The sequence below is a fragment of the Scardinius erythrophthalmus genome (assembly GCF_964197995.2).
Source record: "Scardinius erythrophthalmus genome assembly, chromosome: 6".
NCBI lineage: Eukaryota > Metazoa > Chordata > Actinopteri > Cypriniformes > Leuciscidae > Scardinius > Scardinius erythrophthalmus.
This window is the reverse complement of record NC_138226.1, coordinates 45,907,536-45,976,018: the sequence shown is the minus strand read 5'-3', so window position 1 is coordinate 45,976,018 and position 68,483 is coordinate 45,907,536. Positions and strand designations below refer to the sequence as shown.

Genomic DNA, 68,483 nt, shown 5'->3' with positions numbered 1-68,483 from the left:
GAGAACCATCAGGCTCGGCTACGCGATTCAGTTTGCGCGATCTCCTCCCCGCTACAGCGGAGTCCGCTTCACTATGGTCGGTGGCAATGCCCCTGTCATGAGAGCGGAGGTCGCCACCCTACTGGCGAAGGGTGCGATCGAGATTGTCCCTCCAGCCGAAATGAGGTCCGGCTTCTACAGCCCTTACTTCATTGTTCCGAAGAAATCGGGTGGGTTACGACCGATCCTGGACCTGCGCGTCCTGAACCGCTCCCTCCACAGGCTGCCGTTCAAGATGCTCACGGCCAAACGCATTTTCGAGTGTGTGCGGCCACAGGATTGGTTTGCAGCGATCGACCTGAAGGACGCCTACTTCCATGTCTCCATTTTACCTCGACACAGACCGTTTCTACGGTTTGCTTTCGAGGGGCGGGCATACCAGTACGCGGTTCTCCCTTTCGGGCTAGCCCTGTCTCCTCGCGTCTTTACGAAGGTCGTCGAGGCAGCCCTTGTTCCCCTCCGGGAACACGGGGTTCGCATCCTGAACTATCTCGACGACTGGCTGATCCTAGCTCACTCTCGAGACCAGGTTTGCGAACACAGGGATCTTGTGCTCCGGCACCTAGCTCGTCTGGGCCTTCGGGTCAACTGGGAGAAGAGCAAACTCTGCCCAGTGCAGAGGATCTCTTTTCTCGGTATGGAAATCGACTCGGTCGCCATGTGCGCGCAGCTTACGAGCGAGCGCGTGCAGTCACTGCTGACTTGTCTTCGCCAGTTCGAGGGCAAGAGTGCGGTCCCACTGAAACTTTTTCAGAGGCTCCTGGGGCATATGGCATCCGCAGCCGCAGTAACGCCGCTCGGATTGCTTCATATGAGACCGCTTCAGCTTTGGCTTCGCGATCGAGTCCCGAGGTGGGCATGGCAACACGGCAAGCTCCGGGTCCCAGTGACTCCGGCCTGCCGTCAGACCTTCACCCCGTGGTCGAACCTCAGCTTTCTACGGGCCGGAGTGCCCTTAGAACGAGTTTCCCGGCATGTTGTTGTCACAACAGATGCCTCCACCACGGGCTGGGGCGCCATGTGCAATGGTCATGCTGCCGCGGGCTCCTGGACAGGACCCCAGCGCCTTTGGCATGTCAATTGCCTCGAGTTGCTGGCTGTACGTCTCGCCCTGCACCGTTTCCATGCGTTGCTCAGGGGTCAGCACGTACTAGTCCGATCAGACAATACCGCAACAGTAGCGTACATCAACCATCAAGGTGGTCTACGCTCCCGCCGTATGTCGCAACTCGCCCGCCACCTCCTTATATGGAGTCAGAAGCATCTGAGGTCGCTTCGAGCCATTTATATCCCGGGACACCTGAACCAGGCGGCCGACGAGCTGTCTCGAGTTCAGCCTCTCGCTGGAGAATGGCGACTCCATCCCCGGACGGTTCAGCTGATTTGGGATCAGTTCGGCGACGCACAGGTAGACCTGTTTGCCTCCCACGACTCGTCCCATTGCGACCTGTTTTATTCCCTGACCGAGGGCACGCTCGGCACTGATGCACTGGCGCACAGCTGGCCGAGGGGCCTACGCAAGTATGCGTTTCCCCCAGTGAGCCTTCTTGCGCGGACCCTGCGCAAGATCAGGGAGGACAAGGAGCAGGTTATATTGGTTGCCCCATACTGGCCCAGCCACACCTGGTTCTCAGAACTCATACTCCTTGCGACAGCACTTCCCTGGCCAATTCCTCTGAGGAAGGACCTCCTTTCTCAGGGACGGGGCACCCTTTGGCACCCTCGTCCCGGTCTTTGGAACCTCCACGTGTGGCTTCTGGACGGGACGAGGCAGGTTTGAGTACCCTACCACCAGCGGTGGTGGCTACCATCACTTCCGCTAGAGCATCGTCCACGAGACATGCCTATGCGTTGAAGTGGAACCTCTTCGTCAACTGGTGTTCTTCCAAACAGCAAGAACCCACGAAATGCCCGATCAGTGTCGTGCTTTCCTTCCTGCAAGAAGGGTTGGAGCGAAGGCTGTCTCCCTCCACCCTGAAAGTGTATGTTGCCGCCATTGCCGCACATCACGATGCAGTTGAAGGTAAGTCTCTGGGGAAGCATGACCTGATCATCAGGTTCCTGAGGGGAGCGAGGAGACTAAATCCTCCTCGCCCTCCCCTCGTACCCTCTTGGGACCTCTCAGTGGTTCTGACTGCCCTGCAGAGTGCTCCATTTGAGCCTTTGCAATCAGTGGAGCTTAAGTTCCTGTCAATGAAGACAGCGCTCCTGGTTGCATTGGCCTCCATCAAGAGGGTAGGGGACCTGCAGGCATTTTCGGTTGACGAAGCGTGCCTGGAATTCCGGCCGGCTAACTCTCACGTGATCCTGAGACCCCGGCTTGGATATGTGCCCAAGGTTCCTACCACACCCTTTCGAGATCAGGTAGTGAACCTGCAAGCGCTGCCCTTGGAGGAGGCAGACCCAGCCTTGGCACTGCTCTGTCCAGTACGCGCCCTTCGTGCTTACGTAGACAGAACGCAGTGTTTCAGGACCTCAGACCAGCTCTTTGTCATGGTGGGAAGCTGAAGGGAAAGGCTCTCTCCAAACAAAGGTTGTCTCACTGGATAGTGGACGCCATTGCTTTGGCTTACCAGCAGCAAGGTCGACCGTGCCCCCTTGGTGTGACGGCCCACTCCACTCGGAGTGTGGCATCCTCTTGGGCTCTAGCGCATGGCGCCTCGCTAACAGACATCTGCAGAGCTGCAGGCTGGGCGACACCTAACACATTTGCGAGATTTTACAATCTCCGAGTAGAGCCAGTTTCTTCTCATGTACTCGCTTCAACTAGCCGGTACTAGATTCTGCTCAGGTGTCTTCGCTTGCTCGCCATTCCTCTCCACGGACGGGATACGTGCGATATTTCCTCAGGTGAGCCTCATAAGCCCTGAGTCTCCTCCAGCACTGATGACGTCAACGCCAGAGTTATGCCACGGGCAGCTTTCGCGCTTGGCTAGGTGCCACCATGTGCATGGTTCCCTTCGGGCGACCCCCACATGTGTATTCCACTGTAAGCCTCTTTGAGCATGTGTCTTTCCCTTGGCAAGCCACCTTGCCACCCCTGGGGTTGAAATATTCCACCTGCGGCTGGACACCCCAGTGTTACTCCGTATGCAGCCCTTCGGGGTCATATGTGTATTCCAAGTCCCCCCCTTCGGGTTGGGCATGATTGCATATTTCCACTGGATATGCTTCCCAGTGTACCTTGGTATTCCTGTGTTAAGTAGGACTCCTTCGTCCGTGCTAGTTTCACGACAGGGAGCTCAGACTTACGCAGGGCACTGGTAGACAGTCGAGAGGTGGCGTGATTATACGGGAACCCCATTCGTCGTCATCCGACGTAACTCGGAGTGACAACGAAAGGGAACGTCTCGGTTACGTATGTAACCCTCGTTCCCTGAGTAGGGAACGGAGACGTTACGTCTCCCTGCCACTTCCGCTGTACCGCTGGAACGCCTGAGTTCAGTCTCGGCTCCTCAGCGAAGACATATCTGCATCTTGCCAGCGACTTCCTTATATACCCCCAGGGTGGGGCGGAGTTACGCTATGCAAATTCCGCAGACCCATGGCATTTCTTTGCCATTGGCTCGTGTTTTAATACTCGAAGATGATAGGATTTCTAAGCGAAACCCCATTCGTCGTCATCCGACGTAACGTCTCCGTTCCCTACTCAGGGAACGAGGGTTACATACGTAACCGAGACGTTTTTTTTTTAGTTTTTACACACCAGTTAAATGAAAACAAAGCAAAGTGTGAACATGTGACATACAAAGTTAAAGAAACATTTTTTTTTATTGTTGTTGTTTTTTAACATTCTAATACTTAACTTATTGCAGCAGTACACAAGCTTACAAAAATATATTTTTGATATGCTTTAACATGTTATGACCCAGACAACTACTGTATGAGGTAAAAAAAATCAGGTCTTTTGTTGTATTTGTGGGTAGGATTTTATTATTGACTACTCTTTTCAAAGAGGAAGTCAGAACCATTGAAGTGATGAGTAAACAAGATGGATGAAGTGTGCTTTATTAACTCCTGACAGAAATCACAAATTGATGACGAAGATTACCCCTCATTTACACCGCACACATCTGCGGCGCTTTATGGCTGCGACACGGTTACCGGAGCTGATCGCGCCCATTCTAGCCAATGCTTGTGTTTACACCGGCCGCGACGCGGCGCGTTTCAGAAGCGGCTCTCCGCGCCGCTTCGCTAAATATAGGCGCCTAGTCTATTTTTGATGGACGCGCGTCCAATTCCCTTGACCGGGAATACAAAATAAAAGTAAAAAAAATTGTCAAATTCAAAATAAACACCCTTTGCAAACTCCCAAACGTATTACACACCAATATCCAATATCCAATGGACTGTATGGTAGAAAGTTAGAAACTCAAAAATCAAGAAAAACCACGTATGACAGGCAAATCACGTGGTCTGCTCCGCTTCTGAAATGCTCCTGAGTTGGCACCGCGTGGAGGACGAAAAACCTTTTTGCAGCCGTAATGTGCCGCAGGCGTGTGCAGTGTAAATGAGGGGTTAGGCATTTTTCCGGTATCGTTGGTCATTAAGATGGCTGTTGCTAATGTGCCTTCCCAAGTTTTTTCTTGCCTTGCCAATGTTAAGCCTGCTATGCCGTTCAGCACATGGCTGCTGATCATTGAAATTTACCCATGAGTTATTTAAAAGCGACTTTGTGACACAAGCTAACATAGCGTTTACAGAAGGCATGGCGTTCAGCTACTGTCAAGCGCCTCACGAGACAGAATTCTGGTAAAGTGGGATACTTTCTGATAATGTACCTTCTGCATATTTTTTTATTATGATCCAGATGTCTTAACCCTCATATGCTACTATTCTAAATAGCTTTAGAGCTCTATTATACTATACAGAATAAAAAAGAAAGAAACATTAAACACTGGATGGATGACTCTTACTCAAACACACATTGACCCCAAACGTGGGCTCCTTTTCCCTCAAAAATAATGGGCGGTGGGTGTTCTCTTTCGATGCAAAAAAGATTTTCTTCCACCTGGCTGAAAATGCTCCAAATGATGAGGACCGTCTGGGGGTGGAGTCTCCATTCCCCTTTGAGGCGGTCCGTTCTGGGACAGAATATCTGCTCTCGTGTTCAGTGAACTCGGCAAACGTATTGCTCTTACTGAGTGGAGATTGTCTTGTTCCCACAGGAGGTGGCAACACGCCAGTCTGTTCAGCACATGGGACCCGACACCCCCCTGGTGATTAAAATACAAGGTTACCACTGTCATGTTGTTCGACCGGACCAGGACATGGTGGCTTTGCCATCATTTCCATGCAGTTGATGTTCCAGCCTGATATTGGCTCTGTCCAAGAGCCAAAGGCCGGCCTGCCGTCACACAGGGTGCCCCACCCAGTCTTGGAGGCGTCTGTCAGACTACTTTCCTTCCGGAAACCGAGCCTAATTCCACTCCCTTCTGATACAGGTGGGGCAATTTCCAGGAGACCAGGGGCCTCATTTATAAACGTTGCGTACGCACAAAAGAAGGCGTACGCAGCTCTCTACGTAATAATTGGTATTTATAAGCAAACTTGACGGGAAAATGTGCGGTCCTTCTCGCACACTCTGACCCAGGCGTACGCACAAAAACGGGTGAAATGAGAAATGGCGACACCGTTGGCAGATGGAAGAAACACGTGAAAGTGTGTGAAACTGTAGACCGTTGTGTAAAAGAAATGTCAATACTGCCTCTCATAACACGAAGACTTCACAAAGCGAGTCTTAGGCTACAATTAACAGCCACGAACACCCGTTTGATCGGTCTGCAGTCTAAAACAAACAAAATCAAACGAAAATTACAGCAGAAATGCAAATTAACACATATTTGCAAAAAGAAAAGTGAAATATGTTCTGCATTAATATTGGCATGTTATGCATTTCATCCTCGTAGCTTGTCAGACGCAATCAAATGGATGGTAATAAAATGCTCCCGTATCCCCTTTCCTCCACCCGTGGCAGACACACTCTGGCGATGGAGCGCTAGACTCTTTTTTTTTTGTCCGACGACTTTGATGTCCGACCATTTCTTTTTTATTTCGGCCATGGTCCGAGGTTGTGAGGCTGCAGCATTATCGGCGTCTGCAACCTTTTGCCACTCAAGTGCCTTTTTGGCATTAGTAATGCCCACACTGTGCCCTCCAAACAACATTTTACTTCTCTTTTCCACCTCGCCAACGATAATTTCTACTTCACATTGAGTGAAGTTACGTTTCTTGGTTTTCCTCTCTGTGTTTGCCATGATTTCTCAATCGATCACGCCCATAGTTGCCCATAAATAGTCCGTGAAACGCCCAAAAGTTAATATTCATCGTCGATTAATATTAACTTCTGGGCATTTCACAGACTATTTATGGGCAACTATGGGCGTGACATAAAGCCGCAAAAGCTGCGCTATATTTAGAATTGATTGTGATTTATTAAGGGAAAACTGCGTAGGATGTGCGTGCGCACGGTTTTATAAATCCGAATATTTCTGTGCGTACGCACGTCCTATGTTTCATCCGTACGCCACTTCTGACGCAAATCCTACGCAAAGTTTTATAAATGAGGCCCCAGGGCTCTGATGCAGCCATGGGTTACCCTGTAAAAAATACGCCTCTCGCGCCACGCTCGTTCAGCGAGCGAATTGGACACCTTCACCACTGTTGTTGGGGGTAATGTTATAAAGCCACTTTGGCTTTGAAAATGACCAAGAGGGGGGCCATAGTCCCCTGCAATATTAAAGCTGGCCAAAGCATTTTTCGTCTCCCACTTTTCACCTGACGTTACCTTATAGCAGGCACTCCCCACCTCTGAAATAACAGTGGCTGACAGAAAATGCTCCTGTCTCATCGCAATTCAAAATGTGGGAAGGCACATCCTTGATTCCCAGCTTAGTAAGGAGATTTTGATACTGCTGGAACCATTTCTCAATTGCTTTGGGGTTAATCCCTCTTGCAGCAGAGAGGGCCTCCGGTTACCTTTGGCCGAGAACATTTCGGTGCATAAAATTTTCGAACCAGTACTGCTCTGTGCTTTTTGGCACATTCCATGCACATACAATCATGCAAAGTTGTGGAGCCTGCCCTACCTCCACCTGCTCCCTATACTCCATTATCACACCCTTCATCCTATTCTCACTCCATTGGCTCAACTTCTGCCCTGGCCTATACTTCTTTTTTTCCTCATCTCCTTCCTCCCTGTCCTCTTTTCTGCCATTGGATTCTGAAATAGGGCCTACATGATTATTATCATCATTGATATTATTCTGTCGATCTGAAATTGGCAAATGAATTATGCTAACTAGCTTTTTTTATTTTTTTATGCGAACTAGCTAGCTAGCTGTTACGAGGTCCGACAAAAGCTGCACCACCACAGCCAATTTTCGACCCGCACAATTTAACTAAACACACAGAGGATTTATTTCAATCATAGAGCACCTTAACCCCGCCATAATAAGATGCCCGGAGTCTCATCTCCCGCTTCATTAATTAAATGATATAATAAGCCATCGAAACCAAGAAGTATAATAAGGAAAGTATTTATTAATTACACAAACTTAAGAGACAAAAAAAGAATAAGCTGAAAACTTCAGGAGGGGGAAAAGCCAAAATAATAAACCAAACTCAAACTATCTACCGCATTACACCTCTTTCCTTCTCAAAATAAAGAATAAAATAAACAACATAGTCTTACCTCCCTGCTAACCTCAAAACAGGAGAAAACGGAGGAAAAACAAAAAAGGCACCCACCTCCCATACGTCTCCTTTTGTTACACAGGTGATTCAACAAATTTTCACATTATGAATACAAGCAAGGTTTCGAATAGCATCGATGGTACAACAAGGCTTAGAAGAAAACTTAAAGTAAACCACGAAGCCGAGAGAGAGGAGAGCTCATGGAGGAAACATCCAAACACGCTTAAATCAAAGCCGCCATGCCACTTCTGACGTCATCGTAATGCCGTGCACCTGTACGCGCTCTAACAAGCGCCGCTAGGAGAGAAAGAGAGAGAGAGAACCACAACAACAACAAAACCACATGCACAAGCACAACGGAAAAAATAACATCATTCATCAAAATCATTAAATTAAACAACGTAACACTAGCGATTAGCATTAACATTACAAGCTTGCTCAATATAAACAGTTTAAGTTTATCTTTATTAAATATCTACCTAGCTAACTAAATTTATGAGGGACACAAGGGAACTCAATTCCCCCATTAGAATGATTGGAATGGTTGTCCCAGTTTGCCAGTAATACCCTGTCTCAGTTTAACAATATGCAATTAGCAAACTGGGACAGTGTCAATATCGCATAAAAAACACTTTTACACATCCTATAACAAAATATATAACACACATAAACGATCCATGATTTTTTTTTTTATAACCTCAACATTATTCACCTCAGAATGCTGTGTCATTTTTCTTACAATCACGGTTCACTGCAAGGTTGAATATGGTGTGCCACACCCCCGGAAGTGATGTCATAGTCACAAAACCATTTTTTTTATCCCATACATGCTTATGATGAACTCAGTGTTGATTTAGTTATTTTAGTAATTAAAGCATATGTAAAGATATAAATTGAGAAACTTCATGTCTTTTACCCATCTTGGTAAAACCCATCTCTTACCCATTGTCCCACTTTACCAGTATTCAACCCATGAGAGCTTGTTGTAGTTACTTATTACCTATTCAACAGTGTAATTAGATCACTGTACTAATTACTCTCTCTAGAAAGTATTTAATTACTAATTACTTTTTTTTTCCTTTTTTTTTCATTCTCAAGTATTTCAGCAGACAATTCATTTAACAGAGGATTTTCAACAACAACAAAAAAACAATAAGTTTCAAAACAAAGAAATTTAAGAATTACAGAGAATATAGAGGTAACGTAGATTAATCTCCAAGTAGGACCAGTCTTGGGTTTAAAGCCAAGTCAGAACCAATAACTTTTTCAATAATATCTTTAACAGTTTTCCAAAGGTCATCCAAATGGGAGCATGACCAAAACATATGAATAAGAGACCCAATCTGTGTTTTACATCGGGGACATAATGCTGAAAGGTCAGGGTTCATTTTATTTAGACGCTGCGGTGTATAGTACACTCGATGAATCAAATTGAATTGCTGCAGTCTATGACGGCTGTTAAATCTGACTCTTTTGACAGATTGCTTCCCATTGTTCCTCTTTAAAATCAACCCCCAGGTCTTGCTCCCATTTCATCTTGGCCCCCACTGGGCCACAAACAGAAAGCTTCAGCAACATTTTATACATAGTTGAAACAAATTTCTTTATATCTTTACCTACAATGAAGGTGTCTAGTTCTAAAGGATATAGGGATAACAATTTACCTCCTTGCTGAACTCTAAAATAATCTCTAACCTGTAGATGCTTAAAAAAGTGCTTGGATTCCAGAGAAAATTTTAACTTTAACTGTTCAAAGGATAGTAATGACCCTTTGTCAAATAGGTCACCAAATACCCGAATACCTTTTCTATACCATAACAAGCACAGTTCATCTTTTAATATCTCGGGTAATGCCGGGTTAGCATAAAAGGGGGTACCTGTGTATATTATTTGAAAGTTTTTAATCTTTTTCCTAATATCAGACCAAATTTTACACCCCTGTAGAACAAAGGGGTTATTAAGAGTTCTTTTAAAAGTATGCACGTAAGGAATATAAGGTAAGCTAGAAAGAGTAATATCTGCTAACTGATGTTGCTCTATTTGTCTCCACGAACAGGGGTTATATCTATTCGTTTGCCAAGCCCATATGACCATTGATTGTGCTGCTAAGTAATATAAATAAAAGTCAGGGAGACCGAGTCCTCCCTCACATGGGTTCAAACAGAGGACTTTCAATTTTATTCTTGCTGGCTTACCCTGCCATAGAAATTTTGTTATTAAGCTATTTAAGTGCTTAAAAAAAGATTGAGGGACATGACAAGGGAGAGTCCTAAATAAATAAAGAAACCTGGGGAGTACACTCATTTTAATACAGTTTACTCTACCTATTAGTGAAATGGGCAGTGTTTTCCATCTATCTAACTCTTGCCCCACCACCTTCAACAAAGGGCCATAATTTAGCGTAAATGTCTGGTCTAACTTATTTGTAATTTGTAAGCCGAGATATGTTAAGCTAGTATCATTCCATGAAAATGGTATATTTAATTGAGGCATAACATCTGCAAAGGAATTGAGAGGCATGATAATACTCTTTGCACGCTTTACCTTATACCCCGAGATAGAACCATATGCCTCCAGTAAATCGACGAATGCGAGGAGAGATGACTCAGGCTTGGTTAAAAAAAAGCATTATGTCATCAGCATATAATGAAATGGTATGTTCATCATTTCCAACTACAACTCCATGGATCTGTGGGTTTGATCATATTGCAATAGCTAACAGTTCAATTACCAAAGTGAAAAGAAGAGGCGAGAGGGGGCATCCTTGTCGGGTTCCTCTTGTAAGTGGGAATTGAGAAGAGATATCGGAATTTGTAAGAATTGATGCCTTTGGATATTGATACAGAGTTTTAATCAATGCCATAAATCTGGGGCCAAAATTCATGTTCTCTAGAACACAAAATAAAAAACTCCATTCGACACGGTCAAAAGTTTTTTCCACGTGCAAAGACACAGCTAAGACGGGTACTTTAATTTTTTGTGAAAAATAAATAATATTGTAGAACCTTCGGACATTATCATAAGGAGAACGGTTAATGACAAACCCAGTTTGATCCATAGCCACCAGTTCAGGTATAAGGGGAGCCAATCTATTTGCAATAATTTTAACAAAAAATGTATAATCTGTATTTAATAAAGAAATTGGTCTATAGGAGCCGCATAGATTAACTTCCTTCCCTGGTTTGGGTAGCATAATAATCAGTGCTTGTTCTAATGTGTCAGGTAATTTCCCATTATATAAAGTCTCCTTATACATTTCTACCAAGGGACATAGAAGCTTTGGTAGAAACTTTCTATAAAAATCAATAGGGAATCCATCCTGCCCAGGGACAGACTGCATAGTGCCCTTTGAACCTCCTCCTCAGTAATATCAACTTCTAAACTTACTAATTACTTTCTTAATCAACCTCAACCAGCGGAATTGTTTTAATTTTTTCAAATAAATACTATAAAATTGCATGAATTAAGCTTAAACTGACCAAACAATTTAAAGGAAGAAGGTTACATATGTAATAAACATACTTTCTTTACATCAGACTATACTTTTTTTTATGTTAAAACCACTATTGTTTTATATAGAAGTTTATACCAGTGGTTCTAAACTGCAGTCCTCAGGACCCACTGCTCTGCACATTTTGTGTGTCTCCCTTATTTAAAACACCTGATTCAGATCATCAGCTCGTTCGGAGAGACTCCATGAACTGAACTGAGTGTGTCAGATAAAAGAGACATACAAAATGTGCAGAGCAGTGCATCCCAAGGAATGGAGTTTAGAACCACTGGTATAAACTAAAACAATTCTATATAAACCAATAGTGGGTTTAACATCAAAATGATCACTAAATAAATATGGGAAGTCCGATCTCATGGCATCTCATACATATTGTACAAATTTGTATAAATTAGCCACCTTGTAAGAGTGAGGTTGTATGATTTAGCCACGTCATAAAGTGTATAAGAATTGCCGTGAGATCAGATTGGTCTATACACTGTATTTAGCTCAATTACATCAGAAGTAACTGTTATTAAATAACAGAAAAATTAAGAGTAATCCCTTACTTTACTTTTTCGAAGGAAAAGTAATTAAATTACTCTAACTAATTCCTAAGTAATTAGTTACACCCAACACTGGCGGTCAGTGAGTAGAGAATGTGATTACCCTATGAATATGTGAAAGACTTTTACTAGAAACTGATCTTACACTGGACAGAGCTGTTACCATAGTGTACGATTGAAAATAATCAAAGATATTTGAAGTCCCCTCTTTCTTACCCCAAGGACCATTGGGAATTCCTAAAGACAAAGAGGTGCTGATAGGGCTCGAGACCTGTAGGCCAGGATATCTGGACATTGGCCCTGCATCTCAATGTCCATACTATCCATCCTAAACAGTATGTGAGATTACAATAAGTGTGTCCCAAAGCATAGTATGTTGAAAAGAGTATGCCAGAAGTCCCCGGATGGTCTACTATTTCTGGTGGATTTTCGAAGTATGGATCCGTGCTCACTAAAACAGCTAATATTGCCCACAACCCAGGAACTACAAACACGAGTAAAAAGTGTTAAAAAACATGGCGGATGTTACGTTACTGCTCAGAGACAAGACGTTGAGATCCAAATGCAGCTTTATTAGGGTTAATCCAGACACGTAATCCAAGAAACAGGCAATGGTCGAAACGCAGGTAAGCAGTCCAAACGAACAAACAAACAAACAAACAAACAAACAAACAAACAAACCAGGAAACACAGGCAGAGGTCAGAGGCAGGAGAATAACCCGAGGAACAGGCAGGGGAAACGGGAAACGGGAAACGGGAAACGATGAAGAAACGCTCAGGAGTGCAGTGTAACATACAAATCTTCGCGGAGAGTGAATGAGTGAACAGGGTACAAATAGGCTAGGGAGACTAACAGGGTGACGAGACACAGGTGAATGCAATCAGTGAAGATGAGTCCAGGCAGTGAATTATGGGAAATGTAGTGCGTGGCTGATCGTGACAGCGGATATGCGCGACCGACAGTGAGAGGTTTAGATAAAGGTGTGAATGACTTATCAAAGTTTAAGCTGATAAAAAAATATTTATTTAATGTTATCCGTGTTATATTTCATCTGCAATAACAATGTGGACTTTTATAAAGATCCGTTTGGCCATTAACTTTTAAATGCATCATTAATAATGCATTAATATGAGGAGAGTTGAAAGCCCTGGACTGCAAATCAACGTGCTTCTGCATTTCTCTCCGATACGGTAGGAAATGAAATGAAATGAAATGTGGAGGATTTTAACTGTGACAAGATGATTGACAGGTCAGTTTACTGTGACAGAATGTGACAGAGGGCAACAGTTAAAGACACAATTGTATGACATCATAGTATGTCCCAAAGCTTATCTACTTTTTACTACACACTCAAAAGTATCTACTTTTTCTTCACAAAAAGAGTACATACCCTTAGGGCGTAGTATAAGTAGGCGAACTGAGACGCAGCATGGGTGTCTTCTAATCGTCACACCTTTAGTACGATGGGGGAAGTTGTAATTATCTGATTGTTCAGTTTGAAAGTCTCACATTTGGGTTTCAGTCACATGGTGAAGGAAGGGATAAAAGAAGATTGTAACAGTTGCTCTGTCTTTGGTATTATCTGTAATACACATATGATCCAGAGGGGCTGCATATGGAGTAACACTGGGGTGTCCAGCCGCAGGTGGAATATTTCAACCCCAGGGGTGGCAAGGTGGCTTGCCGAGGTAAAGACACATGATCAGAGAGGCTTACAGTGGAAATACACATGTGGGGGTCGCCCGGAGGGGGAACCATGCACATGGAGGCATCTATGTCCGTGGAGAGGAATGGCGAGCAAGCGAAGACACCTGAGCAGAATCTAGTACCGGCTAGTTGAAGCAAGTACATGAGAAGAAACTGGCTCCACTCGGAGATTATAGAATCTCGCGAATGTGTTAGGTGTCGCCCAGCCTGCAGCTCTACTATGTCTGTTAGCGAGGCGCCATGCGCTAGAGCCCAAGAGGACGCCACACTCCGAGTGGAGTGGGCCGTCACACCAAGGGGGCATGGTCGACCTTGCTGCTGGTATGCCAAAGCAATGGCGTTCACTATCCAGTGAGACAACCTTTGCTTGGAGAGAGCCTTTCCCTTCAGCTTCCCACCATAACAAACAAAGAGCTGGTCTGAGGTCCTGAAACACTGCGTTCTGTCTACGTAAGCACGGTTCACCACCTGGTTTCGAAAGGGTGTGGTGGGAACCTTGGGCACATATCCAGGCCGCGGTCTCAGGATCACGTGAGAGTTAGTCGGTCCGAATTCCAGGCATGCTTCGTCAACCGAAAATGCCTGCAGTTCCCCTACCCTCTTGATGGAGGCCAATGCAACCAGGAGCGCTGTCTTCATTGACAGAAACTTAAGCTCCACTGATTGCAGAGGCTCAAAGGGAGCACTACAGGGCAGTTAGAACCACTGAGAGGTCCCAAGAGGGTACGAGGGGAGGACGAAGAGGATTCAGTCTCCTCGCTCCCCTCAGGAACCTGATGATCAGGTCGTGCTTTCCCAGAGACTTACCATGAACTGCATCGTGATGTGCGACAATGGCGGCAACATACACTTTCAGGGTGGAGGGAACCCTTCCAACCCTTCTTGCAGGAAGGAAAGCACGACACTGAATCGGGCATTTCGTGGGTTCTTGATGTTTAGAAGAACACCAGTTGACGAAGAGGTTCCACTTCAACGTGTAGGCATGTCTCGTGGACGATGCTCTAGCGGAAGTGATGGTAGCCACCACCGCTGGTGGTAGGGTACTCAAACCTGCCTCGTCCCGTCCAGGAGCCACACATGGAGGTTCCAAAGATCGGGACGAGTGTGCCCCGTCCCTGAGAAAGCAGGTCCTTCCTCAGAGGGATTGGCCAGGGAGGTGCTGTCGCGAGTACTAGTTCTGGGAACCAGGTCCGGTTGTGCCAATACGGGGCAACCAAAATGACCTGCTCCTTGTCCTCCCTGATCTTGCGCAAGGTCTGCGCAAGAAGGCTCACTTGCGTACTTGCGTAGGCCCCGCGGCCAGCTGTGCGCCAGTGCATCCGTGCCGAGCGTGCCCTCGGTCAGGGAATAAAACAGGTCGCAATGGGACGAGTCATGGGAGGCAAACAGATCTACCTGTGCGTCCCCAAACTGATCCCAAATCAGCTGAACCGACTGGGGATGGAGTCTCCCTTCTCCAGGGAGAGGCCGAAGTCGAGACAGCTCGTCGGCCGCAAGGTTCAGGTCTCCCGGGATATAAATGGCTCGAAGCGACCTCAGATGCTTCTGACTCCATAAGAGGAGGTGGCGAGCGAGTTGCGACATACGGCGGGAGCGCAGACCACCTTGATGGTTGATGTCGCAGGGAGGCGGCCTTGGCGGGAAGCAGACTAAGGAGACCGCACGGACGGATGACTGTTGGTGCAGAAAGCCTGCTTCTGGGGGGTCGAAGACTGTAGGGTACAGTCCTCAACCACACCGCCGAGGATCCCAGCCTGGGACATGGGGGAAATGAATTCTCAGACCCCCTCACATCAACCTGGCTGAGCCCAGCCCTGGACCACACCTGTGGACATCACCTGGCCCGAGATCACGCAGGTACCGATGTCGCCCGTAGAGCGAGGTCAGTAGTGTGTGTGGCGGATCGACCAGCCCGGACATGGGAGGCATAGCGTCCCTGCGTGGGGGCGTAGTCGAGTTTCTGCGTTCTGTCAGTGTTGGCCAGGGAAGGACCAGCGTTCCACGGCGGCCGGGTCAGACAGAACTCGCGAGTCAGCACTGCCTCGAAGGCGAAGGCGATAGTGACAGAGAACATACAGCCCATGCGATCGAGTGCAGCGAAGGCGGAGGACCTGATGCACGTCCGGGAGAAAGGCACTGGGAGCGAGTGCTGTAGAGCAACACGCGCCCAGGAACCAATCATAAGCCTACAGCGCTCGGGGGGAGGGCGCCACTCCAACCGATGCTTTCAGCTGCCCGGGAAAGCATGACCATCAGCTCTCGATCTGACTCGAATAACGCTGACACTCCCGAAGGAGGCAACACAGTCGAATCCTCATTTCCAGAGGAATCAAGCCCACCTTGTGATGCTGTGAGTGACATGACACCATCTGCTGGAGCCCCGAATGAAAATACTGGGTCCCCGAGAGGAACCAGGCACACATGGAAGGCCCACGGTTTGCGATGTAGAGGGGGGCGTGGCCCGAGGAAAGCTCGTCGGAATTATGCCACACCATAACCCTCAGATCACCCTGGCCACCAGCCAAAGTATCCCCTTTCGAGGAAGAGATAGATTGGGGTGTGGCAGAGGGGACTCTCACACAGAGATCATTGAATCTTGATCTATAAACATCGTGATGGTCATGTTCCCGCAATGAAAACATGACTCATCCACAAGCACTGCCGAGCGTGATTAAGTCCAACAAGTGAAACTCGCTCGTGACCGTTAGGCAGATGAATCATGCGCCCACATCCAGTAAATACACTGGCGAGCCGTCTTGAATAAAAGACGTGCCGCGTGCAGCTCTTTTAGAGAGAGAAAAAAACTGAGCAGAATGCTGAAGCGCCCAGGGAGAAACACACACACTGTCGGCAGATCACTGCACAGATCAGCAGCAGGCAATGCGATCTCGCTGGATCGCGCCGTCACACTAACACACTGAAGAGCCGCTCGTCTCGTAGAGTAAAGATGATTCAGAATGGCTTGCAGGACTGAAGAGAACTTTTGGCTCCGAAGCGAAAACATATCTGCATGTTTCCAGCGTACTTCCTTATATACCCATGATGTGGGGCAGACTTACACTATGCAAATTCCGCAGACCCATGGCATTTCATTGCCATTGGCTCGTTTTGTATACTCGAAGGTGAGAGGATTTCTAAGCGAAACACTATTCGTCGTCATCCGACGTAACTCGGAGTGACCACGAAAGGGAACCCTATTGTCATTAAATCCTTTCAATAGCAAATAAAGTGCTAAATAGTTTTGATTTGGTATTGACTTTGAAGTGCTACCAATTGCAATTCAATATTGTCACTCTATAGCAACGCTCTGCCACATATTAAGCTATCGTAATATTAAGTGCTTATTTAGCCTTAATTGCCCCTCCAAGATATCCACCCTTACAATAGCAATCCAGATTGATGCCTACTGCCGATCAGGCTAAATCCATTTTAAATGTATGCATATATCTGTGAACTAAGATATTTAAGTAAAGATATCAAACTCTCTGTAAGAACAACATGACAGAGTGAAAACATGCTTTGTCTTTATTAACCAAACATATGGACAACACAACACAAAAATGCACTTGACTTAGGTACAAATACTTCTTTTTTTACTGAAAATATTTCTGCATTGAAAACAGAACTTTTGCTGTCTTTCCTTTTTTGAGACCACATAACACATGAATGACTTTAAATGGCAACTAGAAGCAATATAGCAAATCCATGGAATATAAATTATTTTAATTTCCCTCTCTCTCTCTCTCTCTCTCTCTCTCTCTCTCTCTCTCTCTCTCTCTCTCTCTCTCTCTCTCTCTCTCTCTCTCTCCCTCTCTCCATATTAACTAGATGTACCGCAGGGCGGTACAAAATATGACCGCCGCTCAGGCCTGCACTGGCTTTCCACAAAAATAAATGACGTGGAGCAATTTGGCTGTATTGCGTGTTTATGTATATACCTAAAAAAAGTAGTAGTATGTGCATGTCTGTGTGTATGTGTGTGTGTTTGTGTATGTGTGTGTCTGTGTGTGTGTGTGTCTGTGCGTGTATGTGTGCCTGCGTACATGTGTGTGCGCGTGTGTGTTTGTGTGTGTGTGTCTGTGCATGTGGATTTGTATGTGTGTGTATGGGTGTGTGTCTGTGCGTGTGGATGTCAGTGTGTGTGCATGCTTGCGTTTGTTTTTTATTCCTGCATGTGTGTGTGTGACAGTATCATCCTAAACCAGCAACCCTTCGCTCAACACCACCATCTACAGGCCGATGAGTGTACAGTCACTAAATGTGCACATAAATGAATTTATTTTATACCCCCCCATGGATGAAATTCTACAAAACCTAGCAGAGGATACCCCCAGAGGATGTCAAGTTAATCATACACATGAAATATGGTGCAGTTCTGAACATCTCCACTGAAGATAGGGGCGATTAAAGCAGAATAATATTGCATTTTCATTTTTTATGGGAGGGGCGCAAATCACAAATGAGTGATTATGGGCTAGGTTGATGTGGGCCCTTAAGAGCAACATACCATAAAAATTTCTTCATCCTCGGTGCCACGGTTCAGGTAGTTATTTAGGAAAAACTGCATTTTTTTGGGTTTGGGGGGGCCCAGTGCGGGGGGGGGGGGGGGGGGTGGCCCCCGGGGACCAAATGAAATTTTTACGTAGAAGTCTAGTGGGGCTACATGCCCACCAAATTTCATGTTCCCTGGTGTTTCGGTGTCCCTGGTATCATTGACGAAAAATTCACGGGGGGCCAGCGCGGGGGGGGGAGTGGCCCCCGGGGACCAAACGAAATTTTTCTGTAAAAGTCTAGTGTGGCTACATGCCCACAAAATTTCATGTTCCCCGGTGTTTCGGTGTCCCTGGTATCGTTGACGAAAAATTCAGTAGATGACGGGAAAAAACAAACAAAAAAACTTTGACAATCGATTATGGGCTAGGTTGGTGTGGGCCATTAAGACCAACAAACCACAAAAAATTCGTCATCCTCGGTGCCACGGTTCAGGTAGTTATGTAGGAAAAACTGCATTTTTGGGGTTTGGGGGGCCCCAGCGCGGGGGGGGGGAGTGGCCTCCTGGGACCAAACGAAATTTTTCCGTAAAAGTCTAGTGGGGCTACATGCCCACCAAATGTCATGTTCCCCGGTGCTTCGGTGTCCCTGGTATCGTTGACGGAAAATTCAGTAGGTGACAAAAAAAAAAAAAAAAAACTTTGACAATCCCTATATGACCGCTTTCGCTAGCTACGCTAGCGGCGGTCATAATAAAAGTTGGAAGAAAGTAATTTCCATTGGTTTCTATTTTTCAAAAACACTTTTTTTTCCATTTTTCAAAGAATGAAAGGCTTATTACAACTGATATTATCAGCCTAAATGTGTAAATGAACTACATAATTTTGTGAGCTTTAGAGAAGTCAGCTCAGCAACGTTTTATACTGTGTTGAAACAATAAGCATTTGCATGTTGAACAGACCTAAAGAAGCTACTGTACATTAAGCTACTGATATGACTGGAGTCTTCATCTCATGAGAGATCACATCATTTATTTTAATCAGTTAACTTTTTTTGCTTTAGTAAACAAGTTCACTTGTAATAAGAACCTTTTAGGCACGAAATTGTTCATCTGGGGAAAGTTATGAAACTGAGGGGTGGTTTAATTAATGCAAAATAAACTAAATAAAATAATACAAAAATATTTGCATACAATAAAGTTTAAAATTGTTAATTGACCCCCCGGTCAAATTGTTCAGATTAAAAAAATCAATACTGTAAAGGCTGAAGATCATTAAAATGCATTTCAAAAAGTTGCCATGTTTTAATGTGACCTTCATATAACAAAAAGACAAAATAGTTTCAATTAAAAAAAGTGAATGAATTTGAAGAAACACCCATGTTCCACATTTCTTTCATCATCAGTTGAATGGACTGACATACTGAACTAGGAAACACCTTTATGTATTTTTTTTACCTAAACCTGCAGTTTATGGATTTACTTATTTTAAAATGGCGTCCTCACAGATCCACTGAAAAACATCATTACATGGATAATCAGCCAATCCTGGCTCATAATTTACAGCACAATCTTCATCCGTTCTGCCATTTGGCTCTCCAGACGCCCAGAGCCTGAAATTAAAGATCAGCATTTGCTTTCTGTGTGATATGATACTGACTGTGAGAATCATTTATTAGACAATAATCAGTTGAATTCAGTGATTTCTCACCCAGAGGTCAGTGTGCTGCCATCAACCCATTTCCATGTGTTCTCCACATCACGGTCAGTCAGACCAGTCCAGACGATAACATTAGCAGACATTTTCTTAACAAAACCCTGAGTAAGTGAAACAATAACACATTTAGATCTTAAAGAGAATTAACAATTTTCTTCCTATAAACTGTCATCCAGTCAGAAAATGAGTTTACTCACTTGTTCTTCTCTGTTGTTTATGATGATCAGATCGGCTCCTCTCTCTGTACAGTATCTTCTGCTCTCAGTCCAGCTCTTCTTCTCAGAGGAAATGAAGTAAAGACTGGATTTATAGTAAATCCATCCATCTGTAAACACAACCAGTTTAGGTTTAAGCACTTTATTCCCATCACACTGATCTACAAACTTATTTTTAACTGGTTTCACCTAAATAAGGTGATTAGTAATGCACATAGCTGCCAACTTTTGAGTTTAGCCTGGAGTAAGATTTATGGGGAGGGGGGGTTATTGTCATAAGTGTATTGTGATTGTCAAAACATTTTCGTAACTAAACTGAATTTTATTAGGTTTAGTGACAGCATGTTTCAATGTTTACATGGTACAATTTCTGGTAAGCTATGTTTTTTTATTATTATTGCTTGACACAAATTTCACAATTAAAATTAAATTAAATTCTTTTGATTTGATTTAATATTGACTCATTTGGATAAATAGGTACACAAGATAGGCGTTAATTTTTCTCACGAAAAAAAAAACTCACCTAATGCTGTTAACATAAGTATTATTAAGTATTATTTAAGGTTAAAATAATGATAATTCCCCACACTGGCCAGGGTGAGAGAGCAGGGCCTGTCTCTCATTCTGATAGCACCCAGGTGGCCCAAAGCACCATGGCTGGGGGAGATAATCCCTCTGTATCATAAGTAACCTACTCTGTCTAGTCTGTCGGTCTCCGTGTCCTCTTTGCTTCATGATTTTTCTGTGTGTGAGAAAATGGATATGTGAGAACGTGTGAGAAGTGTCAATCGCGCGAGTCTCATGGTGAATGCGTGAAAGTGGCAGCTCTGAATGCATCCTGTAAAAACGAAAAAACCAAGTTTAGTTTTTAATATACTTTGTTTACCCTTTATACGAACTGACAGTTCATTTTTCTCCTTATTTAACTGGTCTCTGTGTTTAATCAGCTCAAGGTTACTTGATGATAATCCATCTCTCTCTTTTGTCAATTGCGTGTTCCTGGTAAGTAGCTCATCTCTCTCTTCTGTGAGGTTGGAGATCTTGGTTAGTTGCTGGTGTGTCTCTTCTGTGAGGTTGGAGATCTTGGTTTGTTGCTGGTGTGTCTCTTCAGTGAGGATGGAGATCTTGGTTAGTTGCTGGTGTGTCTCTTCTGTGAGGTTGGAGATCTTTGTTTGTTGCTGGTGTGTCTCTTCTTTATAGTTAGTGCTCTTTGTCTTGATGTGGACACACAGCACTATGACCGCAGACAGCAGAAGAACACACAGCAGAGCCAAACACACGAGAGCTGCTCTGGAGCTTCTGTTCCTCACAGTATCACTTCCTGAACACCACAGATATGAAGATCAACGCTAATTGCTCGTATTACTCAAATGTGTGTGTTATAATGAATTTAATATCAGTACCTGTGTGTTGAGGTGTTTGGGAGTTCTCTGTTTCTGTCCTGACATCAGAACCGTTTATAGTATCCACATTAGCATAGATATCCATCTCTTCTTCATCTACTCTGTCCATGCCATCTTTCCTGGGAATGTTCATATTGCCGTAAGACATATTCAGTCTGCTGAAGTAGATGTGAGATTATTAGAAGTTGTTTCTTCAAGTGGATTGCACTGCTCTGAACTTCTGCTTTTGAGCTTTACTTTCAGCAGACACAACCACTTTCGTCAAGATCATGTGATATCCAGATGGGAGGCTAGTGACAAAAACTTTTTTTTTCTCTCTCTCTGTAAAAATTATTTATTTGTACTTGTGCATTTATGTCTTGTGTTTAGATGTATGTATATGACATTGTCTATATACTTTATTAACATGGACAAAGCCTGTTATCATACTGAAGTTAATAGACCTGCACAGCTACTAGAACTCGTTTCACCATATAATTAGAGATCAACTGAAATAATTTGGATCTTGACTGTTTTACGTTCATTTTGACATCTTTACTTTAACAAGTACTTATAAATATATGTACAAAATTCTGTTTATGGGTGTGAGCTTTAAAGGAGTTTTTTTTCCTATTTAGCACTGCTACTTGGGTGGAGTGATTTGCCCGCAGCACCAGAGAAGCCCTGTGATGAGGAGCAGAGAGTTCCTCAGAGTCAGAGCAAATCACCCCGCAGAAGTAGCAGTGCTTCGCCTTCTGAGAATATAGTTCCCAGTATGTATACGGTTAGAAGATGGCTGTGTCTCATGTGACCTTGTTATTTGTACTTATTGAGTCTTTGTGCTAAGCTAAGTTAGCGGTAGGAGCGTCAGACAGAGTTACTTTAAGTTTGGGAGGAAGATGTGTTTTATTTTTAAATGAGGGAACGGCTGCAACACATAAAACATGTCAGATGAGGCCCTACTGACACATACATGCAAATTCACACACTCGCCAAAGAAGTAAAGTGAATATTTTTTTTAGTTGTTTGTCACATGGTATGTTTCACACATCACCTTCTGTTTTCTTCTAAATTGTGATAGATGATGATAATATAAGAAAAGACCAGAGCTGCCAACTTAAACAGGCCTAAACAGGAACATTAAAATTCTGCATTAACCCTTAAAGACCTAGAACATTTTTGGGGCATCTGACTCGCCAATTCTTTTCTTTGTTGCTCGGACTCTTTGCTGAGTGATCCTTTTACGGGGGAAAAAGCATAACACTAAATGCATGGCAAAGTTTTTCTTTTAAGTATAGTTCAGGATATTGAACTAAATATAGATTCTGTACATGTGATAATGCAAGTTTGTTTACTTGAATTTTAAAGTTATTTTATTTCTTAAGTAAAACTTGTAGGTTAAGAACATATTTTTGGAGTACAATATAGTTAGCATCTTATTTGCCATACCTTATGCCCCTCAGATATCCAGAGACCATTCTGTATCCAGAGTTGGGAGTGGTTGCAAGAAAGTCTGCCACAATTCGTTGGAGATCCTCCTCACTAATGTCTGTAAAACTCTGCTTCACTGATAATTCCAGTTCTTTCATTCGTCTTCTAATTGTTCTAACACTCACATCTAAAAGTCTAGCAATTTCAGGAACAGTGAAGTCAAATTCAAGAAGGAATTTAACCTGTTAAGCTGCAACCCCACTTTTGAAAAATCCCCAGAAATGACATACCCAAACTGAAACAGATACAGTTCATGAACCCTTTGCACTAAAAGCACAAGTATGATCTCATTTGAAAGCTGACACCTGGCAGTTTATTGTAAATGTAGAATTAATTATTGTCATAATGAAAAATATAGTTATAAATAGCTTCAAAATTTTGTAAAGTTATTAGAAATGTATTTTTATGAAACATTTTCATGAAAATAAAATTTAAGTTGGCACTAGCAATCTAGAAATGCACTACAGCTAAAGTCACATGTCTGACCATGTTATATGTACAATATGAAGATAAGTCTAAAACTCTGTATTTAGTTAAATGTTTTTCAAGATCATGTCATGACTTTATTTTGATTTGACTCTAAAATGCTGCTGATGATTACAGTCATCTTCTAAGTCATCTATTCAGTCGTTTGTCTCTATTGTTTTGTGGTGCAGACGATCCCTATTCAGTCTCAGTCTCCCCCTGCACCCATTCACACCTCTCCAGCCTGGTTATGGCTCTAAATATGCATTTCTTTTGTCTGCATTATAGTTACTAACGACTGGCTATTCACAGGCATAGGGTTTCAATCCCTAAATTCTTTTATCAAAGTTCTCACTGTATCTAACTGTATCAAATGCCCTTCTGGAATAAAGAAACATTTCAGCAAGCATTCCTATTTAGAAACAAAATCATAAAAGATAACTTCTAGGTTGCAGGTGCACCTAGAGCTAGCTAGCATGTTAGCTTAGCACACCATCAATACACGACAATTTATGAGATTAAAACCATTTTTGTGCTCCAAACTTACTTTATAACACTTTATAAGTGTTTTAAATAATCTTCTGTGATCTAATATTGGGAATAAGCCCATCAGATAATGATGAAAAATTGTGCCAAATTAAACAAGTAACAAGACTTACCCTGATGAACGGGATTGGTTCATGATAGATTTGAATTTCGCCAACAAAAATCCAATGTAGTCAGTCAGTGAGCGGAAATAGGTGCAGATTCAACGAAATTAATGCAGCAGGAGACAGACTTCACCCCGCAGCCAGTTTCATTGGTCAACTGGAGTCATGGCACTGTAGCAAAAGGTCTTTACAATTGGACGCGAAAGCTGCCTATTCCACGCAAAGGCGGGCGTAAACTTAAAAGCCTTTGGCCTAAAGATTAAAAGGAAATGATCAATTCAACATAGACAAGGTGTGTACTTTGTATTCATAATCCTATCAGACCACATTTGTAGGCAAGGCTATCTTACACTATCTGTTAGTCTATCTGTTAAGGGTATCATAAAGTAGACATGTAGGCTTGTATTTGATATGTCAATTTGTATGATAGAAATGGTCAGCATATTTTATGTAGCCTACTATAAATAATTCATTGCCTATGATTTTTATATTCAGGCAAAGCAGATGGGATACTGATTGCAGTTTTCACCACATCTGTATAAGGTACAGCGTATTTCTATTGAATAAGACACATTCCAAAATTAGATCTATTCCTGAACCTTCCGATTTAATGGGAGATGGAGAAAATTATGTAGAATATCGTGCTTTTCAGAAATGGGCGTTAAAGCAGGCCAGGTTTGTCAATAATAGCCTCTGCTACTTTCTTTAACTTTAATAATACACTGCACATAAAATCAGCCATTGCAATAATCATATGTGGACTAGTTAGAGGATACAATCAAAGCATAAGAAGTTAAACTAAGGTAAGAAAAACACAAACGTGTTACAACGTGTCTTCACACGTTAACAACACGTTCAGTTACTTGCACTTCCACCGGTCGCCATAGGAACACGTTAACAACACGTGAGCACATGTAGGAACGTGTTGCTTATGATTTTATGGAAATAATCAATACTTTAGTTTTGGCTCATTGTTTATATGTGGCACACATGAAAATCAACAAACCCTAATTGCAAAGTAAATTATATTCAGCTGATTATTTCTAAATGTAATAGAACTCGTATACAAATGTTTTGATTAAACCTTTCCACTTTAACATTTATGATGTTTATTTGTGAAAGATTATGATAATTTAGTAATTTTATTAAGATTGAGTCAGTACTGAGATCTCTTAGTTCTTGAAATAAAAGATTGTGCTTGATTAGATTTTATCCACTTTTTATTAGTTTGTTATTTGTTTGATATTATGCACATTTGTATGCATGTTTTTAATCTAGGCTACATTACAGTTTTTCTGAATGGCTAAAACACATTTCTCTGAACTATCACCCACTTTCTCAAAACCATAAACACAAAACCAAACAACAGGAAAACCCCTAAAGTAGATCCAGCCTTGACAACATTCTCAACACCCATGCTCTTTCTCGTCCACGTCCACATCCTCTTCCTCTTTGTTCACCACCTCTGTGTATTCATATACTCTTTCTCCTCTCCCTCTTATATTGTTTCCATCCATTGTTGGTATCAACATTTCGAGTCAATTTTGGCACTCTGAAATGACTTGTATTTTGTACAGTTGGTTTAGACACATCACTAAAAAAAGTGTGAACAATCTATTGAACTTTTGCTTGCCTGTGTTTAGCATTTTGAAACACAATTGCATCAAAGTGCAAAATGTGTTTTAGTAAGTGAGAATGTGTTTAGAGCTTTTTTTTTTTTTCTTTTTTGAAGAGTGCATGAGATTTGCAAACAGTGTTTTAACTGCCTGAACTTGTTTAATGTTTTACAGAAAGACTGTTTTATTCAATAAATTGGTTTAGGCGATTGAGAATTTGGTTCAGAGAATGGAGTTTAGTGTTTTAGCAATTCAGAAAAACTGTAAAAGGCTTATTCAAGTACAGCAGGATTCAGGAAATGTTTTAGTGTTGTTTTAGGTGTATACTATCTAACAATTACCACACATTTAATGACCAGGAATGCAATTACAATGAAAGAAAAGGTCAGTAACATTTAATCCAATTCTCAATATTGACAAGTTTCTTATTAGCATGGATATAACTAGTATAATGGCTGTTTATTAGTACTTTTAAAGCACATATTAATGCCTTATTCTACATGACCACATTCTACATCCCATAATACACACAATACCTAAACTTAACAACTACCTTACTAACTATTAAAAAGCAGTAATAAGGGGTTTATTGACGCATAAGTCATTGTTAATAGTGAGAAATGTACCCTAAAAGTTCAATTGAAAGCCGTGAATAAATATATAAATAACTGATACTTGTAAGCCCACACGCTCCACAGGTGCAGAAGTACCAGGCAGGCATAAAACAAACTCCACAGCCAAAGTTAAGACTCTCGATTGATTGGCTAGAGGAGTAGCTGATCAGTTGGTTCGTTGCTGCCGCACTCTATCACTCGCACAACATAAAGAGCAAATTGTTTTTTAATGTTTCAATTTCGTGATTAAAATGACATAATTTGGAAGCGGATAATTTCTTCACAAACAGCTCATTATGACTCAATGTTAGAATGCTGCACCTACACTCAATAGTGTGAATAAGATCAGCGCAACGCAGACCACTGCATTGACAGCGTGAAACCATAGACTGTAAAAAAATAGCGTGAAACATATGATCTGTCTACGGCCAGGACTCAGCGGAAGACAGAACATGCCGGTCCAGCGCTGATTGAGGAATTAAATTCGAAAATAAAAGACCTTAATTTTAGATAGTTAATTTGTTCCTAATCAAAGGGAACACTCAACCACAGAACAGCTGGGTGAGTTTTGTATTTGTCACAAGTTTGTCCTGTCTTGTTTTGCACTTGGGTGTTTGTTGTGTTGGGCCATGTGCTCGTGTTCATTGTTAGCCCCGCCCTTCTTATCTTGTTATTGGTTTAATTAATTCCACCTGTTGTCATCGTTACCTTCTTTTGTTTGCCTCCCTATTTAGTCTCCTTGTGTCTGTTGTACTGTGCTGTTACGTTGTCTAATGTTCTTGTGTTTTGTTCCCAGTGTTTTGATCTGTTTAAGTTTTGTTCTAGTGTTTTCCCCCACGTTGGAGTTTTGTTTTTACCTTTTTGCTTGTTTTGTTAATTAAAGTCTTATCTTGTTTTGCTGCATTTGAGTCCTCGTTTATGTTTCTTGACCGTATCGTGACAGAACGTAACAGCCATTTGAGGACTCAGCAGCATGGATTCTCGCGGGCTTTCTTCTACCACATGGGACAGAGAGGAGTTTAGAGGAACCAGGCTGGCTAAATTCAGGGGAACTCGTGGAGGACGTAGGGGAGGAGATACGAGAGGTGAGCACCGACAGTATTCTCCAGTTTGGTCATTCTTTGACCACGGACCGGCGAGGTTCAGCCCCGAGCGTCCTTCATCGCTTGTTCCCGTGGTTCCAACGCCGATGGTTCCAGTGATCTCAGTGCCGGTGGTCCAGAGTTCGGGGGCTTCAAGACGCAGGAGGAGAGGAAGGACTTCCTCTGCAACTGTTCACGGCCAGCCAGAGACTGTTTACACCGCGTTTGCCCAGTCAGAGACGGTTCACGTCACGTCTGCCCAGTCAGAGACGGTTCACGTCACGTCTGCCCAGTCAGAGACGGTTCACGTCACGTCTGCCCAGTCAGAAACTGTTCACGTCATGCCTGCTGAGCCGGTGTCCCTGGACAAGATGGCCGTACAGCCGGTGCCTGTGTCTGAGCCGGTGGTGTCTGTTTCTGAGCCGGTGGTGTCTGTTTCTGAGCCGGTGGTGTCTGTTCCAGAGTCGGTGGTGTCTGTCCCAGTCCCTGAGCCGGTGGTGTCTGTTCCTGAGCCGGTGGTGTATGTTTCTGGGCCGGTGGTGTCTGTTCCTGAGGCGGTGGCATCTGTTCCTGAGCCCTCAGTGACCGCGACACTGGCCATTATGGCCACAGCCATGTGGTGTGTGTGGGCTACGCACACACTTGAGCCGGAGCCAGTGTCTGTTCCTGAGCCGGAGCCAGTGTCTGTTCCTGAGCCGGAGCCAGTGTCTGTTCCTGAGCCGGAGCCAGTGTCTGTTCCTGAGCCGGAGCCAGTGTCTGTTCCTGAGCCGGAGCCAGTGTCTGTTCCTGAGCCGGAGCCAGTGTCTGTTCCTGAGCCGGAGCCGGTGTCTGTTCCTGAGCCGGAGCCGGTGTCGGTTCCTGAGCCGGAGCCGGTGTCTGTTCCTGAGCCGGAGCCAGTGTCTGTTCCTGAGCCGGAGCCAGTGTCTGTTCCTGAGCCGGAGCCGGTGTCTGTTCCTGAGCCGGAGCCGGTGTCTGTTCCTGAGCCGGAGCCGGTGTCTGTTCCTGAGCCGGAGCCGGTGTCGGTTCCTGAGCCGGAGCCGGTGTCGGTTCCTGAGCCGGAGCCGGTGTCGGTTCCTGAGCCGGAGTCGGTGTCGGTTCCTGAGCCGGAGCCGGTGTCGGTTCCTGAGCCGGAGCCGGTGTCGGTTCCTGAGCCGGAGCCGGTGTCCGTTCCTGAGCCGGAGCCGGTGTCCGTTCCTGAGCCGGAGCCAGTGTCCGTTCCTGAGCCGGAGCCAGTGTTTGTTCCTGAGTCTGTGCCTGTGCTGGTGTCTGTTCCTGAGCCGGTGGTGCCAGTTCCAGTGCCTGAGCCGGTGGTGCCAGTTCCAGTGCCAGTCCCGGTGGTGCCAGTTCCAGTGCCTGAGCCGTTGGTGCCAGTTCCAGTGCCTGAGCCGCTGGTGTTTGTTCCAGTTCCTGCGCCGTGGCGGCCCGAGGGGTCTTCACCGCCGTGGCTGCCCGAGGGATCTTCACCGCCGTGGCCGCCCGAGGGGTCGTCTCCGCCGTGGCCGCCCGAGGGGTCGTCTCCGCCCTGGCCGCCCGAGGGGTCGTCTCCGCCCTGGCCGCCCGAGGGGTCGTCTTCGCCCTGGCCGCCCGAGGGAAAGTCTCCGCCCTGGCCGCCCGAGGGAAAGTCTCCGCCCTGGCCGCCTGAGGGAAAGTCTCCGCCCTGGCCGCCCGAGGGAAAGTCTCCGCCCTGGCCGCCCGAGGGAATGTCTCCGCCCTGGCCGCCTGAGGGAGAGTCTCCGCCCTGGCCGCCCGGGGGAGAGTCGTCTCCTCCCTGGCCGCCCGATGGACAATCTGCTCCACCCTGGCCGCCCGATGGACAGTTTGTCCCTCCCGTCCCGCCCTGGTGTGTCCCTCCCGTCCCGCCCTGGTTTGTCCCTCCCTGGTTTGTCCCTCCCGTCCCGCCCTGGTTTGTCCCTCGCTGGTTTGTCCCTCCCGTCCCGCACTGGTCTGTTCCTCCTGTCCCGCCCTGGTCTGTTCCTCCCGTCCCGCCCTGGTCTGTCCCTCCAGTTCCGCCCTGGTCTGTCCCTCCAGTCCCGCCCTGGTCTGTCCCTCCAGTCCCGCCCTGGTCTGTCCCTCCAGTCCCGCCCTGGTCTGTTCCTCCTGTCCCGCCCTGGTCTGTCCCTCCTGTCCTAGTGGAGCGTCTGGTAGCCGCTCCTTAAGGAGGGGGTTATGTCACAAGTTTGTCCTGTCTTGTTTTGCACTTGGGTGTTTGTTGTGTTGGGCCATGTGCTCGTGTTCATTGTTAGCCCCGCCCTTCTTATCTTGTTATTGGTTTAATTAATTCCACCTGTTGTCATCGTTACCTTCTTTTGTTTGCCTCCCTATTTAGTCTCCTTGTGTCTGTTGTACTGTGCTGTTACGTTGTCTAATGTTCTTGTGTTTTGTTCCCAGTGTTTTGATCTGTTTAAGTTTTGTTCTAGTGTTTTCCCCCACGTGGGAGTTTTGTTTGTACCTTTTTGCTTGTTTTGTTAATTAAAGTCTTATCTTGTTTTGCTGCATTTGAGTCCTCGTTTATGTTTCTTGACCGTATCGTGACAGTATTGGCTTATTGCAGGGGTCGGCATGTAACTTTGGCCGCGGGCCAATATTTTTTTTTAGCCAGTAGATGGCGGGCCAGCTACACAGAGTAGGCCTATGGATACAAATGAAATATTCTTATATAGGCCTATAATCGCGTAATATCATGGGTCCGTCACCGTCCGTGGATCATTCGTTTTTTCAAATTAAAACCAAAAATAAAAAGATGAAAAACGACTTGTTTTTCCATTATTTATTTCCTGAACTAAAATGAAAATACTAATAACGACGGGTTTTCTGATTTTCTGATTGTGCTCAGATCAAAAATAGAAAAAAATAATGGATTAGACAAATTTTAATTTTGATTTAAAATTTTTAATTGAACACCTTAGGCATATATCAAGGAAATCATTTTAAACAGATCAAGTAGGCTACTATTATAACAGATTACAGCCATTTTAATAAAGGTGTGAATAGCAATCATGCCTCATTCGCTTATAGTCCGACTTTTGAACTTTATTCCTTTTTTATTATTATTATTATTTATTCGGGACACACACAAACACACCTAAGGTTTAAGGAGGTCTGCGCGGGACTGTTTTTTTCCGCCCCGCTCCCACAAGGTTATTCAGTAACCGCTTAAAATACACTCGGTGTTCACCCGCTTTATTTCCCGACCTGAAGGTCCGCAAAATTTAGATCTTGTTTCCATAATCTCACATTCAAATGTCTCTAACAGAAAGAGATTAAGTAGCCTATAATAATTATAAATGCTATACAAAAAATTGTGTTCGTGTCAATATAAATATTAGGCTATTTTAACATTGTAGCCTACTGTCAGCAGAGAAAAAAAAAATGAAATGTAAATAACATAAATTAAATAGGACACAGCCTATCACTCAAATTTCTAAGCAACATAAACGAAAATCATATTGCCCTACTACTGACAAATGAAGTAGGCTATTTTCTGCCGAACTATTTCAAACATCCTTGCAAAAAAAGAATGTTGTTGACTGACAATGGTTTCCAAACAGCTCCTCAGAGGTGTACAGGTGGTCAGAATTAAAAAATTTAATCCCACGCCGCATGATTCCCTATGGGCGTTTCACACAGTGAGTATGCGGCGGTGACATCGCCGCACGACAACGGCTTTTCTCAAGAAGTGGAAGAGATTTGTGCAGCATTTAGGACTTCCAAAATAATCCGGCGGGCCAGAAAATATTGCTGGCGGGCCAGTTTTGGCCCGCGGGCCGCCAGTTGTCGTTCCCTGGCTTATTGGATACAGTAAATAAAGACTGTCAACTTTTTCTTTTCAATACTATTTCATCACCCAAAACACTCCCACTCTCTGCTGTATATTCATAACCAATTATTTCAAAACAAACAACCAAGCCACATAAACAATGGCATTGGCACTAGTCTACATTGCAGACATGTCTCTTAATGCACTTAACTTTTCACCTTTATGCACAATCTTGAAAAAAGGTACTATTGTTGAAATTCTCAGATCAAGCAAACTTCAACGCACCCTTATCCACTACCTGCTCACGTTAGTGAACCGCACCCGAGCAAGCACACTTCGCAGTTCCTCCAGAAATGCATTTTTCTAGTTCACTTTGTAATACAATAACTATTTTGTAAAGCAGTCATTACATTAGGATATAATTTAAGTAAATTTCATACAACAGTATTTTTCAGTGAAAACACTTTTAACAAGAACAGTTTGATTGTTTTAATGTTTTTTTTTATTCAAAATCAGTACAATAGATGTAATGACAACATTTGTCATCAATTCACAATAATAGCAGATAAAGCAATTTATCTCATTTTGTCAATGTCTTTCACATTAGGCGCTACAGGCACTTAGCGTACAGGACCTTTGTGAGCTGGTGCTGGGGCTATCTGGGCAGGAAGATCAGGGTTGTTATCACGTCTTGTGTTGTCCTGCACATACGCCAAGTGTTCCGTTTTCTTCCCACGGAAAGGGCAACCCCGTGTACAAAGAGGATATTACTCGGTATTCCACATTTGTTTGTTTATTTCAAAAAAGGATAACCAGGTAATAAACCTGAAATAACAAGAAATGCAACGTTTCAATTTCCATGTGCATACTACAACCAGCCCCAGTTCTTTACCTCAACAGCCCAATAACAATAAGCAACACTAAATAACATTAATCAAATACAAATAGAAAATAATATTAATATACTATAATAATAATAATAATAGTTTCATAATTTAAACGTACACAATTCACACTTTAAACATTATGCATCATACTTAAGTCCTACCACAACTCTATGCAAAATGCATACAATCCTTTCTGTAAGCAGGAAACTACAGCTCCCAAAATGCCCCGCGGCAAACCAGGAAGTCCGCGATTCCTACTTCATCAAACATTATAAAACGAAATAGAGTAAATACAAATGAATACGTATAGTAATGTTATGAATCAAAATGTTAATCCCACGACTTCGCCACTTCGCCAGTTTATAATTTATACAGCGCATAGCGTTATCTCTATCAGTAAACTAATCTGCTTTGATCTACCGGAGAATAGCGAAATGGCGTTATTTTTAACGTGCAACGGACATAAACACAGTACAACAGCATAGCATGGCGACAGCAGACAACATAAAGCATACATCATTAAAGTAGACAAGAAAACATTTGAGATTTAAGAGAGCTTACCAAGTGGCTGCACACCGGGTTGAAAGTTACTACAAACTGAATGAATCTCACGCTTCCTTTTCACGTAGTAAATACCGGTCACATGTGCTCACAGCACACTCCTCTCTTAAAGAGGCACTACACTATTGTGCTGCTAAAGTGTTACTTGCAACATTGGTAGCTCTAGTTTAAAGCAAATTTAAACATTAAACATTTAATTAAACATGTAAATAACAAAACTTCACAAATGACAAAACTTCACAGAAAACACAACACCTCCCACTTAAGTTCCTGATCTTATAATCCAGGGAACTTACCAAAATCACTCAAATGACCCCTCTTATTTTTCCCTTTCCACAAATCATACATGTTTATACGCATACATATATATATATATATACATATAATTTTTTTTTTTTTTTTTTTTTTTTAACCACAGCTTTGCACAATGTCTATATATAAGTGTCTGATGAAGGCACGACCAATGGAAGAGCAGCAGCTTAGTCCAATGTCCAAATCAATCACATCCCTATGGCAGGTGTGTGGTGTACTGCCCGGGTATGCGAGGTATGGGATGTGCATGCTCTAACTTCTTCATGTATGTGCAAAGTGATGGGCATGGTGGCAGCGCTAGGCTTACACCAACCAGCCAACAAGGGTTAGGGCGGTGACAAGATGAAAGGGGTTTGGACAGTAAATGAGATGGGTTTGGGCCAGGGGGATAGGGCAGTGTGCAAAATGAGAGGGGTTCAGGAAGAGGCGGGTGTCAAGGTGGCTGGGGTGGATGAGTTTCGTCCACCGGGAGAAGGACCACCAGTCTTCTCACGTCTCTTCTAATAACTGTCATGGGCAGTGAAGAACTCCTCTTCTTTCGGCCATCCACCAAGGAAACAGGAAGGCCAGTACATGTTACAATGTCAGCATCCCTGACAATTCCTTTACTGTCAGGATAAACTGTCAAAATCCGGCCCAGACGAAACTGACCTCTCAAAGCATTTGGGTCAGCAATCCAGACAAGGTCGCCGACTTTGACGCTCCTCTCTGTCCGGTGCCACTTATGTCGAATGAACAGATTTGGACCAGCTAGTTCCCTCCACTTTGCCCAGAACCGGTCAACTCCGATTTGAATAGCCCTTAGACGACGCCAGGGATGGGTCTCTAGGTCAAGCCCGCTGGTGTCTCCTCCAAGCGATGCTCGACCCAGTATGAGGGAGTTGGGTGTTAAGTACTCGACCGAATCCTCCTGTTCTTGAGCTCTGGCATCGATTGGGCGTTCGTTTGTCAGGTTGGCTGCCTGATAGAACAAAGTTTGGAGCTCCCCCCATGTGAGAGATCCTGTAGCTCCTCCGAGGCTCATGAGCGCCCTCTTCAAAAGCTTCACAGCAGCCTCCGCAGCTCCATTCCTGTGGGGTGCATCTGCTGGGTGAAAATCCCACTTCCACTCAGTCCCGTTCTTAGCGGCTACATCTTCTATGGACGCAGCCTGCAGGCAAGCCAGATGTTTATGCAGCTCACACAGAGCCGACTTAGCACCAACGAAGTTGGTGCCTCTGTCAGACCATAGTTTCCTTGGATGCCCCCTCAGAGCAACAAAGCGGGAGTATGCTTGGAGGAAGCTTTCTGCCGACTGGTCATCGGTGAGGTCCGCATGGACGGCCCTCGAGGACATACAACAGAAAACAATGCCCCAGACCTTCTTGCTTGTCCTTCTTTTAACAGCGTCCTTCACCTCAAAGGGACCAAAAAGGTCGAGGGTTGTATACTCGAATGGGCTTGCTCTTTTGGTACGCTCTTGAGGGAGATCACTCATTACTTGCTGGCACATTTTGGCTCTTTGCTTTCTGCAGGTGACACAGTTGTTCAGCACCTTCTTAACTATTCTTCGTCCCTGTATGATCCAGGCTTTCCCTCTTGTCCGTAGAAGGGTTGAGGCAACACCTTCATGGTTTTCTTCATGTGCCTCCCTGGCCAATAGGGTTGCGAGCCACGACTGGCATGGGATTAGCGGTACAGCCACTCTATCTTCATTCCAGCGTTGGATTCTCCCTCCGCAAAGCAGAAGTCCTGTCTTTTCCTCCTTCTGAACAACCAGGCGATCCAGGGTTGTGTCCCGGAACTCGACACCATCTTGAGCTGCAAGAGCTAGATCTTTGAAAGCTGTTGCTCTTTCTTCCACAGACAGGTATGGTCTTGCCTCCCACTTTGACCGAACTGGGGCCTGGCTGTTACCCAGCCAGATTTCTACTGCTTGTCTCATCCAGGCGATGGTCCCGCATAACCGTGCCAGTGAACTGAACCTTCGGGGGTCCACAAGGCGCACAAGCGCAACACTGGTTGAGCCTAACCATTTCCTGGGCTGGGCTCCTGCTGTGACCAGTGCCGAGAAGGCCTTCCTCCGAAGTCCCCCTATCTCTTCAACAACAGAGGGGTTGATCTCTCTGGCAGTTTTCACAGGCCAATCTGATTCAGGCAACTTCAAAAATTCTGGGCCTTCCTGCCAGACTGATCCTTCAGCAAGCTCCTCAGGGGATGCTCCCCTTGTGATGAGATCGGCGACGTTCTGTCTTCCTTCGACCCACCTCCAGCTATCTACTGATCCGGCCTTTTGGATTTCACCAATCCGGTTTGCAAAAAATGTCTGATAGCCATAGCTATCCTTCTGGATAGCTCCCAGGATTGTCTGACTATCGACAAAATGGATCCACTGATCAATCTTGATGTAACAGTGCTTCTCGAAGTATGTCTTCAGACGGGATGCAAAGACAGCCCCGCACAGCTCTGCTTTAATGACATCACCTTTCTGGTCTAAAGGGGTGAGCTTGGCCTTAGACTCAACCAGCTTCACTACGACTCCATCTTTTGTCTGCCACCGTAGGTAAAGAACGGCTCCGTAGGAAGCTTCACTACCATCAGAAAACGTGATCCCCATCGGGTGACCTATGGCTCCAAGGGGTGTGAGACTCCTGTCGAATCTGAGTTGGCCAAGCCTCACATATTGCTCAAAGAGTTTTATTGCAGCCTCTCGAAGACGTGGTGAAAGAGGATCGTCCCAGGTGTCCTTGGAGGAATGGTCTCTTCCTGCTTCCTGAAAGGACTCTCTTATGAGCATCGCTCCTCGTTGCTTGGCAGGTGAGGCCAGGCCAATGGGGTCATAGAACCCTGCAATCTGACTCAGCAGCATGCGTCGGGTGAGAGGGTCGGGAGTGCTGCCTCTGATCTCATCCTCTCGTAAATCCAGACCTGTCCTCATCTTTCCTCGCCTCCTTGAAAAGTTCACCGACGTCAGCACACGGAGTTTGTCAGATTCGGGTTCATATCCCAATCCCAATGCCTTATTCTCCTCGTCCCGCATCTGGTTGGGGAGTATCAGGGTCTTGGGTTCTGTTGACCTGACGTTGCTGGGGTCAGTGGGTTTTCCACTCCTCCCACTTTGGCCTGTCAGGATCCAGGGCTTGAGTGAGAAGCCACCTGCTTTTAAGATCTCTTCTACTCCTTCGGTCATCCTGATCAGAGTTTGGAGATCATCATGCGATGTCAAGATGTCATCCACATAACAATCCTCTGTCAGGATCCGGCGCTCTTCAACCATAGATGTAAACTGAGGCAGGTTTGCCGTCTCTCTCATGGCAACCTGAGCGATGCATCCGGCAGGCTTGTCGCCGATGTTGACCCTGACGACGGCAAACACACCGATTTCATCTTCGGGGTTATCCCTCCAAAGGAATCGATGGAGGTGGACCTCCTCGTCTTTTAGCCACACTGAATTATACATTTTTTTAACATCGCCAAGGGCAGCATACAATCTCGTTCTGAATCTTAGCAAAACACCTCGGATTGGGTTGAGGACATCAGGGCCTTTGTGCAGGAGGTTGTTTAGGCTCAACCCTTTAAACTCCTGGCTACTGTTCCAGACTATCCTCACTGGCGTTGAGCTAGAATGAGGATTTGGGGCAACCAAATGGCTGATGTACCAGATTGGGCCGTTCCAGCCCTCGATCTTTTCCTTCGTGAACTTGATGGCTGCTCCTCTTGATACCATCTCGCGGATCTGCTCTCCATATGCTGCTTTCCACACAGGGTCTCTAGCCAGCCGAGCCTCGGTGTTCAGGAAGGTTGCTTCCACTGCTCGGCGGTTATCTGGCAGAATTCCTGGGCTTACTTTCCATGGGTAGGCCGCATCCCAGTGTGGGGCGTCGCTGTGTTTGTCCGCTAGCACATAAAAGAGGCAGTCCTTTATCTTTTCTAAGTCCCTTTCTTCTCCAAGGGTCATCTCTTTGCCTCCCGGAGGACACTTGCTGCACTTGCAGCTCCCGCATTTCGGGTCACACGCTGCTCCAATACTATCCCACTTGAACCAATCAAACACCTCCTTATTCGTAGCAATGGTGCTGCTGAGGGTCACTTCTTCCATCCTCATTGGGTTCTCACTCAGGTCTTTGGTGTTTACAACAACCTCCTTATACACCGTTGAGGATGTTCTCATAGACCTTGCAAAGTGAGTTTCAGACTGATGCAGCGTTAGGTCGACTACCTCGAAGAGGTCAGGGTGAGTACCACCAACAGTTTTGCCCAATGGGCCGTCCCAGAGGACTAGATCTCCCTCCAACTTGAACGGCTGTGGAACTAGACGACCTTCCCTGTGGCTGATCAAAAGATCGATGTTCTCAGGGCGGACCAGCTCTTCAATAGCGACGTCAGGAAAGATCTTTTGCAGTTGTTGCGGAGTGACAGGCTGACTTATCTCCGCAATACTCTCCAAGCCGTAGCAGAGCAGTTTATGTTCCATTACCGTCCCCTTGGTGGTCTTCACTCTTAGTCGCAGGGAATACCTCTTGGTTGTAACTGTCGTTCTCATCCCTCCTATTCCATGGACAATTAACTTGATGCACTCACCAATCAGTCCAAGGCGCTGGGCAGCGTTGTTTGTTATGTAGTTGGTGTCAGAGGCAAGATCAATAAGAGTGCCTATCAGCTGACCTGAGTTAGTTGTCACTTCCAGTAACATCATTATAACTGGGTACTCTTTCAGTCCACCTCCAGCAGTGCAGATCGTGGTTGAGGCTTTATTGGAAAATGCCTTCCTAAATTCTGCTATTAATTCCGGAGTGACTTTCGCCAGGAGCTCTTCTTGCTTGCTGGTCAGTCCGAGGCCTTTTCTCTCCACCCTTTTGGTACCTTGCACCTCTCTGCCAGCGTCTTTCTCTTGAGCGATGGACTTGGGGCAGAGCAGATAGTGGTGAGGCTCTTCTTTGCGGCAGTCCATTTTACTGCAGAGGAACTTCGGGTTGCAACGGCCATCCTTTAGGTGGAGGCACAGGCAACGATTGCAAATCCCATGGGTATTTAGATGGGTCTTTCTCCTCTGGAGATCCATCTCCCTGAAGGTTTTGCAAGCAAATAGCCTGCCAGCGTGAGTCTCATCAGCACAGGCAGTGCACGAGCCCAAACGTAGCTTCGACTGAGCCTCTCTACGGCCTGAGGTAGCTTTGGAGAATGCTTTCTTGACTCCTCTTTCTAGTTTGTCTGCCGGGCCTTTCACTGAGGAGCTTCCCTCCCTAGGGCTTACCTCCAGCTGATCCAGCTCCTCCAGGATTGCCTCCTGCTTCTTCAGGAAGCACAGTAAGCAGTCGAAATGATTATGTGGAGCAAACCCATTCACAGCCTCAGTCTTGTGTGCAATCCATTTCTCCTTCAGAGAGCTTGGTAGCTTGCTTTCAAGGGACTGCGCTACCCAACGGTTCCTTATAACATCTTCTTCTCCCAGGATCACAAGGTTACTAAGGGCCCGCTCCACTGCTTGGATCAGCTCAATTGCTTTCCTAGGGTTGTCACCCTTTACAGGGGGTAGGCCCTGAACCTCCTCAGATATCTTCAGGACGATTTTCGCCTTGTTCCCGAAACGGTTGTCGAGGCGCCTGAACATTTCATCCGCCGACGCACAGCTGGACAGAACCAAGTCTTTCTTAACCCTGTCGCTGAGACTTGCCAGGAGGTGGAACCTTGTAACACCAGCCGTTCTCTGTGGGTTTCCCAGCTGTTCCAGCTCTTCCCACTCAGCCTTCCACCGATAGTAATCGGTCATGTCTCCCGAGAACGTTGGCAGGCGTGTTCTTTCAAGACTGATCTGTGGTCTGAAGCCGTATGCTCCGGGATGCAGGCCAGAGATGCTTTGTGGTTGTGCATATGGAAACGCAGCTGCTCCAGTACTGGATACAGGTGTTACACTGGGGATTTGAGGCTGCGTGCCAGCTCTAGTGGGCCCCTCTTCGGACTCGCTATGCTCTTCATTAGCACCTGCTTCTTCAACCTCTTCTCCTCCGTCGACCTCTTCTGTCCGCTTCAACTTTTGCCAGCTCCGCACCCAGTCATGCAGTTTGTTGACCAGCTTGTATAGCTGCTGCTTATACACTGTTGTCTTGGCTCCAGGGACAAGACCTTCCCATTCAAGCACCTTCTGCTCAAGCATTTTGATTCTCTCCACCAGGCCCTCTCTCAGGACTTGAAAGTCTTCATCTGCCAGCTCCTTCAGATCAGTATTCTCCACTTCAGCACATTTCTCCTCTGCACCATCGGCGTACAATTTAAGGTCAACATAGGCGAATTTGGACCATAACGTCTCTTTAGCGAGCCGGAGCGTTTCTGTATAGGTGGCAAGGCACGTCGCCATTTTCTCCTCTACATGAGCCGCTTCTTTTTCTGCTTTTTCTTCCTCACTTTCCACTTCTCCTAGAGCATCAACATATTCGAGTCCAGTGTCGTGCAGCTTTCCAAAGTCCACACCAAGTGCTCTGATCTCGTCGATGAGCACCTTTTTTTCTAGGAGGTCTACAGTGAGGAACAGCTTTTTGGCTCTCTTGCTGAAAGAGCTCTGTGCTGTTGAGCGCTTTCCTTTTAGGGACACTAATTCTGCCAAATCCATCTTCCTTTCTCTGCACTGACCAAGGCGCTATTGACAGAGGGGTCTATTTGGCCTATTCCTCTTCCCTTGGTGCTCCTTTACTGGTCAATGCTGATATGGCAGTGGCAGACTTGGCTTAACGCTCTTGGGCCGTTGGTTTATTACTGTTCCGTTTTCTTCCCACGGAAAGGGCAACCCCGTGTACAAAGAGGATATTACTCGGTATTCCACATTTGTTTGTTTATTTCAAAAAAGGATAACCAGGTAATAAACCTGAAATAACAAGAAATGCAACGTTTCAATTTCCATGTGCATACTACAACCAGCCCCAGTTCTTTACCTCAACAGCCCAATAACAATAAGCAACACTAAATAACATTAATCAAATACAAATAGAAAATAATATTAATATACTATAATAATAATAATAATAGTTTCATAATTTAAACGTACACAATTCACACTTTAAACATTATGCATCATACTTAAGTCCTACCACAACTCTATGCAAAATGCATACAATCCTTTCTGTAAGCAGGAAACTACAGCTCCCAAAATGCCCCGCGGCAAACCAGGAAGTCCGCGATTCCTACTTCATCAAACATTATAAAACGAAATAGAGTAAATACAAATGAATACGTATAGTAATGTTATGAATCAAAATGTTAATCCCACGACTTCGCCACTTCGCCAGTTTATAATTTATACAGCGCATAGCGTTATCTCTATCAGTAAACTAATCTGCTTTGATCTACCGGAGAATAGCGAAATGGCGTTATTTTTAACGTGCAACGGACATAAACACAGTACAACAGCATAGCATGGCGACAGCAGACAACATAAAGCATACATCATTAAAGTAGACAAGAAAACATTTGAGATTTAAGAGAGCTTACCAAGTGGCTGCACACCGGGTTGAAAGTTACTACAAACTGAATGAATCTCACGCTTCCTTTTCACGTAGTAAATACCGGTCACATGTGCTCACAGCACACTCCTCTCTTAAAGAGGCACTACACTATTGTGCTGCTAAAGTGTTACTTGCAACATTGGTAGCTCTAGTTTAAAGCAAATTTAAACATTAAACATTTAATTAAACATGTAAATAACAAAACTTCACAAATGACAAAACTTCACAGAAAACACAACACCAAGAGTTTCCAGACGCTGGAGGCAGCTACGTAGGATTTAGACCTCCCCTTGATTGAACCGTGATACATGCCTTGCGATGGCCTTCTCCATGGAGGGTCTGTAATACTGGGATCTCCTCCATGTAGGGAAGAGGGTCTGGGATTACCTTTTCAAAAAGGAATGTCATCCAATTGATGACATAGCCTTGAAAAAAAAATAATTGCACAATAGATATTATGCATGTTATTTATTGATTTGAAATTTTTATTTACTTTATTGTGAACAACAATAAATTTGTTTAACTTGCAGTATGTTGCCTGTGATTTTAATGGCCTCATGGATTATATTCCTTTTTTGGCTTTAGGGAACAAAAGCCTATACATTGGCTTGAATGTCTTGAATATGGTTTACCATGGACTTCCATTTTGCTACCCGCTCCACAGGTGTTTTTGAAGTAGCTGCAGTCCAGTAGACGTGATTTTTTATGCTATGCTGCCACTTTTTCACTACTTCACAGTCCTTATCTTTGCAGATTTTTTCCAACTTCTTAGACAAGCCTAAATAAATTAGTATTTACAATATCACGTGTACTCTGGAAATAATCTCATCATCATTGAACATAAAGGAATTACAAGTAAAATCAACATTTACAATAAAGGGGAAAAGGTACCTTTCTTCAGATGCCAGACATCGTAGAACTGTGGTATGTTTATTTCCCTCAAAAATTTTTGGATCTGTGGGTGGCGATCTGTAACAATGCATTCAAGCTTCACACCATGTGCCTCTAGATGTTCAAGGCTTCGTTGTAATCCCTCCTTTTCCATATGGTAACTTCCTGCTACCTTGCTGAGTTATCCACTTTTATGTCCTAAACACTCGTTTTTTGGGGTCAAGAGCTAATAAAAACTTATTTCTGGGGTTTTTAGCTTGTTTGCTGTACACCTTGTAACAGCAGCTTTTAGGCATTTTTCTGTCTTTTGTTAGAAGCAAGAAATGACAAGGAGGCAGCCTCTCGCAATGCAAAGTCAATGGGGACAGTTGGTTTGTCCCCCCCCCCCCGGTGTGGGCGTGGCCTAAATGCGCTCTGTCTCTATGCGTGTAATGTGGGCGGGGCTAAACCGGCCGTGTTGAAGTAGGCATTGATCTTCTTCTGCGGGGGTGGTGTTTTATCCTCTTTGTCGTCATAGTTCCCCACTTTGAAAAACGAGTCGTTTGCTGAGCCTGGTGTCAATAAAAGCTTTTATTGGACTAACAAGGACGTTTTCAGTTCTGAAACTTACAGGATATTCTTAATATGATGACCTCTTATATGTCAAAAGCTCAAGGAAAATTTGATTTCTCAGTTCATCACCCCTTTAACAGAGTCCTCTCTTTTCCCACGGCATTTTCCTATGGTGACCACCGGGGAAAAAAAATTATAAGGTAAGCTGACATACATACGTAAGCTGTGGCTTTAGTTATTATCAACTAGATAAATTATAGCCTAGTGTTGTGGATTTATTTTGAAACAACATCAAGCATATTAAGTGTAGCCTACCTATTAAGTTTTAGTTTTATTAGCTTTATTAACTGGAAGATAGACTGCCAAAAATGAAATTTCTGTCTGTACTTACCCGTATGACTTTCGTTCATCTGTAATTGAAACTTGCCGGCCCATAAAGTTAGTAAAGACAATGTTTAAAATAGTCCAAGTCACTACACTGGCTCAACCATAGGTTTATCAAGCGACAATAATACATTTTGTGCAAAAAAAAAAAAAAAAAAAAAAAAATTAAATGAAATGAAAACCTGTCATGGAGAAGTGAGACAGCTCTCAGATTAGTATCTTAATTTGTGTTTCGAAGATGAACGAAAGTCTTATGGGGTTGGAACAACATGAGGGTGAGTAATTACTGACAGAGTTTTAGGGTGAACTAACTCTTTAATATTAATTGATATAGTATTATTCACATGATTTATGAGTTTTACAATTAAAATTACTTAAATTGTAGACATTTTAGGATTAGTTTTACAATGCGAGTACCATACTAACAGGGAGCCAGTCCACCACAATTAGTTTAGTAACTTAAACTTAACTTAAACTTTTTTGTCTTTCTTATTTTTTTGTAGATAGTTGACAGAACCCATACTATGCAGGAGCCAGCTGCAAGGGAAGGAGCAAGATACACACAACCCTCTCTTTTCCCACCTTTTTGTGTTTTCTTCCCTTCCTCTCTCTCCCTCACTCATTTCTCCCTCTCCTTCTTTATCTTTTCACCTCCTAAGTTGTGAAGTACCATTATCACATAGTGTCGTGGCCAAATCACGATCTTTGGTTCAGGTCAATGATGTCTGGTCCAGAACTCAGAAGAAATCTCTCAAAGTCAAGGCTTCGGGTCTCAAAAGAATCAACTTTATTGAACAATTCAACAAAGTGAGATGTCAGCTGGTCATCTGATCTTTCAGTGGTCTTGCACTCAGTTTTATGTGGTTTTCTTATCAGTTAGTGTCCAATTGGTTCCTGTTTAGTTATATTTTTCTTTTTGCTCCTCCTTCCCTTTTCGCCACTATTAATAATTCTTATATCAGTGTTTTATCTTTACTGGTGGCGAAATGCTTCATATGTTCTTTTTTAAAAAACACTTTATATAACAGTTTTCCATAGTACCACTTGTGACCTAGTTTACATTTCACATATCATTTTGCTGAGCTTACATATATTTTCTATAAGGCACCTGTTCATATTCCCAGGCCTGTTTACCTCATGCAGTTGGCCCATGTGTGAGACAAATGAAATTCTCCAATACATCCCCCCTTTGGGACTTACTTCAGTCCCACCTTCAAATATCTTCCATAATGTATTTTTATGACAAGCCACTCCTCTATCCAATATGGTCAATATAGACCATCCATCTTTACCAATAGGCTTGTATCATAAAGACACACCATGGAGGAGGAGCTAGACCAAACATCTCCACCCCCGCTTGACTAGAGTGGAGTAAAAGATCTCACCCTCCTATCATGTTATCTTTTCTAAGGAATGTATTCTACCAAAACTTCCTAATATAATCAACTCATTCTCATTATATCACTTGAATTTCTTATTTTTGTCCATCGGTGCCAGAGGAACTGCACAGGCGCTTCCGGTGGCCTGGAGTGCTATCTGGGTTGTTCCATCGTTGCCAAAGGGTACCCCTATCTTGTTTAGGGGTGCTATCTGGTGTTGGAGCAGACAGCGGGTTTTTAAACCACCAGTTGAGTCAACTCATGTTTTCTTCGACAATCGTTGACCGCGCTTGTGAATAATTTCTCTTTTGCACTATACTATACACATGTTCCACTGACCCAATGTATATGATTCTGCTTTCTAACTTGTTACATGGATATATGAAAACATACACAAAATGTAGATGTAATAAAAAGTAAAAATGAATAAAGATAAAAACATTCTTGTCTTTCCCTTTGTGTCTGGTTGCATTACCTCGTACCACGGGCAATGACCTGCTTTAAACCTTTTATCGTCCCCTCTCATGCATAGATTATATAAATGAACAACTACTTTGATTATATGTAGCAGTAATTTCAATATGATTATAAGAGTATAATATATTCAAAGATTATGTGAGTAAATATAATCAAACTAGAGTATATTAGTAAAATATTTTCAGAATAAGAGCCCTTATGAAACCAAATAAAGAAATAAAAACCCCTCTATCCAACTCCCTACTCTACCCGTGTTTTACTTATTTATCTATTTTACCCCAGAAAATAAAATACAAAGTTGACTATCTCCCTTTTTATCAAAAACATAGTCATAATATGTTGAAAATAAGTAGGTGCTCTTATTCTTACATCGTCCTCCAACTTCTTACAGGAAGTCATCCAGCTCATCCAGATCAGGACCTATTGGATACACTCCTGAACTGGTACATCCAATGTCAATTCCCGACCTCTTCACAGACACATTGATCATTTGTTTTGCGGCTGCAGTGGCCATCATTGATCTGAGGAAAGGCACAACACAGCAGAACACCAACAAGAAAAGAACAGCACCCACAGCCAATATTATTCCCACATTTATAAGCCATTCTTTCCAGGATCCAAACAGTTTATCAAACCATCTTCCCAGTTCCCTGTCTCTCCCCGCATTCTCAGTGACTTCCTGTCTTAGATCCTTCAGCTTCTTCATGGCTCTAGTGAAAGATCCATCTGGAGCTGTGTTATTTGGGATAAATGTACAACAGTCAGTACCGAACATTACACACACTCCTCCTTTTTCCGCTAACAGCCAGTTTAGGGCTTGTCTGTTTTGCCAGGTCATTTTACTTGTATATTTTAATTGTTGACCTAAGGCATCTAAGGCTTGATCTGTGTAGTTGATGAATCTTTGCTGATTATAGTAGATATAATTGATCCATTCCATGTTTTTGTTTGGTGTTATCCATACAAATATTGACTCGAATCCTGAGGCCACTTCATCTCTGGCTTTGTATTCATGTGGTATTCCTCTTGGTTGTCCTATTGAGTCAATGGTGACTCTAGGGTCTGGGGCATAGGCCCTCTTAATTCTATGTTTTTGTCCATTCAGTCTCTCCAATGTTTCAACATCATCAGGATCCCAATCCATAATCCCTACCTCCTGTATTAATCTTACTCTGGCACAAAGTCCTATCCAGTCTCCTAGGGTAGCTCTTAATCGGTTTCCTCCACATATCCAGTAAAAATCAGCTATTGCTTCAGTTTGATTCTCTAATGGGCCTATCAAAGGGAAATTCAAAGTGGCTTCTTCACAATCCTCATTTAGCTGTATTACTGATATGTTAGTGTTTACCGTGGCCGTGGCATATATCGAGCTAATTGATCTGTACACATTGGGGTCTTTATACATTTCATAGTCCAAGTGCCATATTATAGCACACTTCCCCTGGAATGTTCCTACATCATTGTCACCTATAGTTTTATTAAAGCATTCATATTCCAATGTTCCATCGAATATATAATTATCTGGGATTTCTCTTGGGCCAGCTAGCTTCACATCCAATTTTTCGCATTCCCTTCCCCACCCAGTCTGATTGTAGAACCTTTGGTAATAATGATTGCCCAACATTGCCAAACAGTCAGCTGGACAATATGGAACTATATGATTAAGCCTACTACAGTATTGTGTATAGAATCTAGCACAGTGCATATTATCATATGGGTTCGGAACTACCCGTAGCTTTTTCAATGGGGAAGGTGAACATATCAAACAAGTGCTCGCTGTTGTTTGCTTTACTGTGTATCTTGCCCATTTATACCATTCATTATGGTAAGCAGCATCCAGAAGCCTTTCCTTTCTTAGCTCTACTTCGAATTCGTACCTAGTTTGAATCTGTTTTTCTTCGATTCTATTGATTCCTCTTGGGTCATTTTTCTGTTTGCCTTTCTTAACCCCCCTTCTGGGCCTTTTTAATGTGTGTTTGCTTGTTTTGTTACCTTCTGCTGTCTCAGTCAGTTTAGGGTGATTCATCCCACTCAACACCTGAGAATTCTGGTAAGTTGATGTCTCCATATCCAATTTCTGGGAGGTCAATATCCTGGAGGTTGAGTGTGACAAATTCGTATGGTTCACTGGTAGACGGGCCTTCTTCAGGTTGTTCTCTTGGAGAGCTTGTGTCTGGGGCAGCTGCTGTAGGAGGTGTATCACTGCGAGGGCCAGTATCAGGAGTTCTCCCATCTTCAGGCTCCTGGTCTTCGGGGTGGTGTGTGTCACCTCTTAGCTGCATCTCATCTCTGGTTTCAGCGTGCTCAGTTTCCCTAGAAGGAGGTTCAGCAACATTATTATCTTCCCCTTCAGTTCTTTGTTCATCTTGAGCATTTTGTGCCACTTCCTCTTGACTATCTACTTCCTCTTCTTGTCTCCTATGCCGCAGTCTTGGAACTCTGGTGCAGTGATTTAAATGGTACCACGTCGTGCTGCCCTCTACCTGTACTGCTGTAGAAGTTGCTCTTACTACAGTATAGGGTCCTTCTCTTCTGGGTTCATTCCACCTTCTTCTAAAGACTCTTAAGTATACTTGATCTCCAGGAGCTACTGGGCATGGGGCTTCCTCCTCTTCCCTTGGTCCCCTATTTTGTTCCTGTGAATGAATAGCTTCATGTATAGCAGTTAATTGTCTCATATATGTCTTTAGTTCCATTTGTAGCTGCTCTAGTGGTGGCCCTTCGTACGGACCTCTTAAGTGAGGCGCAGGCATTGGTCTCCCTGTCAACATCTCATGTGGGGACAAGCTGGTGATTCTGTTGGTCTGCATACGGTAACTCATTAGTGCTAAGGGTAACGCGTCTACCCAATTCAATTTTGTGTCGGCACAAATTTTGTTGATCTTTGTCTTAATAGTTCCGTTAACACGTTCTACGATGCCCTGTGATTCAGGGTGATATAAACATCCTAGCCTTTGCTTCATTCTCAACTGTTGTATTACTGCCTTTACTGTTTTTTGAATAAAAGCTGAACCATTGTCTGAGCTGATTTGTGATGGGATGCCAAATCTTGGTATGACTTCTCTAGTTAAAAACTTGATTACTGTTTGTGCTCCTTGATCTGCTGATGGTTCTGCCTCAACCCACCTGCTAAATCGATCTATAATGACCAGCATGTATCTTTTCCCTCTTACAGATTTGATCATATCCACATAATCCATTACTAGATGTTTGAATGGTCCTTCTGGAACTGGAATGGAACCTATTGGAGTTGTTGTTCCCTTTCTTACATTGTTTTGTGCACAAATTTCACATTCACTTAGAAATTCATCTATCCTTGTTTGTAAGTATGGGGACCAGAATCCTTGTCTCTTTATCTTCCTCAGAATCTCCCCCCTTGCGCAATGGTCAAAACCATGCGCATCTAGAATTAAAATGTTTAGTAATGGGGTAGGAGCTATCATATGGCCTTCGTGTGATCTCCATATATTATTAGCATCTCTTGTTGCCCCCCTTTGCTGCCATAAGTGTATTTCAGGTGGTGAAGCTCTGGTCTGCATTTGGGCAATGCTTTCTTGGGTAGGTAGAGGCTGAATTAAAACTGATGGTGCCATAATAGCTACTTGGCACCCAGAGGCTTGTTTTGCGTGTAGATCTGCCGCATTGTTGCCTTTGATAACAAATTCCTTGCCTTTTTTGTGGGCCTGACATTTGATAATAGCCAATTTAGTTGGAAACATCATGGCTTTGATTAATTCAGTAATTTGGTTCTGGTGTTGAATCGGTGTTCCATCACTCTTCTGAAACCCTCTCTGTTTCCACACCGCACCAAACAGGTGGCATACACCATGGGCATATGCAGAGTCAGTATAAATGTTAGCTGTCTTGTCTTTAGCCAATATACAGGCCTCAGTGAGGGCTTTGAGTTCAGCCAATTGTGCAGAACAGGGTTGCTCACATCGTTGAGTCAACACAGGGGTAAAATTGTCTCCATCTCTTTGTACGACAGCAAAACCAGCATGGTTTCCTAAGTGGTCTCTGAAACATGAACCATCAACAAAGTACTCCACATCTACATCAACAATTGGTGTTGATTCCAAATCTGGTCGTAGGCGAGTAAAAGCCAGAGAAACAGAAACACAATCATGTGGTGCTCCCTCCAGCGGAATAAAATTAGCTGGGTTTGCTGTGGTGCACCTTTTCATTGTAATGTCTGGGTAAGTTAAAAGTGTTGAGTATGCTAGACATCTAGCCTGCGTTAAGACAAATCGGCTTTTCTCTAATAATTCAATGGTCTTATGATGGGTGTAAATGGTGATTGGGTATCCCATAGTAATTGCTGAAGCTTTTTCATAAGCGAAATATACGGCAGCTAAACCTTGTTGGTAACACGGAGGATAACCTTGAGCCACACTATCCAATTTGGTGCTATAATAAGCAATAGGTTGTTTTTTCCTTCCACTGCATGTCTCTTGCATTAGTACAGCAGAAGCAAATCCGTCTTTTCTGTTAGCTACATATAAATGAAATTCTTTATCGTAATCTGGAAATGTAATAGCTGGGGCTGTTTGTAATTCTTTTTTCAGTGTGTTAAACGGCCACCAGTGCCTCAGAATCCCATACTATTTGTGCTCTCAAATTTTGTTGACCAGTCTGTTTTAGTAAGGCCCGTAATGGGGCTGTTTTAATAGCATAATCTTCTATCCAATCAGCGCTAAAACCAGTCATTCCTAAGAATGTCATCATTTGCCCCACAGTTTGGGATTGTGGCGCTTTGCTGATTCCTTCTAGCTGACTAGGTGAGATTGCTTTTGTTTGATGAGCAATCAATCGACCTAGGTATTCTACCTGAGGAAGGCAGTATTGTAATTTTTCCTTGGAGGCTTTATGCCCTCCTTCAGCTAACTTGGTCAGCACTTTGATGGAATCCTGATGGCACTGTTCTAGCGTTGGAGAGCATATTAATAAATCATCCACATATTGAATTAATGTGCTGTCCAATCTCAAATCTTCTAAGTCTAATTTCAGAACCTGATTGAATACATGGGGCGAATGTTTGAACCCCTGGGGCATTCTTGTATACGTGAATTGTTTACCTTGGTAACTGAAGGAAAAAAGGTGTCTGCTTTCCTCTGCTAGAGGGACACTGAAAAAATCAGAACAAAGATCAATCACAGTAAAGTAATTAGCAGCAGCTGGGGCATTGGTTAGTAGCGTATGTGGATTTGGGACTTCTGCTGGCCAGTCTTCCACTATCTCATTAACAGCTCTTAGGTCATGTACTAGTCTCCATTTTGTTTTATCAGCTTTTTTCACTGGTAAAATTGGAGTATTACAGTGGCTCAATGTCTCAATCAATACCCCTGCTTCCATTAACCCTTCAATTGTTTTCTTTATTCCTACCACTGCTTCTGGTTTTAAAGGATATTGTTGCTTCCTTGGTAATCGAACTCCTGGTTTGGTCCTAATTCTTACAGGGTTTGCCGATTTGACTAGGCCTACATCTGTTTCATGTCTGGACCACAAGTGTGTAGGCACCTGCTGTTCCATTTCTGTCATCAACTCTTCCATTTTTGATTTTGGGGTTTGATTCTCTACTTCTTCTAATATCAATTTTGGAACCCCTGTCATATTAGTTGTAGTTATAATTTTTAGGTATGTCCTGTCTGGTGTTTGGAAAATTAGAGGATTTTCAGTGGCTTCCCATGTTTTTCTAGTTGCATTTAGCATCATTGGGCCTAGATCTTTTCCTTGGCTTCCCTCATTCACATACAAGGTAACATGTGGGACTGATTTGTCCATTTTGAACCAAGTTTTAGTAAATTCACATTCTTCTATTTGTAGTGCTGCCCCTGCTGAACCTACAATTATATAGCTCGATGACAACTCTATTCTTTGTCCTTTTGTCTTTTCTAACCATTCTTTTTCTATGTTCATATTCCTCGAAGGGTCATATCTCATTGTACAGTGGAATTCAATCTCTGGGATAGTTGGCTTCTGGAGCTGCACTTGTATGTATTTTCCCCATTTGTCCATAGTCTTTCTTACATCCTCATTCAATCCTCCTATCCAGAATACATTTGCTTGTGGCTTCTCTTGTCTTGTCTCATCCTTTATTATCATTTGCTTTATCCCTCCACTTTCTATATAAATGCCGTCTGAGGAACACCCTATCTTTAATCCTAATTTGCAAATGGCATCTCTGCCCAGTAAATTGACTGGTGTTTGGTCTGATACTAGTACAGGAATTCTTATTTCAGAGTCTTTAACTGTTATGCTGACGGGGGTAGTCATTGGGATCAGCTGCGTTAGTCCCGAGAATCCTACTGTCTTGGCATATTTTCCAGACCTAGGGAGGTGAGAGGCATATTTTGGGCTTAAACAGGTAAATGTTGCCCCTGTGTCTAACATAACAGGTATTATTCTTTCCTCTATTTTGGCCTGCAGCATAGGCTCTTGGTCAGCGTTTGAAGATATCATTGGTAGCTGACTTCTCCCTGTAGGATTCTCTGGGCATCCCTAGTATCCTTGGTTTGGCCCACGCCATGGATTGACAGGACCTGTTGCTTGCTGCTGCTGGTTTTGATTTCTCTGGTGCCATGGCTGGGACATTTGACCCTGCATCTCATCCTGGGGCCATGGGTTGACTTGACAGAACCTCCTAGTGTGTCCAGGTTGGTTGCATCCCCAGCATATATTCGGTTGATCAAAGTTTCTTGGCTGTCTGCTGTACATTCTTCCCCTTCCTCTTCCTCTTCCTTGGCTCATTCTGTTCCTGTGGTCTTGATTTTCAGGAAGGTATATCACAATTGGGGTATTTGACTGCTGTGTGCTAACTACGTCAGTGGGTATGTTCTGTCCTGCATTCATCGGTGTTTGAGGGATAACTTGAGGTGCTTGGTTCGGCACATTTACAGCAGCCATTACTGCAGGTTGCTCTTCGACTTCTTTCACTGCAGCCTGTACCTTCTTCTTTTTGTTGATCAATTCGTCCAGTTGTAGTTGGGCCAGCTTTCGTTGTAGCTCTCTTTCTTGGCTTCTCAGTTTCTGCTCTTGTTTCCTGTATTGTTCCACTGCATGAGACACATGGTCACTGAACTCTTTTGATGTCTTTGAGCCCAATCCCACCACATCTTCTAGCTTGGTTTTCACTGCAGGGGGCATAGCATCAATTATGGCAGACCTGAAGAGTGCTGTTATCACTGGGTCTCGTTCAGGATCTCTTTCCAACTCTTGCTTCCATCGTCTTAACTGTCTCTGGACATAAGAAGTTGGATTTTCTTCTTCTCCCAAAGGTTCCCCTTTTAGCAGCTTTGGGTCCATTTGGGTTGGGTAATGCTCTCTCAGTGTTCTCCACAGCCTAGGTCTGTATCTGTCCAATGGTGCGCCGTCCATTCTTGTTGTATCATTTGCATGCTTGAGTCCTGTCCCTGCCAGGATTTCATTTGTCTTTGCTGCCCCGACGCTTTTGGCCAGAAGTGCCTTGATGTCCCCAATGGCCAGGATCTTCCCCATTGTTTCCTCTTCCAAAAGTCTTATCCACTTTCCTGCTCCCTCATGAATGTCAGGGAGGTGAGCTATTAGTCCTTCCAAGTCTTGTCCAGCCCATGGCACGTACTGTCCTTGGTGTCCTTTAATTAGGATAGGGCATTGTGTGTGTTGTTCATCCTCATAGTCCTCATCTTCTTCAGTAGACACAGTTCTGTTTGATGGTCGTCTTCTCAGGTTGTATCCTCCCTTCAAGAGGGGTTGTTCGTTCTCGGACACTTCTTCCAGAAGTAGATTTCCAGTCACCTTTCTGTATTCTTTGCGAGGGCTGACTGGATGAGAAGATCTCCCGTCCATCTCATGGGTCCTTTTCTGGTCCTTTCTCGCAGAGTTCTTCAGGGTTTCCAGCATATTCAGAGCTTCCTGGGTGATTTGTTCTCTGGTTTCCCGTATCTCATTCTCTATTTCGTTGCATTCCTGGCTTATTTGTTGTGTATCAGTGGCTCCTCTCTCTTCCATTCCTTTTTCAAGCGTCTTTAGGGCCTTGGCTGCGTACTGATATGGGTTGTCCATGGTTATGCTTTTGTGTGTGTTATTTCCCCCATAACTTGAATAGGTCTGTTCCCATGCCTCTTTATCTTCATGCACATCTGCAGTCTCTGTGTGTCTGCAATCCTGCTTGACTTGTAGCTTTTCTTCTTTTACTTCTTCCCTTGACTCATCTTCATCTCCCTCCTCAAAGTCTACCTCGCCTTCTATTCTCACTGTTCCTTTCATCATGGGCAGCTGCTTACCAGTCGAATCATAAGGTGGTGCATAAGGGGGTGGGGTTTCTATCATGGGATCTTTCCTTCTTGTCTTCTCCTTCAATTCCTTAATCAGTTGTGCTCCCTTCTCCCTAAATAGATTCAAAACTTCCTGTTCCTTTTCTCTCTTCTCCTCTCTTTTCTTGCTCTTGTCATTGGCCTTGTGATTTTTTATTAGTGCCCCCATTTCTCTGCACATAGCTAGGTCAAATGTTCCCTCCGCTGGCCACTTAGTAATTAACTTTTTGGTCCTTTTTTCCCACTTTTTTGACAGGTTCTTAATGGTGTCCCTACATATGGGATATTGTGATGCAAGCTGAGCTATAGGAGACTCCTCCTGAGGTGACACCGAAGCCATTATTCCAGTGCCTCAATCCCTTGTTTTTTAACTCAGTTATCACTCAGCTGAATCTTTAATTCAGGTGTTTGTTTTGTTTTTTCAAAATATTTTAGGATAATTTGTATGGGTACCTTAGATAGTGGCTTTGGCGTCACCTCTTTTTTCCGGCTGCATACGCCGTGCTGCCAAATTATGTCTTCCCTCAGTTGTATTAGTTCAAAGCTCCAGGTTATGTTTTCCTCAAACCACCGGCCTCGTGCAGTTATGTCTCCTGTCCTATACAAATAAGTGAGAGATGGAGTCAGCTTTACTTCATTTCCTTCCTGCATGGTTATTGAAATGTTAAGTTCCTCTTTGGTGCATGTGTCTAACGAAAAAGGTTCAAATAAATCAATTAAAGTTTTTCCTTTGTTTTTTGTTCAAAAGCCTCCTCCCTCTATTCCCCCTCTTGCCCCTTCTGTTCGTCCAGAGCTGTGACATTGTCAGTTGTCACTGGTACCTCCTCTAGTTCTTCCTTACTTTGGTGTACCTCGACCCACAGGTATCGAATTCTGCTGGGATTGTTTCTCAATACTACCATTACCACCAGTTTCTCAAGGGTCCAGTTGTCCACTAATACTGGAGTGATCTCCCCTGTCCTTTGTATCTCAAAAATTGATTCATTTTCCCACTTCACTGGCCTAATGCATGACCCCACAGTTATGTAGAGATTCTGCAATATTGTTGCTCCCCCCAGCCCTTGAGGCCACCTCATCCATGCATTCCGTTTCAGGTATGGGACATACACTGGATTTATTTTTATCTCTGATGTTGATAACAGAGATTCCAGCATGAGGGGTTTAGGGAGGCCAAATTTGTTAAGTAATGGTCTTAGTGCCTCGTATGTTATCTGGTCTTTTATTATCTTATTCCAGTCTATGAGGGGCCATTCAGACTCAAGTTGGTCAAGATTTGTGATTTTTGTCACATTTCTTAGCAATTCATCTTTTTTCTGGTCTGTTAGCTCATACCTTAGTCCTCCCTCACCTACAAACTCCTTTTCCAACCAAAAATGCCTTTTGATACCTTTTGTGTATTCAAGAGCCTGCTTCAGCTTTTATTCTTCTCGCAGTCTTCTATTTCTCTGTCTATACCTATTCTGATCGTATTCTGAAATTCCGTCCCACATTTGTCCTTTTTAATTTCTCAAATTTTCCCTAGACAAGTAGTTTTTCGTATGACCCTTTTGATCTTTATTTTCTTCTTCTAATCCCTTAGTTTATATTCGCTTACTGTTTCTATTTTAATTTTCCTAGGGATCAATTTACATTCTTATATGTTTATTTATTTTTTCAGAAAATAAAGAATGCTTAGCTGTTTATTTTTCTCTTTTTTCAATCAAAGGTTGTGTTTCTTTGTTTGGATCACAACGTCTACAATCTGGCAAGTGACCAAGCAATCGGCATAACCAATTTTGTGGGGTGTTTTTAACTTTCTGATATTTGTTTTTCTGTGATTTTGTTACTCTGTTTTGTTTTTCGTCATCCATTCACCAATTTAATTTTATATAGCTCAGTTTTATATTTCACTTCTCCCAACTTGCTCGATTCGTTTGTTATTTTACTCTTTTCGTGATTCTTTCTCCCTTCTACCTATTCCATGATTTCCTTTTTAAACAAACAAATATACGACAAACAAACATGTAATGTGCTTTTTACAAAAATTGCACCTTATGTGCTTATAACAACCAACCATATAACGTGCTTCCACGCTTGCTACAACTTCTCATGACACATATACATAACTTGTCTTTTTACTCTCACTGTGTCTTTATATGACGTGTTTTTCAAGTCCACAACGCACTTTCTGCGTTTTACTCTAGATCAAACATATGACGTACTCTTTACGTCCACAACGTATTTTTCTACGTTCTATTCTTCACAAAACTTATGACATATGACGTACTCTTTACGTCCACAACGTATTCTTCTACGTTCTATTTTTCACAAAACTTATGACGTGCTCTTCACGTCCTTAACACACTTTTTGCGTTTTAACTCAAAAATTTTAAACAAAACTTGTGGCCACCCTTCGCATGCGCTTTCTTCCAAAGACCCAGAGCCCAGACTTATTTACTTATTTTATTATATTTATATCTTTCTTTTTGATTCTTTGACGGTAGGGTTTTAACTTTTATTACAACCAAAGTGTTAGCTTACCGGTAGTGGCCCCACAAAACAAATATATAAGCAAAATTGCTTACCTTTTTATTTTTGGCCGGCCTTTGTTTTGTGTGGTCCCCACCAGGGCCTTCCCCTCCGGCTGTTCGACCCCCTCCGTCTCCTGGCTGTAGCTCGCCAATTATGTCGGGGCCAAATCATGATCTTTGGTTCAGGTCAATGATGTCTGGTCCAGAACTCAGAAGAAATCTCTCAAAGTCAAGGCTTCGGGTCTCAAAAGAATCAACTTTATTGAACAATTCAACAAAGTGAGATGTCAGCTGGTCATCTGATCTTTCAGTGGTCTTGCACTCAGTTTTATGTGGTTTTCTTATCAGTTAGTGTCCAATTGGTTCCTGTTTAGTTATCTTTTTCTTTTTGCTCCTCCTTCCCTTTTCGCCACTATTAATAATTCTTATATCAGTGTTTTATCTTTACTGGTGGCGAAATGCTTCGTATGTTCTTTTTTAAAAAACACTTTATATAACAGTTTTCCATAGTACCACTTGTGACCTAGTTTACATTTCACATATCATTTTGCTGAGCTTACATATATTTTCTATAAGGCACCTGTTCATATTCCCAGGCCTGTTTACCTCATGCAGTTGGCCCATGTGTGAGACAAATGAAATTCTCCAATACATAGCAAACACATGCACACATATTCATGTTACCCAGTGTTCATTCCTGTTACCCACAGTGCTTGTTCCTGTTCTTAAATTGTATTTTTATTCTAAAAAATAAGTTAAACCACTGTTTTTATCAGTTTTGTTTGGTCCATCATTTTTGCTAAATCACAGTAATATATAGACATTCACCATTAAAACAGTAATTCTACAGCAGCTTACTGCTAAATCACAGTAATATGACGGCATAATTACTGTGAAGTCACAGTAAACAGTACTCTTGTACATACTATTGTTTTAGCACTGCTTCATGTAAGAAGCATTAAATTCATAAACTATAATACCAGCCCTTAGGGGAAGAACTACCTTTTGAAGTATAGTTCTTTATGGAATTACATAAGAAGGAGTTCACCAAAAGAGTTCTGCTATTGTTATCAGCCAAATAATTTGTCCTGTTTAGAACCATTTTAACAGTTTAGACGTGGGCAATATAACAGTTACCAGTATGCGATTAACTAGCAGCATTTCAGTAGCCTACAGTATATGCGCGTGGTCTCAGCACTGTTTGAGAGACACGAGGACATCATGGCTTGAACAATTTTAAATATACATGCCTATGTATAGTTTCAACACCTATTTGGGTACTTTACAAATATGCAGTAAAAATAAACACAAATTAAAAATAAATATGTAAATTTAACAGGTTAATTTATAAAAGTTGTAATTTATTGAACCATGCTTGAGATTTTGGAACAAAAAAAAATTAACAAAGCAGTTTTTATAACAACAAGTCCATGTAAGACAAAGTAATGTTTAATCATTTACTGCATTTTAATTGATGAAAGTACCAATTATATAAATTTTTATCTTGTGTGGCAAGTAAACACAATAATGAGTTTTAAGTGATTTAAACAGTAAACAGAAAGAAAACAAGTATAATGGGTACGTTCAGTCAGTCTGAAACTGACAGTATCCAAATTTACCTGCTTTTGTTATTAATGTTTAATGCTGACTCTTCTCCTCCTCCATTAATGCATTAATACATTGTTTTGTATGTGGTTACTTTATACATTTTATGTAGTATTTCTTGTTTATGAAATAAAATTACTCATATCTTGATATAAGATTTTGCTCATATCGCCCACCTCTAAGTGTAGGTAACTGCTTTGAGCTTATTGGGATGGCCAATTCTTTTTTCTTATGACTTTGATCAATTCATTTTTTGTTCAGATGATGATCTGTTTTACATCCGCAACAAGATGTCCCAAAGATGTAAAGTTGTGTGCAGTGCAGAGGAGGCTGACGCACTATTTAAAGAGTTCCATCTTAGTGACACAGGTGCACATGCTGGACAGCTCAAAACAAGAGATGCCATTTCTCAGCGGTTCTACTGGCCTGGCATGTCAGCAGACTTAGAGAAATGGGTAGGCTTTTAAAAACTTAAATTCATAAAAAAATTGTTTTATCATATAACAATGTATAATTTACAATCAATTAATATATTAAACATTCCCAGGTATCTGAGTGTTCAGTCTGCCAGAAAAACAAGAAGGCCATAAAGGTTGAGACAGTATACACACCAATTAAGGTACCAAAAAAAGTGTTTTATAAATGTGAATATTAATAGAAATTAGAAATATTAATGTGTTCATTCTTTACCTTAGTATAAGCCCTGTCTGTGAAAACCGGTCCTATATGTATTGTGAAGTGTTATAATTTGTTTTTGAATTGTTATTTATTCTTGTCTGTTGACAGACCAAATGTCCATTTTAACTGGTCGGAATAGACCTTATAAGAAAGTTGATGAAGACTGACCAGCAAAATCAGTACATATGTGTTATTATTGATTATTGCACCAAATGGGCACAGGCATATCCTTAAACAACAAAGTCGGCTGCTGAGGTTACGAAGTGCATTTTGAAATTTATTTATCAGTTTGAAGTGCCAAAAAGAATACTTACTGATCAGGGCAGAAAATTTGTTAACACAGTAAGTATTTTCATTTTCAACTACACAAATGCTTTTAACCACTGCATGTTCTTCCCTTTTTTAAAATATTACAAAATATTATTTTCACATAACCCCTGTAGATCAACACTAAGGTCTGCGAAGTACTTGGAATTAAGAGAAGCCTCTGTGCCCCGTACCACCCTCAGACCAACGGATTGGTGGAGAGGCTCAACGGCACCATACAGAGGTGAAAATGCATCCACTACAGTACACATTTACACTGATCAGCCACAGCAAGAAACCCACTGACAGGTAAAGTGAATAACATTGATTATATTATAACAATGTGTCACAGATAAACAGAAGAGTAAACACAGGTATTGTTGATCATGAACTTTATTACACAGATAGAGGATCAAATGAACAGCAGACAGTCAAGTAAATTAGTAATTTAGAGATAGGTTGCAGACAGTCACACTTAACTATTAACTTTTATCTCATTTGCAGGTGATGAAAAAGCACACCGATGAGATGGGGAACTTCGGTACAAGGATGTGTGTAGCAGGAAAAAGGTGAGCATGCAGGTAAGTAGGAATCAGGCAAGGGCGTTATCACGTGGAGATGAGACCGGGCAACGAGTTAGTGTGGCTAGTGAGTGTATGTAGGGTAAGTAATCAAGTGGCGACTGGTTAGAGTTCGGGCGATTGTGAGAACTACATTTATTATAAAAATAAAAATAACCGTTTCTATTTAGACTTTTAATAATCAACTGTTGTTTTAGTTAACATTGTACTTAATTTAATTTAATGTTTGGTATATTTTTGTTTACATTCAGAGATATATTTCATATACTAAAAATAACTAATGCTGTTGTGCACTACATTATAGTTATTTCAATTACTATTTTTACCTCATACATAGCACAAAAAAGCACATGTTCTGCTGTCGTGAATGGGGCCCTACAAAATATTTTACTGGGACATTTTGAGGACAGCCCCAAATGGAGAGCTTGAAAGCGAGGTGAGCTTAATTGAATGACTGACTTGTCTACTTGGATTGTATATAATTTATCCAAGGTAATGCTACATACTCTTACTCATTTATTTGTCTCACAGGTAATAAATGCATACATAGCCCAGGCAGTCAAAAAACAAACAAAAAACAAATAAGAGACGAAAAGGCTCTTCAAATTGACTCCTTTGAAATGACCAGAATATGGGAGAGAAAAAACTCACGACTGAAAGTATGCACAGGAAAATCTTTTTTGTAGGGCCTTTTTAAGTGGATTGTAATTTAATAGAATTTATTAACTGCTTTTGTAAATAATTATTATCTGTTTTAGTGTGATCCAATAAAATACAAAGTGATTTTGGGAGCCGTCCATGAGCCGGGTCACTGGATGTTGGCTGTAAGTACCTTGCTCTGTGCATTGCTGACATTTGTTGAGAGCCACAATATTACCAATAGCTGTACAACATGAATATATCGATACTATACAATAATATATTGTAATATAATAATCTACTAATCTACAGGCAATCTTTCCGGCTGAAAAAAGGAGCCTTGTGCTGGATCCCCTGGGGAATGATGCATGCAAAATAAAACAGTGTTTGGAATCCACAAGGTAATTGTTGTGTCCATATATGCAAGTTGTTCCCTTTTAATTACAAAACTAAAATATGTGTAAATATGTTGGCATAATTTTACCTTTGTCTTGCCTTTTCAGGGCCTTTGTCAGAAAACGAGGCTGCAATGTTTCAAAGTGGACAGCCAGCACAGCTCCACACAGTTCACAATTGGATGGAACGTCATGTGGGGTATTTGTTCTGAAAGTAAGTTTTTTTTTATCATGCTGTGTCCACTTTATTATACTGGTGTCTACATCATTATAACAGTAAAGTATTTTAAAACAATAGTATGCTGGTTTATATAGTACTTATGTATTTATTTACTATGCACTAACAAATCAGTTATAAGCATGTGTCATATTAGTATGCAGAGAAAATTCTGGCAGGGGAGCCTCTGACGTTTGCAAACAAGGCGTCAGCAGTGAACAACTTCAGGAAAAAGATCGCCATGACCCTGCTGGATGAGAGTGGTACATTTGTTTAATTATGTACTTTTGATTAATAATTAATCTTCTATGTGAGCGGCTGCACAATAGAAGTGCACAAAATATCACTTTTAAGTCTTTAATTCAAGAACTCTCAATACAAAAAAATGTGAAAATTCAAGACAAAGAACAGAACAAGTAGTATAAATAAACAGGAGATTATAACTGAGACAACAGGTGAATGGGATAACTAATCAGACACAATGGGAAACCTGGATCAAAAGACAGGCACTAAACTAAAACAAAATAAAACATAACCCTAACACCAGTCAAATTTAGAGCTCAACACATCAATGACAGCTTTTACTGTAACTTGTCCTGGCAAATGACCATGGTATAAGGAGGAAAATCCAAGGTTAGCTGTTCATTAAACTCCTCTGAGCCTCTTTGCCTCTGTGGTACAATAAAATAGTTTAACGAGCTAGTGGATTATCCCTTACATACAATATGTTATTTAAATGATTAACACATTTATTGACAAATTAAATTTCTTTTCAATGGTGACCAGATGACCTTACTGATTTGTGCCGCCATTGTGGGGAGAATAATGTGGAGGAGAAGGGCAAGACAACACCTTGGGTAAGAAGCTATTTTTTAAATAAAGAAACCCACCATAGGGCTCTGATCATTCTGGGCATGGCCTGTCTTTGCTAGAGTAGTAATTATCTTTGTTGATACAGATCCAGTGTGATGTCTGTGCCCGTTGGTGTTGGGGAGCCTGACCCCAAGACATCCTATTGCTGTGCAGCATGCATTTAAAATATAGTTGCTTTTTTTTTTTTTTTTTTTCTTAGTTCGGCAAATTTGTAAATAGTTAATGTTTGAAATCAATGTTTCTAATGTTTTAGGAGGGTTACAGAATTCGGTGACCTTTAAAATAGCCTTATCAGATTTGGTGACCCTATACTGTATGTCTGTTTCTGTTCATGTCAGCCCAAAATGATTTCTACTGTAAGAAGCTGAGGAGTTCAGATATCATCAGAGTGACTTTGGAGGATTTCACCTTCATTATGGGTGAAATAGAGGAGGGTAACAGAATTCGGTGACCTTTAAAATAGCCTTATCAGATTTGGTGACCGTATACTGTATGTCTGTTTGTCTACAATGTCACATTGTAGTACCCTCCCACACCGCCATACATGTCTTTCATTGACTACTGGTTCCACAAATTAAACATATATCCTATAAAATAATATCCAATTATAACATATTATTCTGAATAGCAAAACACGCTGAGAAAAAAACTTTTCCTAAACGTGCACGGACGTCAGGGCCGTTCTCTTCTCGCGTGAGAACATAAACATTAAACATTAATGAACACGGAAACACACGTAGTCGGCTACTCTGAAAAAAAACACATTGAGCTCAATCTGGGCAAGCAAATAATAATTTATTGTGTAAATAACCATCATTTCTAAACAAACGTTTCGTAAATACCTCACCTTTGGCTTATAGTCAGAAGTTACGCTGTTTGCGTAGATCACGCAGCACAGTGACAACCGCGCCCACTACGGTCACAGATTATGACGGTCACAGATTCTGGTGTAACACCTGGAACACACCAAGCCGACGCCGACGAACTAGTGGCAACGAAAGCGGACTGCAGGGTTGGCTCACGTCGGCAGCGTCTGGGTCCAAATTTGCCCTGACACACCAAGCCGATTCTCGACACCCGATGGCCAACTAGCACGTCCGTTCTGCGCCTGCGTAGGAAATACCTTTCCGTACCAGCAGGTGGCAGTAGTCTTGGCAGTAGTCACTCAAAGCGGGAAACCGGAAGAAGCTACAGGGATACAAAACATATACAAAGAAAAAGCATATCAGAGTCTCGCTATCCACAGACGGATTTGTGATATTTAGGAAATCGGAAATGTCTGACACGTTGCAAATGGCACTGGCGTTGTCAGCCCTTGGTATTTTGCTTGTGGAAAAGGAAAGAAAGAATCAGGCGCGAAAAATACGCAGAAAGCGCACTAAATGGGTGAAACCATGGATTCTCCAGAAACAGGCTCATGGGGCTTTCCCAAACCTGTGTAGAGAGCGGGAACTAGATGAAACCTCAGATTTTAAAAAATTTGCACGGCTTTTTCCTACTCAGTTTAACACGTTAAAGGAACTTATCACTCCTATTATACAGAGGAAAAACACGAACTACCGAGATTGTATCTCCGTAGGGGAACGTCTGATGATTACACTACGGTTCCTGGCAACAGGTAAGCAAGCTAAAGGTTATTCTTTGTTTTAACATTGCAATACAACACCTTTTCAGTTGTGTACATTTTGGTGTATTATTAAGCTTTATAAAAGTGAAAAGAAATTGATTATTTCGGATGGCAATTGTAGCCTACTTAAGGCGAGACACGGCAGGCAAAAATATCGATTTTCATGCAGTGGTCAATTTTGAGATTTTGGGCTAGTTTACTCCTTCAATATGTGTTCTTTCAAGCTGCTATAAAGAAAACGTTGAAAATATACATTAAGATGTTTATTTTATTACATTTTGTTTACTTGCGGCTGTAAGTTTCTCCCGAATTTACCAGGAAGTTAGCATTACAATACGACGCGCCGAGCTCCGTCTGTTTACTGAAGTCTGTCATGACCGGTATCACCGTGAAGCTCTGAGTCTCCTGCACAACACTATGTAACCCAAATATGGGCATTTCCTTTCTATCAGTAACCAATCGTGAATGTCCAAAGGGGGATTTAAAGCTACGACGATTTCTCATTTAGAGCTATTTGAATCTTTAACTGCCGTTTTCTCAAAATGAGTTTTTGTCATTCTCCAGTAGAAACATCTCAGCCTATGTAGCACCTATGTACACCAAACTTTCCAGTTATACACTTAGCAGTATTCTGAAGATATTTTCAGAGGGATTTGTTAATAAATCATTCCTGGCCTGATTTATGTGACATTTTAATCAAAAAAATATGGCGAAAATCTGTTTTATGGCTATGGACAGTATATTTTGATTTTATAGGTAATGAAAGTATATATCCTGAAATCCCTCTGAGTTTTTATTTTCATCTTGTGTGTAAACAAAATGAAAAAATAATTTTTCACCTGGCTTTATCATATGTTCAGATCTATCTACCGAAAATATATGCAAAATCGTGCATATTTAATGAGATAATGCCTAATTTGCATAATTGAACATACAAATTTCTAAAACTTGTAATACATTTTTTTTATATACTTGTGAAAGTAATCAACTGAGGAAGTTTCATGGTGATATCTATTATTTTAAATTTTTACCCTATTCACCTGTAGTGTCTCGCCTTAAAAAGAAACAGCATATACAATATAATCAAATGAACATGCATTAAAAGTGTTTTGTTCTTGATGATTCATTCTGGAAAAGGTGTGGAAAATTGATAGAGTTATGTGATTGTATTCTTTGCAGGAGAAAGCTTCAAAAGCCTTTCTTACCAGTTCCGAGTGGGAATGTCTACAATTCAGCAATTCGTTCCTGAAACCTGTGCAGCAATCTACCAGGTCTTAAAAGAGAAATACCTTAAGGTTTTACACATTCAGACAGTGAAACATCCCAAAATGACTACGAGTTATAAAGGGTCTGACAAATGAAACGGTTTTTTTTTTTTTTTTTTTTTTTTTTTTTTACATTTTACTGTTTTTCAGTGCCCAGACACAGTGGAAGAGTGGCAGCGAGTTGCCATTGGATTCCAGGCTCAGTGGAACTTCCCAAACTGCCTGGGTGTTCTGGATGGGAAGCACATCAACATTCGTCCCCCACCAGGAACTGGATCGACATTTTACAACTACAAGCGTACATTTTTCATTGTTCTAATGGCACTGGTTGACAGCAATTACAGATTCCTTTATGTTGATGTGGGATGCAATGGGTGTGTTTCAGATGGTGGAGTGTTTGGTGGATGCTCTTTACAGGATGCTTTGGAGAAAAGAACATCGAACATACCTGCACCTGCACCTACACCTGCACCACTTCCTGAATCTGACCAGCTGGCCCCTTACTGCATTGTGGCAGATGAGGCATTTCCCTTGAAGCAATACCTCATGAAGCCATATCCGAACCGCAGTCTATCTGTTGAGCAACGCATATTCAACTACAGGCTTTCGCGAACTCGGAGGGTGGTTGAAAATGCATTTGGCATCCTGGCAAATGGCTTTCGAGTTTTTCTAACTACCATTAATATTCAAAACACTGCCAAAGTGGAGGACATTGTGTTGGCTTGCTGTGCTCTGCACAACTTTCTGCGTACAGAGTGCTGTGAAGCATACATGGCAGGAATCAACCAGGAAGTACTAGATCAAGACCCCGGCCTACAGCAGGCCTCTCTGCCACACACAACCAACAGTACAACACACGCCAAACAGCTCAGGGGTAAACTGTGCCAGTACTTTAATTCAGACATTGGTGCAGTCCCCTTTCAGTGGGGCAAAATATAAGTCACTGAGTCACTGCAGTGTGTTCCAAAAGTGGGAATGAAAACTGTTGTGTGTGTGTAACTTTCACAAAAAAAATCTATAATTTTCTAATTCAAAATATAATTTTGTATATATTTGTTCTTGGATTAAAATGCATGTTGTTTGTGTGTGAGATTCTCAACTTTCTCTTTTTTAAAACTTCAGTTGCTTAGTCATGATTTGAGCACAGAAGAGCCTCCACACACACACACACACACACACACACACACACACACACACACACACACACACGTCTAACACTTCTCTATGTATTTGCAAAGTTCTTTATATTTTTTGGAGCTGATATATTTGATATCATATTTTATCATATGCAGTAATATGCTCGGAGCTGAAATTTTTTGTTTTGTTTTAAACAAATTTTGGTAACACTTTACGGTAAGGGTACATGAATTATCATGAATTCATGTATAAATTCATGCATGAAATATGCATTCATTCATGCATTAATATCTCATGAATCATCAGGAACTAACACGAGTTCAACGTTTTTCATTCATGACTTCATGGATGAACAACACCTTAATTAAAACATTAACTAAGATGAGTACGTCATCATGAATTATGATTTATTACGCATGATCATGATGTTTTCTTTGTTCACAAAAAAAATTGGTCTTTACCACCCATTGTGGATAAAGCTACGGTTATGGTACATGCATCATCATGAATTCATGCATAAAAAAGTATTAATTCATGCATGCAAGACTACTCTTCGAATTATTAAAGGAATGTACAAAAATCCACATTATCTAATGCATGCATACAGGCTAGAACAGCATATCAATTAATGTGAGAACTGTTTTTCTGAATTATGATCTGAGTTATCCAGCATGTTCATGTCTTCTTCATAGCCTGCAGGTAAATGGACAGACCCCAAAATTGGCCAATCACAGCACATAACATACGAATTCTGTTGGCGTTCAAATACTGTAGTCATCATTAACTAAGCATTATTTATCAATGACTTAATCATGTGTGTGGCCCCTCAACTAAAGTGGTGACTTGGTGCTTTGAAACACTGATGAACAATGTGGCATAACTGTGAAATTACATGAATATGATCATGAAAGTTCAAGCCTTTGCAAACAATGTACTGTGGACACAAATGGACTTGATCTTTACTTTACTGCTTTATTCTTAAACGGTATAAACCAGTTACAAACCATAAAGCTGTTTAAAAAAAAGTTTCACAAACAGCTTGATCTCTTTTTGGGTAAAGAGTCACCTTTTAATGTATAAAGCAACTGATGTGGACTCCTCCATATCATGAAATTGTAAAACACCTTTATGGTTTTGTAAAGAGTTTTCAGATCTACAGGCACTTAAAATAAAGTTCATGGTGTATGTACTGAATTCCTTCTCAGCTCTTTCCAGCTGTTGATTTAACTGGTTTATACCGTTTACCAGTTACTTTAAAAATGTATTCTGTTACTCCCCAACCCTGCGAGCAGGCGAGAGGGTATATAAAGTGAAACGCTCCTTCGTGGGAAACAGAGAGATGGGCCAGATTACCCTGAAGAAAGATCAGGTCAGTGTGTGTCTGTGTGGTGAGGACTGAAGATTATTAATAAAGTTTTGGGGAGAGTTAGCGTACCCAGCTGCTCTCTGTTGAGGTCTTACTGCAAAAAGCTTCTTAAATTATATAGCGAGCTAAACCTGAGAAATGGCAAATGTGTTTTTATGTGCTCCTCTCCCCTCCCCTGAATAATTCAACTGGAATACCTCTGTATGTCCCGTATGATAATCTAAAAATCTGGTGTGCCTATTTAATGTTTGTATTTAAGCGTACAGGAACCGAATCAAAATGTATTTAAGAGACAGTTTATTGACTGATTACCGATTGATTTTTCATATTTATAACTGTGTTCTGCTTTGTAGATTGTGGTGAAGAAAGGAGAAGAGGTGAATGGATATCTGAAAGTAAGCACTGGCCGTAAACTGGGCTTCTTCCCTGCTGACCTTCTACTGGAGCTCTGAATGATGGAGATTCATTAATGAAGAAAATATGTGAAGCTCAAGAATGGACAGAGAAATAAATGAGACAGAAGGAGAGAAATGGCAAAATCTGACCTCACTGGCTTGTACACAGGGTCTACATTTAACTTTTACCAAGCACTGTATATGAATAAAAATATTTGCTGAGGAAATAAAAACAAAGTTTCTCATTAGTTGGCCAGTAATTTTATTAGGAACTGCAAAAATAAGTTTGTACTGTCTAAACTAAAACTCTTTGTGGTGACACATACTGTACATTACTCACATTAAAAACAGGTGTAACACATAACCAAATCAAAGAGAAACCATAGCAACAAACTGAAAACTAGGTCAAATAACTAAAACACATAGTAATCCCAAACAATCCCTTATAAATATTTTGTGTAGGAACACCAGTTTTGTTTTGTTTATACACACCAGTTAAATGAAAATGGAAAGCAAAGTGTGAACATGTGACATACAAAGTTAAATAAACATTTTTGTTGTTGTTTTTACACACACCAACACATAACTTGTTGCAGCAGTACACAAGCTTACAAAAATGTCTTTTTGATATTCTTTAACATGCTATGACCCAGAAAACTACTGTATGAGGTCAAAAATCAGGTCTTTTATTGTGTTTGTGGGTAGGATTTTATTATTGACTGCTCTTTTCAAAGAGGAAGTCAGAACCATTGAAGTGATGAGTAAAAAAGATGGATGAAGTGTGCTTTGTTTATTAATTCGAGGATTAATTTTTTTTTTGCTATTTTGGTCATTAACCCTCTGGGGTCTAATGTGTTTTTGGGGTCCTTGAGATGTTCTGACATGCCCTGACATTTGTGCTTTTTTCAGTTGCTTATAAACATATTAATGGCAAAAAAAAATGACACACTATTTAGCACAAACAGGGCTACCATAATATGTGAGCAACAAGAACTAAAAACTAAAGTTTCTGAAATAAGACCACAAAACACATACTAAATATGTGCCAATAAGACTTTTGTCTAATGGATGTCATCGCCTAGTGTTTTTTCTTCAAAATGATGTGAAAATCACCCTGCCTAATCATTCACATAACACAATACATTGATTTGAATTTTGCAAAGCACTTTATGTTTGGAAAGGCAATATGCGGAGTGGGCATCAACGAGCATGCATATTTAGTGGTTCACACCTGAGGAGACAATTGGGCCCGCATACTTAATTAGCCATTCATTCAGGTGAGTCACTGAGCCACAAGAATGCAAGAGCAACAGTTGGAAGCATCTCAATTCTTTTTTATTTTTCCACATATTGTGCTTGCAATTTGGCCTATAATATCCAAGGAAAACATGTCTAGTAATTGTGCAGTTAATTCTCATACTGTATTTTAACCTGTTAACCGTTGCCAGTGCGCCCGCGCACTGAAGCGTTTTTTTTTTTTATTTAGTTCAAATTTACTATCAGATTTAATGTTATACCTTGACAAACTATACATCATAAAAAATATATAATACTCAAGTTTCAGTATTTGACCACTATTGTATTCTGAGAAACTTATAGCGACATTTATTTCACAGGGTTCGTACAAGGTGCGTGTGTATAGTAACATAGCTGTGGTGCGCGAGCTGATAAGAGAAAAACGCGCAGTGGATTAAGTGCGCAACGGCACAGACGCTCGAGCTGGTCGAGCACATCCCTTTAAACAGACATCAGTGGAAAGTTTGTTCAGTCGGATGTCAATGGCAAAGAAAAGAAAACGAGGCATGTAGCTTATTAACGTTAACTGACCAGAGAGGGAGAGAGAGCGAGAGAGAGAGAGAGAGAGAGAGAGAGAGAGAGCGAGCGAGCGAGCGAGCGCACTTCTGTTGAATGCACTTCTGTTGAATGCTCTTGATTGCTGATCGTTCACTCAGCACATGTTATTTGGATGAAAACTAAATCGTTTAAGTAAAGTAAAACATGAACTGTTACCTGATTTAACGAGTGGTTCCCTACATTATTACAGGACGTGTGCAGGTCAAGAAGTTCCATGAACGCAAACATCCAAAGCGCGCGCCCCGCAAACCAGCATCTCAGCGCGCGAATACTGAATTAAATTGTCTTGCGCTTGTACTGACGAATTCACACAAAATTAGGTAAAAACGCCCGTCTTGGCGAGTATCCTATAGTAAACAAAGTCGATTATATCTCAAATGAACGCAGCATGTTCAAATGCGGTCTGTGCGTTCGGTCTTAAAGGGGCAGCAGTTTAATAAACCTGCTTCTGTGTTTTATTGTTAATCACACAAAGGACAAAGAAATTACTCACTGCTCTTGACTAAATAGGCTACCCTTTTCAACTTTACAAAAATATCTATCTATATATAATTTATACAGTAATGAATATGCTTTTTTTCACATTTGATTACTTTATTCAAATTTCTGTACCTGTTAGATCTACCCGAAAAACTCTAAAAACACTGTTTATTTCATTTGTTCCTTTCTTTGTTCTATTTTATTTATTTGTCCTATTTCTAATTCGATTGTTTGTTCTTATTTTGTCACTGACTGCTTACTTGTTTTAAATTCACATTAATTAGGATGGTAGTTTTAGTTGTAGTATCAAGATTGGATTAAATAATTGATATTTCACTGGACAAACTTCCAATGATGGAATCATGTTTTG

The 68,483-nt window shown here is 42.3% G+C and overlaps 3 protein-coding genes across 4 annotated transcripts; 2 read left to right on the top strand and 1 right to left on the bottom strand.

Moving 5' to 3' along the window:
- Positions 1-17,007: 17,007 nt before the first annotated feature.
- On the bottom strand, positions 17,008-21,572 carry LOC308692416 (uncharacterized protein). The gene is made up of 5 exons (XM_081368397.1): positions 21,323-21,572; positions 20,806-21,240; positions 19,902-20,029; positions 19,699-19,805; positions 17,008-19,600 (listed from the first exon to the last, which is right to left on the bottom strand). The coding sequence occupies exons 1-5, from the start codon at positions 21,468-21,470 to the stop codon at positions 19,471-19,473; spliced, it is 948 nt and encodes a 315-aa protein (XP_081224523.1). The 5' UTR covers positions 21,471-21,572; the 3' UTR covers positions 17,008-19,470.
- A 35,005-nt stretch (positions 21,573-56,577) lies between these two features.
- LOC308691864 (sentrin-specific protease 2-like) lies at positions 56,578-61,043 on the top strand (the record flags this gene model as incomplete). Its single annotated transcript, XM_081367426.1, has 12 exons — positions 56,578-56,755; positions 56,848-56,919; positions 57,087-57,320; positions 57,422-57,528; positions 57,789-58,301; positions 58,397-58,524; positions 58,624-58,689; positions 58,817-58,905; positions 59,008-59,113; positions 59,274-59,379; positions 59,903-59,973; positions 60,915-61,043. Exons 6-12 carry the CDS (start codon positions 58,486-58,488, stop codon positions 61,041-61,043), a joined length of 606 nt encoding a protein of 201 aa, XP_081223552.1. The 5' UTR covers positions 56,578-56,755; positions 56,848-56,919; positions 57,087-57,320; positions 57,422-57,528; positions 57,789-58,301; positions 58,397-58,485.
- Positions 61,044-62,668: 1,625 nt separating this feature from the next.
- Positions 62,669-63,840, top strand: LOC308692417 (uncharacterized protein). Of its 2 annotated transcripts, none has more exons than XM_081368399.1 (3): positions 62,669-62,887; positions 63,032-63,179; positions 63,267-63,840. In XM_081368399.1, the coding sequence occupies exons 1-3, from the start codon at positions 62,837-62,839 to the stop codon at positions 63,818-63,820; spliced, it is 753 nt and encodes a 250-aa protein (XP_081224525.1). In that variant the 5' UTR covers positions 62,669-62,836; the 3' UTR covers positions 63,821-63,840. The 2 variants fall into 2 exon arrangements, with proteins under 2 accessions (XP_081224525.1, XP_081224524.1); XM_081368398.1 differs by having other exon boundaries at positions 62,669-62,911.
- The last annotated feature ends 4,643 nt before the right edge of the window (positions 63,841-68,483 follow it).

Excerpts from the sequence above, each read along its gene's own strand:
- LOC308692416 (XM_081368397.1), bottom strand. The coding sequence starts at position 21,470 with ATGTCTTACGGCAATATGAACATTCCCAGGAAAGATGGCATGGACAGA. Across the intron at positions 21,241-21,322 it reads CCAAACACCTCAACACACAG|GAAGTGATACTGTGAGGAAC; the intron begins GTACTGATATTA and ends TGTGGTGTTCAG. Across the intron at positions 19,806-19,901 it reads TAAACAACAGAGAAGAACAA|GGTTTTGTTAAGAAAATGTC; the intron begins GTGAGTAAACTC and ends TCACTTACTCAG.
- LOC308692417 (XM_081368398.1), top strand. The coding sequence starts at position 62,837 with ATGTCTACAATTCAGCAATTCGTTCCTGAAACCTGTGCAGCAATCTAC. Across the intron at positions 62,912-63,031 it reads TAAAAGAGAAATACCTTAAG|TGCCCAGACACAGTGGAAGA; the intron begins GTTTTACACATT and ends ACTGTTTTTCAG. Across the intron at positions 63,180-63,266 it reads GACATTTTACAACTACAAGC|ATGGTGGAGTGTTTGGTGGA; the intron begins GTACATTTTTCA and ends GGTGTGTTTCAG.